This window comes from Pezoporus wallicus, unplaced genomic scaffold (assembly GCF_028554395.1).
Source record: "Pezoporus wallicus isolate ANWC-B61680 ecotype Strahan unplaced genomic scaffold, APGP_CSIRO_Pwel_v1 contig_6658, whole genome shotgun sequence".
NCBI classification, from domain to species: domain Eukaryota; kingdom Metazoa; phylum Chordata; class Aves; order Psittaciformes; family Psittacidae; genus Pezoporus; species Pezoporus wallicus.
The window spans coordinates 7,456,244-7,528,332 of NW_026642312.1; the positions used below are offsets into that span (position 1 = coordinate 7,456,244).

General features: G+C 38.8%; 1 long non-coding RNA gene across 1 annotated transcript; it reads right to left on the minus strand.

Moving 5' to 3' along the window:
* Nucleotides 1-20,210: 20,210 nt before the first annotated feature.
* On the minus strand, nt 20,211-49,155 carry LOC130609670 (uncharacterized). Its single transcript, XR_008974841.1, has 3 exons — nt 49,066-49,155; nt 46,867-46,941; nt 20,211-20,892 (listed from the first exon to the last, which is right to left on the minus strand). It is a non-coding gene; the product is annotated as an uncharacterized LOC130609670 (long non-coding RNA).
* Between the last annotated feature and the right edge of the window lie 22,934 nt (nt 49,156-72,089).

Genomic DNA, 72,089 nt, shown 5'->3' on the forward strand with positions numbered 1-72,089 from the left:
TCCAACAGATATGGTCTTACTTCTTGTTAAATGTGTAAGACTGAAGAACCTTTTCTGTTCTGAACCACTTTTATGCTCCCCATTTGGGCTTCGGTCATTTCACTCCATCAGTTTTCCCACATTCCTCTGATATTTGACCACTTGAATTTGTTAGCATAGAGCAATTTAACAACTCAGAAAGCGTCTTCTTGGTTTGGGGTTGGGATTTTTTTTTTTTCCCCTCGAAACTCTTTCTTTATCTCGGTGAACTGTGGATTCCAAACTGGATACAAGATTTCTGCCACAGTCACAGTGAAATCTTTTACAGAGATAGTGTAACCTTTTATGTGCTATGTGCTCCCTTGGTCTCTCAAAGAATATATTCACTCCTTTTCCCTATTATCACATGCATCCTCAGTAATTACTTAAAGGACTGTGCATATCGGATTTGAAGAGTTCTCAGACATTTCAATGTCGACAAAATTTTCCCAAAGGAAAAATACATTGACATAAAACCTTACGATCCTTGACTGGCTTCAAAAAGTACGTGGTCACTGATTAAGATATAAGTAATTGCATATGTTTACAAAATTTATGGAATTGCTTGAGATACTCAAACAGCTTGACACACCTCAATAAACCAATTCATTTCAGAACCATGAGTTTAAAAAGCAAGAGTCATTCAAAGACAACCATCTGAATTAGTTTTTCTTTTTATTCAATGAATATAGAAAAAAAAAAGAGGAAGGATTCTTTTTTCAGAAAAATTCAGGATGAGAGCAAGTTAAAGACTGGCCCATTCAAAATGGGATCAAAGCACACATAAACAGTAAAACAGTAGAGCCATAAGAGCAAAACGCTGAGAATCGAAGACTGGAAGATATGTAGGAGCCAAACACAAAGCTCTCCACTCTCCACCATTCTTCCTGACCCTCCAATGAGAGGATTATCTCATTCCACAGAAAGATGGCTCAGCATCAGTAAGAATGTAATGAAGTGGGAATTATTGCTATCAACAGCTATTTTGCAAACCATATTTTGAAAAATACTGTATTTTGTAAAGTTTATTTAGAGTTAGTGTCCTTCCTTTTAAAAACTCTTTGGTTTACTGCATGTTTCAAAACATAGTAGACAAAAAGGATCTTATTTTTTTTAAGCCTGCTAAGATCCTTGGTTGTCTATCAGATTTTCCCTACTTTAAACAAGGTAAACAAATCAGAAGCTGTCCTATATGTAGGAGCTAGTACTAGCACAGCTATTATGATGGCTAAAACCAGGAGAGCTGCCATCAAAACATAGGATTTGGTGTTTTCTCTCAGCACGCCTTCATTTTGGGTTGGAACTAGATGATCTTAAGGTCCTTTCCAACCCTAACTGTTCTATGATTCTATGATTCTAATTTCTTTACTGAGTTGGAAACTCTTTCAAGAAGGCATGTTCTTGCTGTATTATTTTACATAATTCAGAAGAATCAGCCAGAGAAATTACATTTGGTACAACAATATATAAAAAATATTTTTACTGCTGTATATTTCCCTTTCCATAATATGTCCCTTCATCTAGGGTCATCTCTTAAAAGCACTGGAAAGAGTACAATGCAGTAATAAGTTCCTCACCTCACACACTTTTTTCTCTATAAAAATGTTTTCATTCTACATATAAAATTACAAGTGTTGCTTCTTTCTCCATCATCATTCACTGTTAGCCCTGCAAATTCTCTGTCTCCTAAAAACAAAACAGAGTGGTTATTTAAATTTCCATAGACTGCTGCAATTTCAAAGGTTGCTTTATATCAAATAGACCCTCCCAAAAGCATTGTCTGGAATTTATGCTAAGTGATGCATACAGAGTTGTTGCAGTGCTTTTATAGTTTTGCACCCAAACAACAGACTAGATACATAATTTTTTGGACCTCGTTTTGGTATCATTCCAGCAATTTGAAAAGTGGCAGGTTTGATGTGGTACAACAGCTGGTGTGAATTTAGATACAGATAAAGATGATGAGTCACAGCTCCTAGGACAAGATTTTTTCTAAGTTTTATTTAGCAAATAATAGCCTACACATATGTGGAGGCCATTCTGTTTCAGACAACATACATGTAGTCTACATCACCCGTTTCTAAGCTTTCCTCCATAATAATTTAATCTTTGGACATGGAGCAGTCAGGTAGCCATAGCTATTGAGTGATGCTTGCATAAGAGTTGGTGTTAACTATCTCTCTGTATGTAATTTAAATGTATCACTGTTATTGTGTGCCCTTGTTTACATGATGGCTTTGTCACACAGGTTCACAGCCCCATTCATGGAAGCCAAAGTGGCAGTAAATTTTGCTTGAAAATTCATGTTGAAGTCAGCACATGACCCCACATTTGAATGTGGAGAAGAAACAAGCTTTAAAAGTGCAAGCTCAGCTAATCACAATGGAGGTAAGAAAAGCAATTGAATTGTTTGGGGGCGAAAGATTTATGAGGTGAATTTTAGCTGCAGCCTTAATTGGATAAGGGAAATAATTATGGAATGGCAGTGCCAACAGAGGAAGTATGATTGCTTACAAAGTAGCAAACATGAACAATATGTACCTTCCTTCTTATAATATGAAAAGCACCAAGCTTGTCTGAATTTGAAATTGGTCAGTCTGTCAGCTCAGAATCCTAAATGTTTATTAGCCCATTTTCCCTTCTAAGTTCCATTTCTGTAAGACATTTAAATACATGCCTACCTTTAATCACAGAAAGGCTGCTGCTGAAGGCAATCTGAATTCCAAATTAGCCATATATATTTTAGTACTCTGCCAAACAGGAGCTTTGAATAACAGTATCAAAGAGTTGGATATTTTATTCCCTTTACATTGATTAACCTGGGATGAGTGTATGTCTCAAAGATACTGCCTTGGCTGGTCCATTTGTCATACCAACTATTGACCATCCCGTGTTCTTTAGGGATGGCAGCTCAGAATAATATGACATCAGGAAGAGTGATTTGTTGTACCATTTTTCTGATTTGTGGAAGCCACAGCCTCTTACATTCAGGCCCAGGATTTGATAAAAGCTCTACTGTAGTGGTTCCTAGTATTTATGGTGCAATATATCTGGAAGGGTTGCAGTTGCCATCATGTTGCCTAATGCTTTTTTCCTTTTGACGTTAAAATATATTATCCTGCTTGATACAGATGGAAAGGGCTGACTTGGTGAAGGCTACTGTGTAATGCCATAGCTAATGGCATGTTGACAATTATTTACAAGAACCAATAAGGGAAATGCAGTGCTCAGGAAAGGTAAAGCCTTGAATTTCCTGTACATGGAAGTCCTTTAGCCCCTTCCTTGGGACAGTTACTTCTGCAGCTATGGGATAGGGCTCAGTGAACTTTCTTCCACCCCCTCTTTATCATCCTCCCTCCCATATGTAGTCAGGGCACCCTTGCAAGCAGAAGGTTAGTTCTGGTTTTCCCAACTTCCTTTAATCCCTGACCTTTTGTTGGGGCTGCAAGCAAGGAAAGTCAATTGGGATTATTTTTTTTTTTAATTATTATTTTTGGTGAAAGCTGCCTGAAAAGCTGGAGACTAAACCCAGCAACACTTCACATGTAATAGAGAACACCACAAGGGGCTTGTGAGCAGGAAAATTTTCAAAGTCTGATCATCAATACACTTTTTAACTTTCTGTATATCAAACAACTCTAAGATAACCTTCCCTTTCTCACATTCTATTTCAGCCCAGGCTAGTGGACTGTCTTGATCACTTGAAGTAGCATTACAGACAACAGCATTGTGCCTATGGCTGGGGGCAGGCAGAGCTCAGAGAAGTTTCTTAGTGCTTTGCAGAAATCCCATCTGAATGGCATATGCACCTCCATAAACCACCAGCCTGCTGTGCCTGTGGTCCAGCTTGTCCTTACAGTCTCATTAACATTTCCATGATGACTTTCACAGTGAATACCCACTTTCAGTGGTGGTTGCTTCTAAATTTGCTAACACAGATTCTGTGAGATCAAGGGAAATGAAATGCAATAAAACCTACTTGGTTTTGTCATGCAGGATAGAAACAAGTTTGGGCAACTCCATAGCTTCTGTGTCCTGGAGCTCACCAACAGACTCATAGCACCACTGAATGTGCAATTATGTGGAGTCACTGTACTCCTGCCAATCATCCTGTGGGTCCTCAGAGTAGCTTTGGTGAGCTGGACTGTGATCAGGCCTGCTGGTATGAGGGACCCAAACCTGACCTTCACGGAAAATTATTTTTTTGGTGTTTGATGGGGTCTATTTACTGGTTACAAGCTTTGGACAGGAATTTAACTTCTGACCATTACGAGGCAGGTGCAAAAGGACAATGACTGTAACTAATATAGCAAAAAGAGAGTGTGCAGCCAGCAAGACCAAGCAATAGCATAATTTTTGTTATGTTCTGTCACAAATATGAGCTATGTATCTTTTCCTCAAGAGACATAAAACATATTAAAACCAGTATTGGATTAATACATACTCCACTTCTGCATACTGAAAAGGGAAGTAATCAATTTTCCTCAAAATACATTTTGTCTACCACACATTTGCAAAAGTTAACTTTCCATCTTTTTGAGTATGTGATACAGTTAACTAATATTTGGTTTATTTTATTAATCTAGATTGTTTTTCTAATTTTTTTTTTTAAGATTTTTTTTCCTCTTTTTAAGCCTAATAGTCCTGGGTCCCAGATAAATTTTGTCTCACCCCAATGAAGATATGAGGATCAGTCCTTATGCTTTACTTTTATGAGCATTCAGATGATACTCCCTCTGCCTACTGCAGAAAACATAACCCCTCTAAACTTCACTTCTGAGAAGTAGTGGTTTGAATTTGAATCATATATACTACCTGCTGTGCTTAGTGCATCTCCAAAGTTAATGACTGCTATTTTTTCCCAATTGCTTTCTGCTTGTGTACTGTGTGGAAAGAGTTGCAAAGTGATTTTAAATATTTAAAGAAGCAGGAAGATGGCATATTATTATATAAACAAAATTATTATACCTACTAGAATATCCATATTTTCATTACATCTGAAGTTTTCCAAATCTTGTTGCATCTTGATCTTAAATAAGACAAGCTATTAACAGATAAACTTCTACATGCAAATAAAAATTAGTAAGTTTTGGGCAAGCCCTTCCCAAGCCAAGGTTAAAGTCAATGCACTAGATATAAAAAGCTCTGAGCAGCAGGGAGGAAAGTAGGGAAAAGGTAAGTTACAATGAGAAAACATTAAAAAGCAATGTATGAGACAGAAGGAAATAAGACAGAATAAGAAACTAGATGTATAAATTTGAGAAGTGGTTATGTAATGAAAGGATTAGTTTGCACTGGAGAGAAGACTGAGATCAGAAAGCAAAAGAAAACAGTAAGATCAAAGGGAAAGATGCTGAGTGTACAGGAGAGTGTGAAAATACTAGGCAGTGAGATAAGGAAAACAGATTCTAGAAAAAGCAAACTTCAGCAGACAGCTAATAATGAAGAGTGAAAAGCAAAGTTCCAAGTAAAATAACAAATCCAGAGAAAGAAACTGCCAAGCAGGGTAGACTGGATCTAAGAGAGAAACAGTCTAGTCATCCCTAATGGCAGTCAGTAACAATGATAGAAACTGTTGATAGGGAAGATGAGTGCAGGGATCAATTTTTTTTTCATTTTGTTTTTAATTTGGTCTGTATCTGCTATGATGTTATGAAAACCAGTATCTACCAGGTAATGACCTTTGTTTTTTATTTAATATTCTCATTAGATTAAGTGACAGTGATTCCCTTCTGCGGGAACCTGGTCTTGATCTAGCCCCCACCAACACCCATTCTAATTAAAAGCTTCACTAATGGACTTCATAAACAGAAGAGTCGGACAATCTAGACTACTGAATTACAGAATCTGGCACTTTCCCATACACAGAAAGGGAGTCAGCTTTTGCTATTTTAATTTCTAGAGAAAGATCTTCTCTGCATTCAGGAAAGTCCTTTTAAGTTCAGCTACTCCTGATACTTCCCACCAGCAAGGATCTCACTCTGGGCTCAAGGCTTTGAAACTCACCCCAGGGAGCTGGGAACACTTGTTGGCTCTTTCCGTATTCTGCACGTCTTCTGTTCAGCAGGGCCGTTTATAAGTCCCTAAAGAGATTATATGGTATTTACTTACCTGTTCTCATCGCATTGAGGAAAAAAGTTTAGCTTCCAGACTGCACTAGGAGAGTATCAGTCTGCAATATTAAGACCACTTTAAAGTCAGCAAATGTAGTGAACATTTTGGTAAAAGCAGCTAAGATTTTCACTCACCATACCCTGCATAAACATCAGAATGCGCCACCTGAAGGATGCAAATGAGTCACTGGCAGCTACCTTACACTGGGTGAAAGCCCAAGATGCTTTGTGCTGATCCACAGTGAAATGAAGCCCAGAATGGTCATCTGGTCTCAGCTGTTCCCATTTTTCTGCACCAGGCTTTAAACTAGAACAGGTGGAAGAAACAGCTGGAAACCTTTTGGAGTGCCTTTAATAAACAATTCCACCAGGCTCAGCTGCACAGACCTTCTCTGTCTGCTAAACTCCTTTCACTTGAAATTTATATAAAGGATAAGCAGCTGCCAAATAAGCTCAAGACAACTGCAACAGGTGATGAGTCTTTCATTTTTTACAAGGAAATCCTGATCAGTCTGTTCCTGAGATAAAGAGTCACCACGATTCACTTCTAATACTAGGACAAGACATGTGGATTATGTCCGAGATCTGCAACTACTTTCTGAGTGCTGTTTAGCATTTGCAGAACATAAGTATGCTGAAACCTCTCCTTTCTAGTGTTGGTTTGCATATTTTAGTCCCTGCTTTGTTAACATTCTGCTGGAATATGCTAATACGTTGATTAATGAGCTTCAAGATTCTGCTGCTGATATTCTGCAGCTTGCTCAAAATCTCACAGGTATGAAAGGCCAAGATGAAGCTGAACTATGTCTCTTTCACAGGACTTTAAACTCGGTGCAGTAAAATTCTTCACTGGTTGCAGAATTATACGAAAGATTTAGTTAAATATGTTTTGTACCAACTGTAACTTTTTCTCACCAAGCTTTTGCAATTACTTTTACTAGATATTTATATTTCAGTTGAACTCAATGCTTCAGTGGGAATCAGGTCCTACAAAGAGCTAGTTCTAGCTTTTTGAAGTCCAGGAAAAGATATAGAGCAAGAAAGACAGACGGGAATACAGCTTTGTTCTCAAGTCATTACTATCCCCCGGAGCAATCAATATGATTTTAAACTGTCATACAGTAGATGCTGCAGGGCTGTGCAGCTCCCCATTTGCATTGCTGCTGCTGCTCTTTGCTCGTAGCTGTTACTGGGCTTTGGCATACCAGTGTAGTACAGGAACTTGTCAGAGAAAAAGAGGCTCTCATTTGCCTGTCAGGCAGATCACTGGCAGGCTGAAGCAGCTGCAGTGGAAATACCTGATAATGTTGGCATAACAGGAGGGTCAGGCCTGTGGTTTGTAGTAAGGAATTTGCAATCATAATAAACTACCAGTTGAAGTGGGCATTTAGCCTTGCTGAAACTGAATCATAAATACACTGTGTGTGACTACCACAACATTGACAGGACTTCTAGGGAAGTTACTTCATTCTACATATTTATATATATTTATGTCTGTATGTATATGCCCATATGTACAAATATGTAATCTAAAAATAGACTTTCATGAGCATGATGACTTTAATTGCTGAAGATATGGTATTTTTGCCTCTAATTGCAGGTGTAGTAAAAACAGTTACCCTCTTCATTTACTGGGATGCTGACTACATGTAACACTGATTGATCTACAAAGTGGTTTATAAAGGACAACAGATCTGCTCCTCTTAACAACCTGGCAAAGCAATTATAGTCAATTTTTTTCTTGTTCAAAGCCGCAAGGAAATAAAGAGGGAACACAGAATTAGCCTGGGCAGATGTATACTGCAACAATATAAATGGGGAAAAGTGAAATACTCTGAAAATTGGTGCAGTAATTTGTTCTGTGGTCTGTCAGTATGAACATCCAAAGCCAACTCAACCCCCTGTATCCTCTTTCCCTACCACGCATCTTGATGCTGCAGAGCTTAATACTAGCATTTAAAGGGGCATTGGAGCACACTTCTTTCCAGTTACTCAGGAAATGCTTGCTCTTGTAACAGGGTTTAATTGCTTACCTTAATACTTCTGTGATGTATTTTATGGCATTGCTGGAAAAATATGACAAACGTCACTGGGTAAGGTTGAGCTGAACCTTCCCACTACTGTCCTTCAATTCCTCCTGCATCCTTTCCGGTACCTCCCCCATCAGACACAATCCCCAAGGCTCTCTGGGGTTTTCACACATTTCCTTCTCCATCAGTTTTCTGTGACTGAATATCTCTTCTGAGCTGGAAATATTCAACAAATTCAGTGTAAATTCACAAATACTTTTGGAATATCTGAGCTATATTTTCCAGAGAATTTACTATTAGTATGGAAATGTTTGCTAGCCTCTCTGTGAAAATATAATAGTAAAAATCATTTGTATAACCATTCATATCCATATCTGAGGAAAAAATATTTTAATACTAAATGTATGGGTCATAAAAATAAATGAAAATAAAGTGAAAATTTTTAGAAAAACCTTGGATGTCTAGGCTCTATTTCAGTGATTGATAGGGAAATCTCTTTGGTATGTAAGTATTTTCCACATAGCATAACAATGACTTCTATTTACAACACTGCTGCAGTTGTTTGTATTATTATTAATGTATTATTCCTGATGTGCCATGGAATACCACAATGAAGTTAATGTTATCCACAAATTCTGTTATGTTTTAATACTTTCAGGTGTATACTCAATGTGTAGAAACTGAAAAGCAGAAATTTTCCTAAAACAGACTCCTATTCTCTTTAATAAGCACAGAATATCGGAGGTAGGGGAACATAAACAATAGCATAACATACATTGTAGTGCCGATGTTGTCTTGTGGATGCTTCTCTTTACCTTTGCCCCAGGCACATTCTCATCTGCTTGCAATCGTGTAAAATCCTGATAGCAACTACATCAATTATTTAATGGGTAAATTAATATTGGGCAAACAGACACATGAACTCTATAGATAGTCTTGCTTGCTTCCAAGTCTTCTGTGTCACCTGCCATGCTTTGGTATTGTGCTGCTGTTCAGCTGAATTTATAAAGTTATCAGTGCAATCTTAGTGTATTTGGCAGCAGACCAAAGGTAGAGAAAATGACCAAAGGCTTTTTGAAATAATGGACTGGGTTGTCAGTTCAGCCACTTTGGTTTATGCTAGTTGAAGTCCTATTCCAACACCATCAGTGTCTTCAGTCAATCAATCAATCAATCAATCAATCAATCAATCACTATTGCTACAACTGTTGTCACAGCAACTGAATAAAAGCCCTATCCATATACTCACTGAAAAGGCACTGCACATACATGAGCCTCTGAATGCAGGTGTTGCTCTGTGAATGATTCATAGATAACTATCCAAAATTCAAAGTCTTTGCTTATTCTTATGAAAAGAATTATGGAAAGCTTATTCTTATAAAAAAACCCACAATGTCTGTGGCGTAGATTCTGAAAACAATCTCTTGGTATCATCACCGCTTTGACAGCAGGATGAATATTTTAGAAGTGAACTCTTGAGCTTAGTCAAATTTCAGAAACATTTGGATCTATCATTTATTTGGGGGTTTGTTTGCCTACAAGCGGCTAATTAGTGAAGATAGATGATTGTAAATAGATGCTCTTTCCTTGTATGTGCTTAAATTTAGACTTCGTTAATGCAAAGACCACAACTCTTTGTGAAAAATTTCCCCTTGTGGGGGTAGTTATGATGCCACAAACAAAAGGTGACATTTGTAGGAGATTCAGGTTAGTAGAAAAAGAAAATGCCTTTTGATACACAAGTGTTTGAAAGAGCAGAACCATATAAAACAACAGAAGGCAGGCTAATGCAGTGAGGCTATTGCACTGAATATAGAGCTTGCTAACATCATTACCTATGAGTGTAAATGAAAATGGCAAGCAGTTCCTGCTTAAATAGTAAAAGAAGTGGTTAGCGGCTTTCAGAGGGAGAATAAACAGCTGCAATGATTTCAGCTCATTTTTAGAACAACAAAGCTCTGTTTGATGTAGAAAATAAATAAGCTAACCACCTTTTCACCCTCTTTGATCATTTAAGAGGCTCAATCCTCTAATTTCAGGTTGCATGATTCAAGAGTATTAATAACAAGAGGAACAGAGTAAAACATATATATATACATACATCTATATTATGCTATGTATTTTAAAAGAGCATTTTATTTTAAAGTAAATCATAGAACTTAGAACTATAGTAATTACATAATTTTAACACTCTCACACACATATATATTTATACACACATATGTAAGTAGTAATGTGAAGACAATCAGGTTTATAGAATAAGGATACAGCTTGTCTGCCTATTTTTTCCTTGTGACAATTCCTAGGTTATAGAGCTTGAAGTTATTGTGTATGAAGCTATTAAAAGGGAAGAAAGTTAAAAATAAGGAAGTAAAAAAGCATACTTTCAATTCTATACTTGTGTGTCCTGGGTTCAGCAGTAGCAGTCATTTTTCTCCTCCTTGGTAGCTGGTGCAGTGCTGTGTTTTGACTTTTGGCTCAGGAACAGAGCTGATAACAATGATGTTTTGGTTTGGCCAAGGACTTTGTGAGCCTCATGCTCTGCCAGGAAGGAGGGGAAGCTGGGAGGAAGCAGAGACAGGACACCTGACCCAAGCTACCAAAGAGGTATTCCATACCACAGCACGTCATGCCCAGGAGGTAACGGGGAGTTAGCCAGAAGGGCTGTTAGACTGGAGGGTTGGAGGAGGTATCGGTCAGAGCTTGGTCGGGCCTGGGGGGGCAAGTTATCTGTCAGCTGGTGGTGAGGTGTTGTATTCTCTTCACTTGTTATTTCCTTTATCATTGTTATTATTGGTGGTAGCAGTAGTGATCTGTGTTATACCTTAGTTACTAAACTGTTCTTATCTCAGCCTGTGGGAGTTGCATTCATTTCGATTCTTCTCTCCGTCCCTCCAGGAGTAGGGGGAGAGCAAGAAGGGGGGGGGGAGTGAGTGAACGAGCCCTCTGCCTGGTTTTAAACCATGACACTATGTGAATGGGACACAAAGATTTCTTACATCACATGCCTTTCTGCAGGCATAAAGGAGTAAATGTAGGATTATGCTGTCACATACCAGTCCTTAACTGATGCTTCATTTCCTTTGTGTACAGAACAATCCTTACCTACCAAGTCCTGTCTTAATCCATTTACTCTTAGGCAATAGCTAAAGATTTATCTCTATGGTTCAGACCTTCATAAGTCACAGGTAATAGTGGGTGTACTGGTTTTAATGTGTGTGAATTAACTTAATCTAAAAGCAGAAGAGTTCAAGGAGAAATTGACCAGCACATTCTTAAAACGCTTCTTTGAAAGGACGTCCAGCTGGGTAGCACTCTAAAATGATGGTATTTACAAGTACGGCTCACTTTAAAAAATCTTCTATTGCTTTAATTTATAAAGTGGTTGTTTCACACTCTCCCGCTGAAATGAACTCCCAAGGGTAGCTGGGACCACTGGGCCTACATTGACCACTGTGCTACTGCTTCCAGGGAGTTCACCAGGATAACTCCAATTGCAGCAGGTCACTTCCACCACATAACACTCTATGTTTACTAGTTCCCTGACCCAGCAGGTACATGAAGGAGCTGCTTTTTTTTTGTCTGTTGGAGCAAAGTACTGGCTACAAAGCACTGCCATCCTGTCCAGTCTCCTGATACAAGGATCACTGACCTGCAAGAATGGATAGCAGCACTTTTGTGTTGCTAGGACCTTGAAATCACCTTCAACATTAAGTTGGATTAAGGTAAGTAGGTAAGTCCAGTCCCTTGATACACGGATCACTGACCTGCAAGAATGGATAACAGCACCTTTGTGTTGCTAGGACCTTGAAATCACCTTCAACATTAAGTTGGATTAAGGTAAGTAGAGAATAAAAAGTTGGCTACAAAATCCAAATATGGACATTATAGTTGCAAAATACGTAGCTGAAAGAAGAGTGATATTGCATCTTGCTGTGTTAAGATCTAATTCAACAGGTCTTTCTCCTCCTTTTCTAAAGTGAGCTCATTCTGCAAGTTCTGTAGAATATAATTGGATATTCCTGGTTTGTGGCTATTCTGTCTTTGTGCCATTACTAATGCCCTTTTTTGAACATCTCCATGATTAATTGAATTATTAATATGTCATCAGCCTACAGAGGGACATATGTGCTTTCTCAATTGATGAAACGCTTGTCACAGTTTGAAGCCCGTGCACACTTTGTGTTTACATTCCATATTGTTACCCCACACTTTGCGCACACACTCAGCATGATAAATAAATGCAGCACATTGCTGACATTTGACTCAGGCCAGCTTGACAACAATCAGTCACTTTGATGTGATAATGGATTTGTGGAGATTTACCTTCAGCCATGCCTTAAAGAAAACCTCAGCAAACCACACATGGACACTGAAGCTGAAAAACAAAACAAAAAAAAAAAAAAGGATTTTAAAGTAGTGACAAAGAGGTGAGCACAGATCTGTCTTGTGGATTTGGCAGATGATTCTTTGATTCTATGGTGACATGATTGACACCTGTGTTCTACTGTCACCTCAGAAAGATTGCTTCCCTATCTTTCTGCCTAAGAGCTGGCTTATCTGTGCACTGTCTTGTACTTGTCTACTAGAGTTATGTATTCTTGCTCCTCAGTATGTGGCCAGACCATTTAATGAGATGTAACAAAATGTGACTGATATGGATATCTTGTGGTTTGTCTTACCTTTCAGCATTGAGGAACTATTTTTGGTATGCCTTTCAACGTATTTTCTCAAGGCAAATTTGAGTTATTTTTGGTCAAATCTCTATGAAAAAATAACTTTGTGGTTCTACAAGCAAATTAAAAAATATTTAAAAAACTTGGTTAGCATTATACAGAAAGAAAGGTATGAGATGTCCATCTGGGAGATCAGAGTGAGTTAAGAAGCAAGATTTCTCTCCTTAGCCTGGAAGGTTAAGATACTTCACCAACTATCAGCTTGAACAAATATTTAATTTGTTTTTTATATTTGAATTGCAGGACAGCATCTGCAAAACAGCACAGAGCATATCTCTGACCACTTGCTCCACTTGTCAACTCAGCATACTGGATAAGTGACTCTTATGAGAAACTGAGATTCAAAGACTGAAGGATTTACTAGGAGGTAGAGGACCCTGTCATCTCTCCATTTGTATTAGCTATGTCCCACAATTTCTTATTACCTGCTCAACTTTGTAGCTGAATCCAGACATGAGTTTCAAGTGCTCTGTGGGAGAGGAAGGGATTTTATTGGCATTGGGGGTGTCTCCCATAATTTGCATGAGGGCTTTAATCTCTGAACAATTGGAATAAAGGGATTTCTTTCCTCAGTTTCTCAAATCAGATTTCAAATGATGTTTTACTAAATGTGAGAGTGGGAGAGCTTAGAATCAAGCTGGAATTTTGGTTACTAAAATGTTTACAAGGACAAAAATTGGGTCTATTACGTGCTAATACCTTGACAAAATTCTTCCTGTTGTTAGGTTAGGTCCAACAGAAGGAAAGGGAAAAAGAAAAATGTACCAGCCACACTCCACAGTTTTTAAGTAGTATACAAAAAAAATCAAGTAAATTAGAAAAAATTCTTCCTCCACAGTATAAATCTGCAGAACTTGTTAGAGGTGAACTTGGTCTCCAGAAGACCTGTCTGAAGAAAAAGCCCAAACTATATTTCTGCAATCTGCTGATCACAATGATCTTTTTGACAGGTCCACAGAATGTCTAATTCAGTCCAAGAAAGAAAAAAGTGGCTTCAATGGAAAAGTAAATTGGTAGTATTCTGGGGCACACCCCAGCCGTGGAAATCAGTTCCGTTTCATCAGTTGACATAAAACCCTCCCATAATTAAAGTGAAACTGAATTCATGTCAAACATCTGCCTTTTTCTTCACACTTTTCATATCAGCTAGGCTATGAAAACTTTTGCTGGTAGCTGGGAGTTCAAATGAAAGCTTTACTGATTCAAAGCTTAGGGGACTCTAATACCCTTCTTCGATATAGCTGTTACACGTTATTTCCCTGAGATGCAATTGTCTAAGTCAGTAAGAATGGGGAGATGCTACGGAATTATAACAATTTCTAATATATCCTCCACAGCTCAGAAACTTCCCACAAGCCAGTAAGCATACACATTACTAAAACTGATCCCAAATTAGCAAATCTCTCTAATTGGCTCTTCTTGTCTCTCATCTGTATCCCACATAACTGAGGAGACATGGATTCCTATCTCCTTTCAATCTCTGTACTCCTTTTAATAATGTACCCCAGACCTCTTTCATCTCCTTCCCCCTATAAAGGCATGGCCTATTTCAATTTAAACAGGACCCACTTCCCATTAGCAGAGTGACACTGCATTAATAAGCCACTGCATTTATTATTACCTGCTCTGTGTCTACAGCATCAAAGATACTTAGGGTGCTTAACTTCTCTGAAGTCAGTGATTCCCATGTGGCTAAATGATCTGCGGCTGAGTGCCCAAGTGCCCAATTAAAAACCTCATGAGCTTCTCATAATCCCTGTAACCACTGTTTTTACCTCACCCTTTTTGAAACATTCCTGCCCTCAGGCAGGGCTACAATTTCAAATGCAGTTAAGCTTTAAGGTCTATAGCAGTACTTTGAAATCCATCTGAACAGCAGACCAGAGGATGAAAATTTACATATTCTCCCCGACTCTTGGTTTACAGAGAGAACTGAGGAGTTTATACAACTTCTTTCCAGAAAGCAGTTTACTCCCTGCCTTACACACATCCAGTAGGAAGTAAGGACTCTTGCTGAAGGAATTTTCTCCCGTACAGCTGTCTCTTACCTGACCTTACCCCCTTTGATATCAGTGAGGGCCATGGGAGGTCTGTGCCATTCTTTCAACAAGCTATGTTGAGCTGCCCACCGGTAGCTGCAGGTAGATTTTGTTTTCCTGTGCTTAGCTGTCATTCTTTTCTAGATTAAAAAGAGAATTCTTTTTCACTAGTTCTTTACTGATTGTTGATACAGTACTGAAAATACTCTGACAATAGCAAACCAAACGGACCATTTTCTAAAAACACCAGAGATACTCAGGCACACAAACGTTTATTCTGTTTATTTTCATGATATTTTCTGGTGTTTTACCTTTAAGGCAGTAAGTGAGTATATTTGCTTTACATTGCATCTATATTAATCTTCCCTACATGATCATTTCAGTTCTGTGATCATAGTGATTTATGGACACACATCTCTGAGGCATTCATAAAAGAACCTCTTCTAGTATGATCTTCTGAAGCTACAAGAGTAACTAAAAGCTTTTCACACTGACTAGGTAGTTGAAAGTTGGAATTTTTATTACAGTTTAGCTGAGCTATGGAATGAACACACAGTGCACTAGATACCTCATTTGTAGGTTTATACATACATGTATATATGCCAAAATCTGTCTTCACTTCTATAAATTGACAGAAAATGAGTACAAATGCATGCATAGATACTGTTTTTCATTACAGCTATTAGAATTATGAAATCTTTTGTTTTAACATCTTAGGAAAAAAGATAAAGTTTTAACATTACAATGTTGTTTATATTTTCTAGTGTTCAATATAGTTTATGTATTATGTCCGTACATCAAATTGACATTGAATTTACCATGAGATTTCTGAGGAGGGCTTTTGATTGACCCTTATTAAGAACCCAACTGTCTCACACATACATGCTGAAAACTAACATAGTGTCACAAAAGCTATTCATGACTATACTTTATAAAATGAAGTATACACAAACTGCTTCTGTAAGGTCTTAAATTTTGTGAACTGCTGATTTGCAGAACTAATCATGTGAGTAATACTATAATCTCTCATGGAGAGCAAATATAATAAAATAATGATTTAATATAATGGAATCACCTTGAGTCTCACATCCAAATAAAATTCTTGAGTACAGTGAAAAGAGCTGAACCTTAGGTTGGAGAAGAATAAACCAAAGGAGGCAGAAAAAAAGAGAGTAACATGGTTATTTTTTGCATCAGGCCTAATAAAGATAATTAGTGATATTGATATTTACAATTTGCTTGTGGTACAAAATAAAAAAGTGATTCAAAAAGGTGAAAAAATGACAGCTCCAGGTAGCTTTGAAATATTTTTTCATCAGTCTGGTTAAGATCGGTTTTCAGTTCTTTGAAACAAATCCTGTTAACTTCAGAGAGCATACTCAGGGGCTACTGAGTCAAATCCCTGGACTACAGAGCGCGCTATGAAATACAGCTTTGGGATTAGTGGGACCAGTGGAGGGTTTCCCTGTCCCATTCAGCAGGCACAAGAGTAGTGATGGAAAGGTATTAGAACCATTAATGTTCTGTGGTCAGCTAAGCCTTCAAATTTTGGTTTGTTTAGGCTTCTAATGGAGAATATTTTCTTTTGCAGCTTTCACAGAGGGACAAAAACCTGAATAGAAAAAGGTGCCTAGCTCTTTTATAGAAGTGATTTTACCAGACTCTGAAATTTGATGGAGTCTAAATAACCAAACAAGCATAGTTCCATTGACTTCTATGAATCTATGAAACTTGCAAAACATGAGGACCATGCATTTGCTAGTGGTCGGCAAAACAGCATGAGCAAATCTGTAAGTATCTGTTTAAATTAGATGTTAAACTTTTAAAAAGGTCAAGATAGAGCTGAATATGTGATCACAATTAAAATCTGAAAGCTAATTCCTTGCTCTCTCAGTAGAAGTACAAATGAAGTCTGGCTTCTATTAATTTGCTTCCTACTTAGTCTTTGAACTGGACCTGACAATCACAGACGCTATTTTATTTTATAGCAGCTCTCTACATGGCAGTTCTAATGGGTTAACAATTTAAAAGAACCAATTTGGTGAAGAATATTTTCCAGTGCTAACTAATTCCTTATGCCACAGAAAGAATGTGGCCATACTGACAGTAAATTATCTGAAAAAGAGGCTGGAACTTTGAAAGTACAGAAATTCTGTCACTTTACATGGCACTTCATAATCATTTCTAACCTATAGGCATAACATTATTCAAGCTAAAGATCAACCTTGTTTTCTGAAATCTTCAGAGGGCTTTGACATTTGTCAGCCAAAAATTACTATTAAAATGAAAAAAAAAGAAAGAAAAGGAATTAGAATTTAGTATGGTAGGCCTGAGTATTACAAATTAATCACAGTTTCTCTCTGTAATCTATTTTGCGCTTAGGTTGGCAAAGACTTCAAGTTCTATGGTGCAGCTACATATAAAATTCTAACTGATTAAGAGAGTGGTAACGTAGTGATTTTTTGGGGGGAGGTGCAATTTTTTTTTTTTTTTTTTTTTTTAGGCTTCAAGGAAAATGTTCACAATTCCTACTGGATGATTCTGGAGGCAAGTAGGAGCCTGCAAGTTTAATCAGTTCTTTTCCTTTCCTATTGATAGTTTTGTGAATTGTGATGTGATCCTAAAGATGTCCCGGAAGGAATCTGTCGTGGCTTACTGCTCTAGGGCAACAGGTGGGCATTTCTTGGATCCAACTACAGAACATCTGCTTTGGTGGCAGAAATGGAGAAAATGTAAATTGTTGCAAAGTAGCAACAGCATCTATGATGTATTATTGAAATAATTTATACTAGGCCCTCAGTATGGAAATGGCCCATGGGAATGTTAATCAACGCAGCTACTCAGAAGCTTTAAGCTCGATGCTTTAGATTGTTTTGTACAGCTTAGTAAAGATGTGTGGATGTGTGGGCTTTAAAATATTTGTATATTCTAACACTTTGCAATACATATTAATCTTCAAAAAAGACCACCATCTCAAACAACAGAAGCTGCAGAAGATCTCAAGGAGTCAAGTCTTTCATTTAATTTACAGGAGTCTGAGAAAACTATGGCAAAATTGTGTCATAATTAATACAGACATAGTTAAGTGAATCATGTAATAACTTTTTTCTATTAGAGAAGCAACACAGAAGACAAATGTTCTCAGCTGGATGCAGTATTTCTGGATAACAATATTATAGTTTTTAATTTACAGATTATATTTTGGGTGATTAATATTGTCAAAAAGATAAATAATCTGTGTCAATATAAATACAGATTTAGAAAATAGTACTTAAAGTTTTACCTATTAGTTGTATATCATTGTCAAATATAGCAAAACCTCAGTGACTACAGGCACAAAGTTCTGCTATGGAGCAGAACACCGCTGATTAATGTACAGCTTACTTACAGGCACATTATTATATTTTATTTGTAAATTAAGATTCTGCCTCTTCTGTGATTTTAAAGACAGAAAGATACTATCTCTTCTTTCTCCTCTGCTGCTGCAACCTCCATCTGGTCTGCTTTCAAATGATTGCCATGAGTATTATTTTCAGATGGGAGGAATCTGGGACTGTGCTATATTGATGCGCATTGGTATTGATTACTTACCTCCTAATTTGAGTCACTTCACCTCAGTATCATCTCTCATTTTTCTCAGAGGTCTGAAGAACATGATGAAAGCTGCCCTCCCCTAATTTGTACCAGAGGCTATGATTCAGAAAAGGGCTTGGATATGTTCTTAAGTAAGTGCTTTGCTGAGCAGGGATACGTTAGGCAGGGGAGGGACTGAGGCCAGGGAAGTTTCCTCTGCCGCAGCAGAGCAGCTAACCAGCTCTGCACTCTCATAATGCCACACTGGGAACGGGAAGATACAGTGAAAACCTGATTCTCCATGTCACAAATGAAGATGTGAGGTACACAGAAACTAAATCCCAGAACCACAAAATGATGATTACTCCCAGTGAAATACCTGGGAGTTGGACACCTATGAACACTTTAGAGTATCTAGGCTCAGTAACTTGCTGAGATTATTTAGAAAACCTGTGACAGAGCAGGGATCATGAATTTAGTACTGCTGTGTTGTTTTCAATGCTAGTTTTTACTGGTTTGGGGAGGATTTTTGGTTTTGTCTACTAGCAGCTGAACAACAGCACAGCTCCTTAGTGTAGGATACTTCATTCACCTTGTCTCTGAGCGCAAGAGCCCTTAGTCCTGCTTAGATGATTTTGTAGGAGATTTTCTTTCTTATTTTTTAATTTTCTTCAATAACTTCCCACTAAAAACTCTGGGAATATGGTAATCCTAATAACAAAGAAGACTGATTTAAAAACAGTCATAAAGTGGAACTGCTGGCTCATTTATATCCCTTAAAACTTACCTGACTACCAGCTTCTCTGCTTAGAAACAGGCAGAAGAGAAAAGTTGAATAACTTGAATCTGGTTAAAGCAGTCTCCTCTATGACCCCCTCTGCTCAGACTGTCAACGTTGCAGGTTGAGTCTGCAAGTAATTTCTTTTCTATCTTGTCATCGGCTGTGAATTATGTGCAGTCTCAACCCTCTCTGACAACACACTTAAATGCTTTGTTAGCTCCAGGCCTGTAAGACTACATGTGTAGCCGGTGACTAGAGGCACTGGGGATAGAGCAGGCAATTTCGATCCCTAGACAAAAGAAGCAGTAATTCTGTGCTGACTTGCCCTCTGTCTGCTTCCTTCAAGCTCAGTAGTTCTCATCAGTCTCTAGCTATTTCTACTTGTGGTCCAGAATATCTGCTGCTCAAATAACCCCAGAGTTAGCCCCTGGAGAAATTCAGCAAAGTCCTGACACATGACTCATGAGTAAATGGCTTAACTCAAGGTAAGACTTTGAACCAAGCAGTATTTCTGTCTTTCATGAAAAACAAACAGCAAACCTTTCTCTTTTTGCTCAATCCAACATATGTAGCTTTCTCAAAATACTTAACAATTTAGCTGAAAGTGACCTTGCAGGAAAGGTGAGTTAGCAGCACTGTGAATTAAAAATAAAATAAAATAATAATTTAATGGGATGATTGACCATCGAATATGTGCAGATTTCCAATAAGTATCTTGTAGTTTAGGAACACACAATTTCAGCATTTCCTGTTGCGTTTCCCTGGTGAGCATCATTGTGGAAGCTGGGGACTGCAGAAGTAAAGACTTCCTTGATTGGACTGCCACCATGAAACATCCCCTTTCTCCCTTCTTTTGTGAACACAGAATTGACTGCCAGGATTGCAGCATCAGCCCCTAGCTCATTGATTCTACTCTTCTGGAAAGGAGTTAATCTGAAACTGATGACAAACATATCAGGGAGTATTCACTGAGATGCTGTCTAAATTTAAGTGTAATTGAATATAAGGAAATACTAAAATCATCCAATTTTGAGCAACTAGACTTCAAATGGGCTTCTCCCAGAGGTGATTCAGTGGAGGAAATAGATTTTGGTACTCTGTGGCTGCTAGGAAGAGCATTTGTCTCTCCACTGAGTAACAGAGAAATTTGGGGGAGATGACCTGGCTAAGCTCCACGTGTCAACTGAATAGCTTAATTTGTTCATCTTCCCCTGGCAGAATTATAGGCTAGGCCTCAAAGCAGTAGGATATTAATTGCAGCAGACCAATTATTTGTCTTTGCAAACTGCATGACTGATGATTACATAATATTATTTTCTACAGTAAACAATGTTACATATCATTCAGCTTCTCATTTGCTTAGTTAGACAGCTGAAAAAGTCCCTTTTCTCGATTCACTGTAAATGGGATTAAGCTGATGGGAGTTCTATTGCTTGCTTCTGTTATATGCAGGAACAATGATGTGAGCTGTTGCTGTGTTCTTCTAGAGAGAGGTCAGCTAAGGAATGGCAAAATGGGCTTTGTAAAATCCAGCTGGCTTCAAGTTTTCTTATCATAAATCACATCTTTAGGTCAAGGACTTCTGATCTCTTACAAGGGCAGCTGTAGAGAACATAGAGGTACGTTAGTAATATTTGTCTTCACTTACAGATCATCATCTAAACCATAGGTTTTGGCCAGTCCTCAGTGGAGAGAAAAGCAGAGGTGAAGGACTGTTTCCTGTCATCTAGATGTTAATTCGTAGTCATGCATTCATATAAACCCCTATAATGTAAGATGTTTCCTCACATAATTCAAATATGTGTATACTTGGCCGCATAGCTCCTAAAGATACCAGACATGTGCCTGCATCTTCTGGTCTTGTCTGTGCAAGTACATCACAGCCCACAAAATTAGTGTCAATGACTTCTGATATCCTTGCAGCCAGACAAGACCATACCATATAGACACAGCATTAGCTCCTCTTGCATTTCAAAGTTATTCTGTTGGGTTGCTCCCTGCCCTAGTGTGTGATATTGAGGACCCTGGGGCCATATGATGTCAGCTAGGCTCTCACTGCTGCTGAGTTGAAAGTGGCCATTAGCTCCAAGCAGGGAGGTATTTTCAGGGAAAGCAATATTGATGGATCTATTCTCTGACATATTCTCTGACTATGTCTTAACATTTTAGGGACCAGCAGAAGAGATGTTAAGCCTACACTTTTTGACAGGGTCAATGTAGTGGAAATAATATATCTCTGTAAGCAGTCACATAGTGTATGAGTCTACAGTGCTAATGAGTTAAATCCTCCTCTTCTGTGCAAATGGCCTCGCAGTCTTCCACTCAACAACATATCTGAGGCTTGCATACTCTTATAAGCCATTGAAGTTCACACCCTGTCATACATTATTCCTGCCATGTACAAACCAAGCCTGAAATTCCCATGCAAATACAAAAGCTTTATGAATAAAGAATGATTCTTAGCTCCATTATAGTTTGTGAATTACTGATGAAGAGCATTTTTGACCTGTATCAAGTGCAAAAGGGGAACCATGGGTAAACAGAGTTCTCAGAAAAATTCAGACTCCTGATGTAGATACAGAGTTTGCTATACAAACACCAGCCACAAAAAGAAAACAAAGCAAAACAACAACCCCCCCAACAAAACAACCCCCAAACAAAACTTTTTTTTTTTTTCCTTTGGAAGGGCTGCATTGCTCTAAAATATGTATCACCAAAAGGCACTATTCAGTGTTCAGTTTCAGTGTTGTGCAAGGTGCTAGCAGGTGTGACGGACAGGTAGTTGAGAAAAAACCAACAGAACCCTAACTACAGCCTTTTGTGCCAGTGCTAGTCAGTGAAGAGACAAGAAATCTGACGTGGCTGCAGGGGATCTCTAACCACAGAAAACTGTTAACATGTAATTCTCCAAGTGAATGGACTTAAAGGCCACTTAAGAGGGAGAGTACCTGCAAACACCTGATATTTTCATGACATGAAACACTGTGAGCTTGCAAACTGTGTAAAAGGAAAGTGTTTAATGGTACTCATCCTGGTGTGACACTGGCTCAGGCTGTTTGCTGATGACAGCTATGCCCATAGTACAGCTCAGGAGTGTAACAACCTACAACAAAGCACTGAGGGATAAAAACTTGTTTTCCTTCATATAGATGGGAAAAAAACATGTTTTCAGGCCTATATCTGGGGAATTTTGCCTTTGTACCACTCGTTTCCAGTGCAAACCCAGATGATTTTGATTTATCTCCTGTGCTAGGAGACTTCTTTGCTTTACAAAGATAGCCAGACACAGAAAATTAGTTAGACTTTCTGAGCTGAGATAGGTTAATTTAATTTTTATCTTTCTTCTTAAGTGAGGAGAAAGATAAGCCACTGCCTCTTAGTCCCTGCTTGATGTACCTGAATAACAGGATGGGTAAGTAAATACCTATTTCTGTCTTGCTGCTTTGGTTTAGTGTTCCACTTACATGACAATACCGTCTTTACCCAATACCAGCTCCTGTGCTGAATTAAGTGCTTTCTATTTAGCAAACTCAGAGTGGATAAAAACATTCATGATGTGCTAATTATATGCCTCATCATAGGATATAGTTGCCATCATTCTCAGGCAGACATATGTAGGCATCACAAAACTCAGTGCTGACACTTGTTTTAGATTTGGTAGCATCTCTGCATGCATTTCTAAATATTCTCTCCACTGGGCCTCCAAATGCTTTTCCAGATGCCTTGCAATTGTCGTGGTTTAAACCCAGTCAGGTAACTCGTTCACTCACTTCCCCCCCTTCTTTCCCTCCCCCTACTCCCGGAGGGACGGAGAGGAGAATCGAAAAGAATGCAACTCCCACGGGTTGAGATAAGAACAGTTTAGTAACTAAGGTATAACACAAATCACTACTGCTACCACCAATGATAATAATGATAAAGGAAATAACAAGGGAAGAGAATACATCATCTCACCACCAGCCGACCGATAACTCGGCCCCCCAGCCCCCTACCAAGCACCGACCGATACCTCCTCCAACCCTGCAGTCTCCCAGCCCTTCCGCCTAACTCCCAGTTACATCCTGGGCATGATGTGCTGTGGTATGGAATACCTCTTTGGTCAGTTTGGGTCAGGTGTCCTGTCTCTGCTTCCTCCCGGCTTCCCCTCCTCCCTGGCAGAGCATGAGGCTCACAAAGTCCTTGGCCAAACCAAAACATCTCTATCAGTTCTGTTCCCAGGCCGAAAGTCAAAACACAGCACTGCACCAGCTACCAAGAAGAAGAAACATGACTGCTACTGCTGAACCCAGGACAGCAATCTAAAAGGCACTAAGCTCCCATCTTCTGTTGTTCTTTTTTCTTCCTATCTCTTCTATGCATCTTCTTTCTGCTACTGTTAGAACATGGACAGTTGGCTATCTTTGTTAGATGGCCATACATTCCTGATTTTATCAACCCTTAGACCATCTGTCATAAGCAAATCCACAATCTCCTAAGTAGAATCCTTGTCCAAGTACTCTGTTGTCCTTTATGCCAGTGGCCTGCTCCCTAGCCTGCAAATACCCACTCATTCACAACATCTTATGTATTTCTCACAAGCCCACTTTCTGGGTTCAGTCTTACTGCCTTTTTTTTTTCTATAAAATAAAAAAAAGAGAAGGGATTAACAGGGTAAGGAGATCAGATATTTCTTCTCTTAGTGAGAAGCTCTCGCTCATTTCTTCTTCTGTTTTTAGCACTGACTAAAGAAAAAAAGCAAATATGAATGGCTAGTTCTCCTAGGTGACACGGTTTTCCCAAAAATGCAATCACTCTCTAGATTCGCTCTTATGTATACATGTCCTTGCGTTATATAATCCTGGTTGAGACAGGGTTCTTGCTCTGTGATGTACAAATTCAGTTTACCTGAGTGGTTTAAATCTTTAAAAAGTCTTTAGCTGCGAGAAAGGATTGTTGTCTCTTAAGCATTTTAGTGTTCTAATAAATTAAAATTATCCTACTTTACACAGTCCCACTATGATTGTCTTCCTGTATTAAGCGAAGATATACAGTTTTAGATACTTTCAGTAGTTTACGTTCCTCAGACTAGGCTGCAAAATATCAAGCTGCTGTTGACAACTTGCCAAGAAATACTTCTTGTTCCTTTTCCCTTCTTTCATTTTAGGGACTGGGAGACATTATTTACTTCTTGAGAGGCCCCTTGTCAACTTTCCTAAAGAGCTTGGGGAGAAACCATAAGCTATGAAATGCCTGGGTAAGAAGAAATATATTTATCAAGATCTAACAGCTGGATGTCTTGCAAGATGCTATGATCTGTACCCAACCTATTGTTTGTGCTTCAGCATGACTTAAAGCTGAGTTGTTTTTAATTGGTTTTGGACCAGCCACTATTATTTATTCATTGCATCACAGGGGTTTTCAGGATCTCCAATTCTGGAATTCTATCCTGCTGTGTGAGAAGCCACATGCACAAACCAGAAAGTCTCTTTGTCATTGAAATTATCTGTCACAGCATGACTTATTTTAATATGAGTTATCTGAAAAACTTAGCTATTATTTCCAAAGTCCTATGCAAAGTAATTTCAAGTTAAAATATATAACTAGTATGAGCTAAAACAACTCTGCCAATGTTCTAAAAGGGACAAGCAAAATATTTTTATCTGCATGACTACCTACACAAACATACATATATCTATGTAGTTATATGTCATTCCAGGATCCACCTTACTATGTTTGCAACAATGGAGAGGTGTTTACTTGCAAAATGTAACAATATCTGCTGATTGAAGTGCTCTGCAAGAGCTTGAGAAGGTTCTTCTATTTTATTGTGCATACTTTATGTTACAAAGAAAGGGTACTGAAACACAAGGTAAGGGAACGAAGGATCCCTGTCCACTGAGATGCTTGTGCTATTGTCTGAATTATAGGATCTTCTGGATGACTACATCCTTTATGGGGTTAATAGATGGCAGGTCCTAATATGCAAGGCTCCTTAAATTAAAACAGAGACATGATCCTAAAATTGTGTGCTTAGACTGCATTATGGTAATACCCACCCCCTGCAAAGAATAAACACTACACTTTAGTGTCTCCTTTGACTGTATACATAATACAAACAAACAATTTAATTCAGATATTCTGGATAAGATTTATCAGCTCTTCTTGGTAATTTTCTTACTTCGCTTAGCAGTTTTGAAAAAGTTTTTGTCTACAGCCCATAATGCCCTGCAATATCATTTCAGATCTGCTCAGGGAAACCTTTAATGAACTAGAAGCATCAAGTATCACCCTCTTTCATATAACAGTTTAATATTCAGAATTAATATTACAGGCAAATGGATTAGCTTTCCTTGATGTTTATGAAGTTGCTGTAAAAGCAGATGGATAATCACTATAGCAACTTAGTGCATCAGGAGAGAGCCATTGAAAAGCATTCCATAATCAGGACCATGACCTTGTCGGCTATCACTTTCAATTGCCTAAGCAATATTTTTCATCTGTTGTAATCAGGCAAATTTGTTGCATGTCAGTAAATCTAGTTGGACTACCCCAAAACACTGTCTGTGTTGGAGAGAGCAAATCTAAGAAAGGTCATGCATCTCAATTTTAGAGATTTTATTACATTTTCCCCTATGACATCTCATATATTCTTGTATTTCAAAGTCAGTACACTGAAATAATGAAGTAGCAAGTGGATATTATGTATCTCAACTTTAGTAAGACTGTGTCTCAAAACTTCTTCATAGGCAAGCTGAGAAAAATGGGCTAGATAAATGGACCACAAGGCAGACTGAAACTGCCTGACCTGCCAGATTCAGAGGGCTGTGATCAGTGGCATGACTTCCAGCTTGAGGTTTGTCCATAATGGTGTAGTTCAGGGGCTGATGCCAGGGTCAGTACTGTTTAAAGGTACCACTTACTACCTGAATGACAGCACAGAGTACACCTATGTCAGGGTTGTAGATGACACAAAACTGAGAGCAGTGGCTGATACACTTCATAGTGGTGTGGCCATTCAGAGGGACACCAACAGTCTGCAGAAATGAAACAACAGAAGCTTCATGAAATTCAACAAAAGAAAATGCCAAGCTCTGTAACTTGGGAGGAATAACCTTATGCAAAAGTACTGTTTTGGATCAAGTGACTGAAAAGCAGCTTGGCAGAAGAGGACCTGAGTGTCCTGATGGACACAGGAACACAAAGTTGATCATGAGCTAGCAATTCACCCTTGCTCTATGGTATCCTGGCTTGTAATAGGAAGAGTATTGCCAGTAGGTCAAGGGAGGTGATTCTCCCCTTCTACTTAGCACTGGTCAGAAGACCTGTCTAATTTTCTCCAATTAATTTTCCCATCTGAGGTTGTTCAGGGACCTCTATCATGTTGTAGGCTAGCCTAATGTCAACACTATCGTGTTCTGCTCCTCACATGATAGGGTTTATTATATAATTTTGTAATGTGAACAGAATTGAAAAATCAGTATTGCAACATTACCAGTAAGAACTGTTGAAAGAAGAAAGGAAAAATAAGGAATGAGGGCCAGCAGAACCTTCCAACAGCTGGTATGTGTATCCCTCCTCTCTGGAAAGTGCTGTGTCCAGCTTCAGAAGGAGCAGATAAGCATGTTCAACTCTGAACCTACAGATTGAGACCATGAACTATTCTACCTTTACCACAATAGGATTACCAATGAGAAACTTGAGATGTTTCTTTGGCTTAGTGAAAGACTCACAGGTCATTTGAGCACCAGTTTTCACGGAAATCTTGAGTGACTGTATTTTCTCAGACTGTATTTCTGGTATTTATTAATATTCAGCTGAGTGAAATGTTTACATGAACAGGCCTTAGAATGTTTCAAAAATTAAATGATGAGTCTTGAGTATTTATTTAGTGCTCAGAGAGATTTACTTACGAAGTGATGCAGACTGTCTTAGAGAGAACCACAGGTACTGATGATTCAAGTTGACTCATTTAAGGTAAGAGAATTGTCTGACAGCAGAAAACAGAGAACTTTACTCCAGTAAGATAGCCAGCAAACAGAATTCTCTCTCCCTTCTTTCGTGCTTGTGGTCCAAGCTAAAAACAAAAAGCTTCAGTGTACATTCAAACAACATAACAACATTAAAAATTAATCACCTTGTCCTAATTTAAAAATCTCCATATTCATGAGATTTTGGATAAGGTTTTTGTTTTACACTCAGGCTAACTGTGAGAGGAAACAAAAACCCTTAGTAAAACCAGCAACAACAATTTCTTCACACCCCAGCTGCTCTTTGAAGAAAGATAAAATTTCTAACTTATGCTATTGAATTGACTAATGGAGTCTTTCCTAGCTGAAAGTAAAGATACGCTGCTATCACTTATTTGTACATAGGGGATGAATTACTCTTCTTCCACAGTAGAAAGAAGAGCTTTTTTTTTCTTAAAATAGACCCTTATTTTTAAATTCTCCATAGATAGGAAGTGAGAAGTCAGTTATTGCAGAATTTGTCATGCTGAGGAACAGAGCATAACTCTATGATTCATCCTAGAACAGTGGCAGTGTTTGATGCATCACATGATGATGCAACACCACGAAACTCCCTGGGATTCCTTTAAGTTAATTTTGATTTGAAAAAGCCAAGAGGCTCCAAGATGCTCTTACTACAGATAGCAGTCTTCATATATTCATTTTGATTATGGTCAAAACAAAAATAGGTGGGAGAAATATCACCATTTAAATAGAATTTTATATCTAATAAAATAAAGTAATTAAAGCAGCATCAGAGGAGCAGGCCCTGTCTTTTGACATTTATTTCTTTAGACTGGAAACCAGAGGTTCAGCTCCCTGAAATAGCTGCGCACTGTACATTGCCAGTGGGCAGTTTACCCCCAGTGTGCCTTCTTAAATGCTCTTGAGTTTACATTGCATTATCCAATATTGCTCATTTGCCTAAAAGAATAAAACAAGCACACAGATAAGCAGTCATAGAATGCCTTATATCTGCAGCTTGGTTTACGTATGGCAGACATGCATCTGAGCATCTTCCAGTGATGATGACCTTAGATGTATTTGGTTTTTAAATAATGATTATAAACGTGTGGACAAACATACTGCTTTCAGGTCATTTTTTATATACAAAGCTAGTATACTTCATAGTTATTCTGGTCTTTTCCAGCTCAAAAGAATGCTTACTTTAAAGTAAGTATATGCAGACTTCAAAAATATAACTAAATCCATGAGTTTTCAAGCTGTGTGTTAGGCTCCAGGCCACTCTTAAGATTGAGAGCTGCAGGACTTTGCTGCTGCTCCTGAGAGAACTGCCAGCTTGAGAATCAGCTCACTTTGTTTTCACTCGAGGCCATCAAATTCCCCCTCAGAGAGACACTGCTCTGGATCACAGAAAATCACCTGCTAGCAGTTCCACTTTTGTGGTTCACCCTTCCACAATAGGCAGTGAGATCAGGACAGTCTGCATTACAGTGTCACCGACAGGAAATGATTACCTTCAAAAATATGTGATACCTGCAGGTAGCAAAATGATAGTCAGAGCTCTTAGCTATTTGGCTAACGTGATGCACACTATGGGGCTTCATGAATTGGCATCTATTAGTAAACATGGAACATATCAGCTTGAGCTCTGACTCAAAATGCAGTGATCACTGACATCTCTAAAAAGCAGGTTTCCAGAAGCACTGTGTAATTTTTATTGTGACCCCACTGTCAATTTCATAGAGCCACATACATAAACATTGTATTACTCTAACCTCCCCCCATTGGTTCAGGCTGCTCTCTTTTCACCCTATTATATGTATGATTGGAGCAGACTCACAGTGGAATAATAATGCTTACTTATTAACAATCCTTGTAAATTTTATCACAATGGGAGCTTTATTAAAATAAACTTCTGAAAGAAATAAGATGTAAAGATAATAATAAAAGTGTACGCTCCTAAACAGCCACACGAATATATCCAGTACCTTTATAAACTTGTCAGAAACACTGCTTGGAAATTTTACTGCTTGGAAAACAGCATTAAAAAGCTTAATTGGCTTTCTCAAGGTCACATTTAAGTCACTGACAGAGTGGCGATTGCAGGGTAGAAAAGCCAAGGTACTGGATGCTAGTAGCTATAGGATTGGCACTAGTGCCATAGGTCTAAGAAGTACCTGCTTACACTTGGAATAAATGTAGCAGGTTGTTTCTTCCCTTTTCCCTAAAGAATGAAATGATTTGCAATTTCTGCTGTCTGCTGTGAATGAATTTAGTTTGCTGGAGCTTCGGTGTCTGAAAATGAACCAACAGCAGGTGGCAGCAGTTTGTCGCTCTTCCAATCTCTTTGGGGTTCACAAGTAAGAATCTTTGGCCTTATAAATGGCTTTTTGCTTCCTGGATTTGTTCTGTATTTCTGCAGAAGAGACTTTTGACTCTTCCTGAAAGGCCTTCTACTAGACCTCAAAGAAAGCTTGGGACTGGGAGACTGCTGGTGATGCCAGGTATGCCCAGTGCCCAGCACTGAATACGTACTTCTGGCCTCATTGGAAGAATGCCTGCATGTGGAGGAAGAGAACAGTGATGTTCTAGGAGGCTGGGGTACCATGAAGACAATTTTCTGTCAGTCTTGGGTACGATGGGAATACCCTGAATTACATGTGATGATCAGAATGACTTATCCAGAATTCTAAAGCAAGACTATAAAGCACTGACATATTGTCTATGAAATGAACCTATTAATTGCAGAATTTAAGTACTGCATTTTGCTATGTCAGAATACATGCCAGTAATGTATTTTTTGTTTATTTCCAACTAACATGCATGGTTTCTTCCTTCTTAACGTGCAATTTATAACACAAGCAATGTCTCAAGGATATGTAAGCTAATTGTTTTGCACTGAAATGGCTGTGTTTTTCATCGGTTTGCTACAGTTATTGTGTGCAGGAATGCAGTTAAAACCTTAGTAAACATTATTAAGCACAAAAAGGATGATGATAATAAGCACTAAGCTGTGGACTAATGGAATGATGCATGGTACAATGCAAGAACAAGGGGGAATCACAAAAGGAATTCCACATTTGCAAGCAAGCTGAGCTTTGTGAAATCTCGAAGATAAATTCAGCAAGGTAAGGAGCATTACATACTTGATCCAAGTTCTGCTTCTCAGTAGAACAAGCTGGTTCTAACAATCCTTGTAAAAGCTCCTATTTCTGTGTCCTTACTAGGTCTAAAAAACAACAAAGCTCTTCTATATATACATGTTATGATGTGTGGAAAAGCAGCAGAGGGGAAACTACACATTTTCTAGCTTCTATTAATTTATGATTTTTATAATTTAATCCATGAATGCTTACAGTTCCATTCAGGAAAATAGATTCTAGAACTGTAGATGTAAAATCAGTTTCTTTTCAGATATTAATAGTAATGACACTTTTTGTGCTTAGTACAGACAACATTTTATGTGCTAGACACATAATTTAAATGCATCAACTTCCCATAGTCACCTTGAATAACTGAATTGTGATGTATTTCCAAAACATATTTTTAATGAAACGCAATACGCCTTCCTAAATATGGAACCCCATATTCCAATAGACCAATATTCCATTCGTGTTTATTCCATTGCATTCCAACACGACTTTGCTCAGGTTGGTTCACATCTTTTGATTTCTCTTTCCTCTATCTATGGACAGGAATTTGCACTTCCTGTTCAAAATACTCGAACTGACAGAGTCCAATGCTCTTTGATAAGCAAGTGAAAATGAACTTGTGGTGGCACAAACAGAGGTAGCCCACTGAAGGGTTAGATTTTATTTTACTTTATTTCCTGCAACATCAAGGAGTTGAAGGATGCAAACAGTATATTGCTATTTTGGTATTTTCTAATGCTGGCAAGCATTGTCTATGCCCTGCAAAAACTGTCACACCAAACCCTTGTGCCAAGCTGTATATTCAGTGTAGCCTGTGACAGTGGAAGCAGAGATGTTGAAGCTACTTTCCAAATTCCAAATGTCTACATTGAAAGGACTCTGCAGCTTTCCAGCAGCTCACATGCAATGCAATCCAGTGAGACAGAAGGCACTGCCTTCCCTCTTTCTGATTTCCCTTGTGTCTCATTCATCTTAGATGCTAGAGGAGACAGGCTTCTGCAGTGGTGGAAATTTAAAGCCATATAAAAACACCTTATAGAAGTGAATTTGAAGGCTTGCTTATTGAACAGTATATGGAAAAGTGATACCATGGAGTTGCTGGTCCCTAATTTTAATTTGTCATTTAGGAGAAAAGATGTAAAGGACTGGTCCAATTTGTCTTGTTGGGCCTGAATATGAATGCCATATTTAAAAGTGTTTGTCCCAGACGAACATTTTCTTTAACAGTTTGAACCCTATATTTTACATTCTTGTATCTCTAGAATATTTATTGAATGCTCCTCCCACTCAAAATCCACTAGTCAGCAAAATCTTAAAATTATTATATACAGCCATATAAAATAACTGCCTTGATTCAGCCATCATCATAAATGAGATTCTGAGAGAAGCTCTTGGGGAACGTGAGCAGGCAGTTGTAAGGCACTGCTCATGGACTAGATCACAGTGATATTAATACATCTGTATATGTGTCTGCTAATGCTCATTAGGCATCCAGTTGCAAGATTTGACTTGTGTATCCCCTTCACTTTACATCATTATGCTGACACAACCAGATTGGCAGCTCAGAGTAATTAACACCAGAATTAAGAACTAGAGAACACCAACTTTCTTCTAGCATTAAAAATAAATTGAAATAAAGTCGCAACAATGACTAAAAAAAATTACATAAGACTGCAAAATAAGCCCAATTGATATTGCAGTGTCACACATAGTAGCACAAAGTATGAATAATTTGCCTAGCTGACCACTGTTTCAATCATCCTTATTTCCTTTACTACATTTTATACATGGCAAGAGTTGCTTTATTTCGGGTTTCTGAGCATTTTTGAAGGGACAGTATTATTACACACACACTCTAATTAGAGTGCAGTGTAGAGAATCTTAGCAGGAGATGAGAATGGGTGCATACTGGGAAATGCTCTCCCTGCTGCCCAGGGCAGTCCTAATGGTTTGATTTCAGCCTTAGGGCAGGGAATTGTCTGAAGACTATCGTACAACTTCCCAGTGTTACCAGCTTGTGTGTCATATGAATTTGTGTTTTCCTACGAAATTGTGCTTTTTCTGCAGGTCAGTGTAGGACTGGGAGAGCAGCTGTATTTATTGTCAAAACTTTGTCCCTTAGGGCTGTGAAAAGTGACCTTCAAGCCTCTGCACATGACCGTTCAGTTCCCTGAATTACTGCTGGAGTAGATTACTTTGCATTTTTAGATAAAACATTCATCTTTTTGGTAATCAGCAAAGAACTTCCACACATGCGGCTGCTGCTTTCTTTTCTTGGTGGGCTAATACCCACTTTTAGGAATACATTAATGTAGTTCCTGCAGTATTCGTCACAATCCAGCACATATAGAAAGTAGAATTTAAGCTACCAGAACTGCCGTTGTTTTGACACATCATATGCATTCCTCCTCCACTTTCTATTTTAACTATTTATTTGGTATCAGTGAGGTTCAACCACTTTATCTGTGCTTCCATTGTTAGGAAGACTTGCATTTGACAGATAAAGAAGAAAGTACCAGCTGAGCCAAACATGCTGTTTGTGACCCATAAAGAGATCAGGAGCATCAGGCATGTCAGGAGTAGATTTTAATAGGTAGCTCAAAAACTTGTTATGGCTTTAACAATTTTTAATGTTTGATTGAACCAGTCCAAACATTGCGCAACCCTGAATCAGTGGCAGCAAAAGCAAGTTCTTAGGTATTAAAGCTGTTCTTTCAACAACCTGACTTTGAGAGAGAGATGCAGTGATCACAAGCAAACTCTAGAGCAACACGTATCTTCCTGAAAGAATTGCATTTTGCAGAAAGGAGGACAATTGGCAATTATTGAGGGTTGCTTTGGGACTCTTGTCTTGAACATAATGTGTCCAGCTTAATTTGAATTGTCTGAAGTACTATTCTCCTAGCTATTATTAAAACTTAAATTTGCTGTGATTAGCCATTATTAAAGAAACAACGAAAACATTAATGTTCTTGGGGTTTAGTGTCAGTGTCTTTTTAATTACAGCATGCAATACTTTGCTGAATTTGAGAAGAGGAAGTCTGTTTTATTAAAGTTGTACTGGAAGCATATTAAACTAAATGTATATGTTTACATCAATCCCCTAAGTAGTTAAGACTGTTCTTCAACACCCATGTGGTTACAATAAAACTTGATCTCAAATGGGTTACTGAGCTGCAAGAGTTATTTGCCTGAAGTAGGTTCTGAAAAGACTGCAAACTGAGTAATAAACCAAATAAATTTGCTCATGTTCACTGTCAATTCAGGGAGATGCAATGTTCTCAGCAGCACAGGTCATACACAGCCCCGTGTGATCTCAGACAGAAGCTGCAATGGTGGTATGAGGAGAAAAATAAAGCAGACCTGGCACTTGGGACCAAGTCATGAAATGCCTTTAAATTACTGACATTTAAAGTAGCCATCTCCTCAGCCGAGAATTAGTTTATTTTGTACTCCTCTGACTTCCTTAGCCTTACTAGTCTATAACCCAGCTGTTGTGCAGCTGATAACAGACCCATAAACTCTGCCAAATTATGACTTTCCTATTTTCAAACACAGTAGACTCCTAAGTATTCAGCCCCTGTTATCAATAGCAGACTGTCAACTTTTAGCAGCAGCTTTACGCCACTCTGCTCAGTACCCAGTAATTTACTGGCTAAAATACATCACTATTTGTCACTGTGTTCCTTACTCCTTCCCCCCAAACCCGGGCAAGAGCTTTTCATTGATCTTTTATGTGCACGTTGGTAAAACATACCCTTCTTCAGGGAAGTATCTGCACACATGTATGATTAAGCCATATGATAACTCCTCAAACCAGCTTAGCACAAGTAACTGCCAGGATCAGGACCAACCTATGGAAAGTGCTGTACTTCAATGTTTTCTGCTTCATAACTGGTTTTAATTCCCTCTTGTTTTCAACCGTATTGCAAAGCATTTGTTCTGTTACTTTACACTGCACTGTGGTATGTTTAACAGATTCCTCCCTCTCTGGTTTGAAGGTGCAAACACATTACTGCTCTGAAGATGGAGCTAAAGATTTTTGCGAAGTTAGAAAGAACTAAACACAAATAAAAAGAACAAAGTTTTTAGGTTTGTTTTTCCCTTGTAAAGGACTGATAAGCCATGTTTTACTGACTGCAGCTTATAGAGTTGCGCATCTGTAGTTCATTACTTGTCTACAACTGTCATTCAAATCAATTAATTGAAAGAATTAGGTGTTTTCTAAAAAAGGAACAGAATAAAAATAAATTCCTTTTTTTTTCTTTAAATTTCTTTTAAAAGTCTTTCTGACATTATTATCTGTTAAGCACAGCTAGCCTATTGTTCCAAATCTGGTATCTTTCCTTTTTCTCTCTTCTTTCTCCTTTGCATCATCTATCATTTGGCTGGTACATCAGGAATATCCACTACTAGATGGATGTTTTAGACTCCAGACTTATGAAAAGGCCCTTGGATACTTTGTTTATCACAGTACAGTGGCCGAGTATTTGAGTATTGCATCTTCTATGTGGCAGTTCTAGATCTGATCAAAATTATTTCAAATATTCTTTCCATGCTTAATGCTATAATTTTCAAATCATATGCATATTTAATCATATGATTAAGCATATTCCCAATATTTTAGGTTTTCTAACAGTTTTCCTTTTGAAAGATTATCACGGGGTAATTTGCTTTTATTTGAGTCAAGAAATTCTCTCCAGGTTTAATCACTTTACAGACTGCTGGCTCTCTGTGTTATCTATTTGCTGGATATCAAGACAGGAAAACTCGGACAGTCTTCTTTAATAACACTGGACAATGATGATGCATTTGAGTTTGCATGAATGCTGCCAGACACTCCATAGCCTGCTGGCAGTACTGTCATGGCAAGGAGGGCTGGACAAAATGAGTAGAAAATAATTCAGTTTGCACAACTGACTATAAACCGAGCAGTCTCCTTCAATTGCCTAAACACTGAAGTTGTACCTGATGTGCTTTTGTATAGGTGTCTGTAAGTAAGCACTAGGGCATTGAAAAATAGCTCAGCTATCCTGCTGCTAACAAGCTGTGCCTTTATAGTGTAAGACAGATTTCCATTCTATGATAAGGAATTAATTCCAGACATTATCTCTTCTGACTACTGTGACTCAGTCTACTTCTTCCAAAATCATGCAGTTCTTTTTAATAGTTCCCATTAGCAAAGGTTATAGCCTCCTGTTCCATCCCAGGTCATGATAAAACCATTGTCAAATTGTCTCATGGTCAAAGTTCCCAGACATCAGAACCAGAACAAAATGAAATTAAACTATTTGACCACTATAAGACCATTCAGTTCATGAGTCCTACCTCCACTTTGTTCATTAGGTTTTGTGGAGACTGGCGTAAGCCCACAGGAAGGTTTTGCTGTCAGGTTTTAAATAACCTTAAAACCAGGCATACTAAAATTAAATTGTACTGAGAATTATAAACTCCACAAAGAAGAATGGAGTTGTAATATCTTTCACGCAGTAAACTGAAAACTCTGTTACGCATCACCTTCTGCTGGACACCTCACTCAAAACATCCAAAACCAATGTCACATGCAAATTAATGTGGCATCTCATAAAGTAACACAAGAAGTAAAAAAATTAGAAACATTCCAAGAAAATAATGTTTCTGGGATGCATGGCTGTGTATGTTTAACATGCAAATTTATGAAATAAAAAAATAAAAGTACTGCTTACATTTGTTCCCCTTCCACAAATCTTAACCCTAGTAGTTATCACTCTCCTGCTCCATTTTCTGGCTTATTGAAAAACTTCAGTGATTTGATGGTTCTAGTTGCATGGAAATCCACTCCAGAAACCTTCTTTCATTTCATTTGGTATCAGATTTTCACAGATATTTAGTTTATTAATTACATAATGCTTTTTGCCTGTGTGAGGTTTTATTTCTCAACTCCTGCATGTGATAATAGGAAAAAGAGAAGTTTTTGAGCATGTGGAGTGATTATATGGAGGTCTTACCGTTTATATCAAGTTCCTGGCTTTTGTATTTGTCTCCCATAGGCTATTACAAAACAAGAAGTGAGGCTACAACTTACTTAGTCTCAAGATAATGAGACCTTCAAATAGCAAATAGGAAGAAGAAATTCAGAAAATGAAAAACAGCTTTAGAGAATGACTGGATCTGAATGATAAAAATCAGCCTACCCTCTTATTATACATAACCTGAAAGCTTTTATGTGGCCTGCTGCCAATAATTATTTCAATTACCATTAATTATTTTTCACTAGAATTCCTCTAAGCCCAGGAATTTGTGGTCCCAATGCTAGAAATCTCGCTGTTAGGAAAGAGGCCTTGAATCAAGGGTTTTTTGTTGCTTGCAAGTTACATGGGACAAAAGATCAGTTTTAGTTGTTTCTATAAGCCCCAGCACAACACTGCAGGTTGGTGTCTTTAGGTGCTACTGTAACACAGAATATTAACCATTGATGAAAAGAGTTTATCCATCATCTCTCACTTAAATATTTTGACTTTGACAAGGAGTACAGCTGGAGCAGTTGTGCATAAAGTCAGTGCAGGTATCATCTAATTGAAAATACAAAACCATTTTATCTTACTAGGAATTCCAAATTTTAGTATGTTTTTTTTTTCAGTCTCAGGGCAAAGTTTAATATTCATTAGAATGGTTCAGCCAGCGATACAGTTAAGAATTAAAAACATGGTTGTGGATTGAAACTTTCCCTCATAAGCAGGATAATTTCACAAGCAAGTTTATACCATATGGGAAAATGGGAACATGTAACATTGCCTATCAAACACTGCCAAAGTTCAAGTGGATTGGCTGAATAAATGCATTTGATTAGCGCCTACAAGCAAACTGGTTCCAGTTCCATTCAGAACTATCTAAGCCCAAGATATTTATCCAGTTTTTCTTTGAGAAAAGTTAACAATTTTTGCAAATCTTCCCTGATTTTTTTTTTCTTCCAGAAAACATATCTTCTATAAAATACATTTCATAGACATTTGCAAAATTGTAGTGTGAAAGATAAAACTAATTCTACAAAGTTCCACAAATCATGGAAAAACAGGGAAAGGTGTCTTCCAAACCAGAGATGGATCCTTAACTTTCACCTCACAATCTGCAGTTAAATGAAAATTAATTGAAACCATTTACAGGCAACATTTGTGCACTGGGCTGCAAAATTGTTACACACTTCCTTTACTTATAAACTTTATTACCTAATGCAGACATTAAAGTTTTAAAGGTCTTCTTACTTTTTTTTTTTTTGAGAGATACTCTAAGATATTCAAAAGAAATATGTATTTTAGAATCAAAGCACTTTCATTATAAATACTGTTACTTTTACGTGACAGGATAATAGGAGAGACAACTATTACGGGCTTTCAGATGATGAACATTAGCTCTTCCAAATACCAAGACCTTAGTTAACTTGGCAAACCTTGCTCCATCATAATTTTTGGTATTTTTTTCCTTTCTTTAAAGCAAAGCTTCATTTCTCAAACAGTTTTGCCTAATGCATCCTTGCAAAGAGGACAAAACCATAATTCATGCAATCAGAAATAACACAGCAGAATTCTCTGCCTGTTCTCCCTGAAAGTCTATCCTCCAGTTTATGTGAGCAGCTACTAGACACTGTCAAGTGTGTCACACTAAATATGAGCCAAAGTGCTTTTCTAGATTAAGGTCAAAGCTATCAGCCTCCTGCAGGTTTGGCTCTGCTTCTGCCAGATTTTCGGTTTGGAATAGATGAAAAGTGTTTCAAGTGTTTTCAGTTAGTACTGGGTACCCAAAACAGTGACCACATTTGGCCATTTGGCCCTGCATGGCTTGATTAAACTGCAATGGAAGTATTTGACTGCACTGGGACTGCCTCCTTTCGAAGTCAGATGGAGAACTCAACAGGATCTTAACTGAATTAAGAAATCATAACTCCTAAACATACAAGACAGGATGCTGTCTAGGACTTCATGTCCTCAGAATCCTAACTTTTGGTGGCTAGTAGGGATTTAGAGTAACTTTGATGATTAGGTTAAATCCACAATAAACCTTGAGTGTTCAGGACTGCTTTCCATTTTCAAGACTATCACTGCAATAAAAGGGATAAAAAATGTAGAAATGACAACTCAGCTAAATCTTATTTGCTTAGCCTTGAAAACCACGCACGGCTGCTGGCATTGGAGCACCTGGAAAGAGCTAAAGGAGCAATTCAGACTGATGGTGTTCATAGAGTTCCCCTACTGCTAACTGCTGTTAGTGATGGCTTCTAGAAATTCTAGTGGCATCAGGAGTTCAACAGTATTTTCTGCTTCCTAAATCTTTCTCCGCTTGATCTGAGGAACTATGTTTGACCTGCATAGTGGTTACAGATTCCAGAGAATTAAATAATTTCTGAAGTTATAAGCCTGTTTACTGAAAAATCATTTATCAGTACATCCTTGACCAGTAGCAGATGGGAAGGCCACAAAATCGTGCTTGCCCAAATCGGCCTGCTCTTTGACAGGCACTGTTCCATAAAGATCCAGTGTTTTCACTGCAGATTATAAAGCCTTGCTTTATATTGTGTTTGCTAAAAAATACTACACTTAAAAAGAGTTTTCAGGATTATTAGATTTTTAAAACAATTTAGATTTTCATTAATAGAACTGAGCCCATCAGTCAAAAAGACCTTTTACCAGCTTCAAGTAATAAAGATACTTTACAAAAGGGGCTTTCTCACTTCTGGGAGAGAGCAGGGACAAGGAATATCAGGCTAAAGAAGCCTCATGGCAATATTAAGTTGTAATGCAATTTAAGATGGCTGCAGGTAAGTACCACCTGGACTCCAGGTGGCCGAAATGGCTGCACTGTGACACCTTCAGCTCCAAGAGCTGCTTGAGGAAAGCAAAGATTTTCAGTTGTGACTGCTTAGGGCAATCAAAAAATGCGATGCAGTTTAAACATCCTTGGCAAGCTGTATTTCAAAGTATGAAACAGAAGGCTCCTTGCATGCTTAAGTTGTCAAACATAAATACCCCAAGGCTACCTTGAGATAAAGATTTTCACAGAGAATGATATGAGAAATATCTGGGTCCAAAAGAAATCCAGTCAGTCTCCAAGAGATGAAACATTTATATTCTGTAAACAGGTACTAGAAACCCTTATTATTTGTTAAAAATTAAATATATATACTTAATACTTCTTGATTTCCTCTCCAAGCTGTTGCTGTGATTATGCCTATTAGATGAAAGCATACCTTGATGTCAGACTTGGAGCCATAAGGTGGAACTACAGGTCACTCTTTTCTCTCTCCTGCCTGAGGAGCTTCCAACTCACTCATCTGAGTGCAGCAGCAGCAGCACCCAGCATAGACTCATAGAATCATTTAGGTTGGTAAAGACCCTTAAAATCTTTGACTCCAACCATTAACCATTGTGAAATCCATGTCCATGGGCGGCATGTCTATGCGTCTTTTAAATACCTCCAGGGACGGCGATTCAACCACTTTCCTGGGCTGCCTGTTCTAATGCTTGACAACCCTTTTGGTGAAGAAATTTTTCCTCAAATGCATTTTAAAAAAACCCTGGTGCAACTTGAGGTTGTTTCCTCCTGTCCTGTTGCCTGTTACTTGGGAAAAGAGGCCAACACTTTCCCTCCCAGTTCGCAGTCCTTGAAAGGATGGATTTTGTTAGCATCCAATCACATTTTGCTTTTATCATGTCCAGTGCAGAACTGTCAAGAGTGGTTCACCCAAATTCTGCAGAACACCTGGTTCTTGACAGAAGTTCTCCCTTGAGACTGATTGCAATTCTCATTACCAGTTTGAACCTATGTTTGCAAGACATGCTCCTCTTTTGCAAGGAGAAAACTGTAATGTACAGAACTACCTCAGCTTTGCAACAATCACTGCACTGGAGAGCAAACAAATTCTACAGTAAAATACAGCCATCATCTCTTTGTGTCTTTTTAGCCTGGAGACTGAATGGTATTTTTATTGAATGTGGATCTTACAATGGTCAAAGGCTAATATTTTATAAATCACTCTTTTTTTTTTTCACTGAACATTTCAGATCATTTCAGTAGGCCTAACTCATAATTTTGCTTTTCACCTTAACTGCTCTATTTTCCATCTGAAAGGGGGTCCCGACACATAATTTGCAAGGTGCTCCTCAGCTTTCAAGAAGTATGTGCTGCTGTGGTTGCCCCTATGCCTTCCTGTTCACGGTGTAACCATGCAGCATTTTTGTTCTTTGGGGAGAAGTAGAATCATAGAATCATAGAATAGTTAGGGTTGGAAAGGACCTTAAGATCATCTAGTTCCAACCCCCCTGCTGTGGGCAGGGACACCTCACACTAAACCATATCACCCAAGGCTCTGTCCAACCTGGCCTTGAACACTGACAGGGATGGGCAACCCATTCCAGTGCCTCACCACCCTTACAGTAAAGAAATTCCTCCTTATCCAGTCTAAACTTCTCCTGTTTAAGTTTTTAACCCATTACCCCTTGTCTTATCACCACAGTCCCTAGTGAAGAGTCCCTCTCCAGCATCTTTGTAGGCCCCCTTCAGATACTGGAAGGCTGCTATGAGGTCTCCACACAGCCTTCTCTTCTCCAGGCTGAACAGCCCCAACTTCCTCAGCCTGTCTTCATACAGGAGGTGCTCCAGTCCCTTGATCATCCTCGTGGCCCTCCTCTGGACTTGTTCCAACAGTTCCATGTCCTTTTTATGTTGAAGACACCAGAACTGCACACAGTACTCCAGGTGAGGTCTCAGAAGAGCACAGTAGAGGGGCAGGATCACCTCCTTTGACCTGCTGGTCATGCTCCTTTTGATGAAGCCCAGGATATGGTTGGCTTTCTGGGCTGCAAGCACACACTGAAGCCTGCTCATGTTCATTTTCTCATCAACCAACACTCTCAAGTCCTTCTCTGTAGGGCAGCTCTGAATCTCTTCTCTGCCCAACCTCTAGCTGTGCCTGGGATTGCTCCCACCCAGGTGGAGGACCTTGCACTTTGGCATGGTTAAACTTCATGAGGTTGGCATCAGCTCACCTCACAAGTGTGTCAAGGTCCCTCTGGATGGCATTCCTTCCCTCCAGGATATCAACTGAACCACACAGCTTGGTGTCATCGGCAAACTTGCTGAGGGTGCACTCAATCCCACTGTCCATGTCAGTGACAAAGATGTTGAACAAGACCGGTCCCAACACCAATCCCTGAGGGACACCACTCGTTACTGGTCTCCAGCCGGACATTGAGCCATTGACCACAACTCTTTGTGTGCGGCCATCCAGCCAGTTCTTTATCCACCGAGTGGTCCATCCATCAAATTGATGTCTCTCCAATTTAGAGACAAGGATGTCGTGTGGGACAGTGTCAAACGCTTTACACAAGTCCAGGTAGATGACATCAACTGCTCTACCCAGTCCATCAGTTCCGTAGCGCCATCATAGAAGGCCACCAAATTGGTCAAGCGGGATTTCCCCTTAGTGAAGCCATGCTGGCTGTCACCAAGCACTGTTTTTCATGTGCCTTAGCATGCCTTCCAGGAGAATCTGCTTGAAGATTTTGCCAGGCACAGAGGTGAGACTGACTGGTCTGTAATTCCCTGGGTCATCCATTTTCTCCTCCTTGAAAATGGGGGTTATATTCCCCTTTTTCCAGTCTTTGGAAACTTCACCTGACTGCCATGATTTCTCAAATATGATGGACAGTGGCTTAGTAACTTCATTTGCCAGCTCCTTCAGGACCCGCGGATGGATTTCATCAGGTCCCGTGGACTTGTGTACGTTCAGGTTCTTAAGATGGTCTTGAGCCAGATCCTCTCGTACAGTGGGCCTAGGGTCTTCATTCTCACAGTCTCTCCGTCTGCCTTCCAAGAACCTAAGTTGACTTATCCTAAGGTGGGTTGATAATTTTAGAAAATTACAGTTCTGAAAGTTTTAGACCCCTTTCATTACTACGGCTTTGATATTTGTCTGTGAGTAGAGTGCTGATAGCGAATACAGAGAAAAGCAGCAGATTACTATTATTGTGTTAATAGCAATCCTGAGAAACTTCCCAGAAATTTTACCAGCTCTTTATCATTTGTGAATATTTTTTCTGGTAACTATGAGGTTCCCCCATATGCCTTCTCTCTTCTATTTTCTCCTAATTAATTTCCATGCTTTTCTATTCTGCTCCATGAGGAGACACTGTTCAGCAAGAAGCTGTGGTTAGTAAGGAAGTGGTGCATGTCTCATGAGGCATGTGTTTTCAGCAGCCTTCTCCCTAGACTTAGCAGCTGTCAATGATATAGAGATTTGAAAGTTGCCTGCACATATGGGTATGATATAAAAGATTTCCTTTAAAGGAAACAAAATAAGGAAGAAAGCTGAATTTCCAGATGCTACTTTTAGATGAGATTCTGGTTGCAAGCACATATGCAGTCTGTATAGCAATTAACTGTTCCAACACAGGAACCAAAACAACAGTGCAAAGGATGCTTGTGTTGAAATCAGCTAAAGGTTAAGAAGGCAATGATTAAGCATTGAAAATCAGGAACACTCTGAAGATAGGCTATATTCAAGATAGAACCATTTTTATTATCTTTCTTGGAAAAAAAGCAGAGAGAAGCAAGTCAGAAATGCTGAGAATTGCTTTGGTTTTGTTTTTAGAAAAGTAAAAAGTAAATGAATGAAATTATCATAGCACACTATACCATTTAAAATAAATAAACTGATTTCTGACCATCATTTGCTGAAGAATGCGCAAAAACATCTGCAGAGAAGTCTCAGTCTGGAAGATGAAACTGAAAATGCGTGCATCAGTGATCTTCATGTGTGAGAGACACCAGTAACACTGGCCACAGAGAAAGAAATTATAGTGTTCTTTTCTGGAAATGTTTCTCCTATGGTGACAGCTGGCATTTTACAAAGAATAACTAAAAATGCCATTTATGCAGTAGAAAGAATGGGACCCATATTGCAAATTTCTTTTTCTTTTTTTTTTTTTTTCTTAAGTATCATTTGTGGAAGTACTGACATTTATGAATGATATTTTTATTTCCTGGCTGTTTTTGTTACCTTTGACTAAATGTCTCAATTCCCTACAGCATAGAAAGGAAACCATTGATGGTCAATTTCTGTAATTCTACTGGCTTCAGCAGCAACATTTGTGTGAATAAGAACAGGATGAACAGGAACAGAATTCCATCCTGGGGATATTTTTACATAGGGAAATTAGAATACATATAAATTAAGATTTTGGTTAAAATGAAATGTATTTTATCTTTCCCATCCTACAGTGGTGCAAGGGAGAGCTCTGTGTCACTGCCTGTGTGTCATGATTTACACCAGCCGGCAACTAAACACCACTCATCTGCTAGCTTACTCCCCATGATGTAATGGGGAGGAGAATTGGAAAGAAAAAGGTAAAAAAATGTGGGTTGAGGTAGGAACAGCTTAATAATTTAAATACATTAAAATATAGTAATAACAACAGCAATTATAATAATATTAATGAAAAGAATTTTTTTTCTCTCTTCTCGAGAGGGAAATAAAACCCAAGAAATGACAAATGATGCGCAATACACCATCCAGTATAATTCCTGACTAAGGCCCAGCCTGTCCTTGAGCAGCAATCAATTCCATCTGGGTACCTCCTCCCAGTTTATATATTGGGTGTGAGTTGCTGTGGTACAGAAAATCTCTTTAGCAGTTCGGTCAGCTGTCCTGGCTGTGCTCCTTCCTGGGTTCTTGTGTCCCTCCTCACTGATAGAACATGGGAAATGGAAAAGTCCTTGGTTTAGGGTAAGCACTGCTCAGCATCAACTTGTATTATCAACATTATTCTCAGACTAAATCCAAACCACAGCACTGCACCAGCTACTAGGAAGAAAATAAACTGTATCCCAGTGGAAACTAGGACACTGTGACAGTCCCTCCACTGCTGGAAGCTGTCAGAGGCATTCTGAATAGACATTACTTGGGTAGTGTACACAAACCTGATTTTTGACTTTTACAGAAGCAAGCATTCAGAGCTTGAGGAAGAGAGTGTTTCATGAAGTTTTGACATTTGAATTTCTCCTGGTAATTATGTATTGTCATTCTTGTTTGCTTATTGTTTTCACACTCCAAAATAATGGAAAGAGATGTCATAGAACTGTAGGAAACTAATTGGGAATCACTCAGAGTTTGATTAATTAAGTGTAATTTACTTTTTGACATTTCTGAAAGGAAAAAATGCTTTCCTACAAAAGTAAAGTTGCTGAGTTTCATTTTATCAAAGTTGAGTTGTTTTCTTCTAAGCATAAATGTTTCAACTGCCTTATTTTTATCCAGCATAAAGTCACAATAAACAGTATATAATCTCTGAGCCCCATCCACTGCTACATTTTGTCAATTTAATGTTGGTATAACTCAGTAATAAAGAGAAAAAAATCTACTGACTTAAATATACAAAACTGGTTATACACTGGTAAATTTATCCTATAGTATAATCCTCATATATTTTGATTCCAATGCTTAAAACAGATGTTGTGAAACTGAATAAACAAGTTTGTGGTTTTTTTTTCTTGAGAACAAAGCAGTTAAGCTACTGGAGTTAAAGAAAAGATAGATATCTTTGTTATTGAAAAATTCTGTTTCAGTGTCAGAAGTGAATTTTTCCTGTGATTCTATGTTATGGCCACTTAACGACTACGGTAACCATAATAAATGCTTTTTTTTTCTCCAGCTATCTTAGTAGTGTTTACTTTATGGTTGATCTATTTTTATTGAAGTCATGACGCAATTATCTGTGAATTGTGTGGTTTTGTATGTTCAACATTTCTTGCTTTACCAATCAACCACACGTTTGTTTTCTTGGGTGTCCAAGGATGTCAAGCTTGTAATTAACACTAGACTTATCAAGTTCTCAGACAGTATAAAACACTGGCCTTTAAGCAGTTCTTGATGTATACACATGTGCACTGGCAGTGAATGTTCAAAATGTGTATGAGGAAATGTTTGTGAACTGAGATGTTTCAATTTTCTAAGAGAACTGGAAATTGATATTACTGGGATTTTTTAAACTTGTTCAGAACAGGCCGTGTCACATATTAAAGTTAATGCACTTATAGGAAATGCATGTGTCAGACATCTACAAATGTGATCAATAGTGCTGGTTTTGGCTGGGGTAGAGTTAATTTTCTTCGTAGTAGCTAGTACAGGTCTGTGTTTTGGACTTTTGCTGGAAACTGTTTTGGTAGCAGGGGTATTCTAGTTACTGCTGAGCAGTGCTTACACAGAGCCAAGACATTTTCTGCTCCTCATACCACCCCACCAAGTAGACTGGGGATGCACAAAGAGCTGGGAGCTGTTGTCAGCTGACCAAAGGGATATTCCATTGCATATGGCATCATGATCAGAACATAAAGCTGGGGGAAAAAGAAGGGAGATGGGGAGGGGGAAACATTCAGAATGATGGTGTTTGTCTTCCCAAGTAACCATTATGTGTGACAGAGCCCTGCTTTCTTGAAGATGGCTGAATGCCTGCCAGCCTTTGGGAAGTGGTACATGAATCCCATTTTGTTTTCCTTGCATGTACAACTTTTTCTTTCCCTATTAAACTGTCTTTATCTCAACCCATGAGTTTTCTTACTTTTACCCTTCCAATTCTCTCCCCCATCCCACTGGTGGGGAGTAAGCAAGTGGCTGTGTGGTACTTAGCTGCTGGCAGGGATAAAGCCACAACACTGTTACTTTAAGAATGGATTTCTTTGTTTTGTAATGTTAATTTGTCCCGGGTTCAGCAGTAGCAGTCATTTTTCTTCTTCTTAGTAGCTGGTGTAGTGCTGTGTTTTTGACTTTCCGCCTGGGAACAGCACTGATAACACCGATGTTTTAGTTACTGGTCAGAATGTTTAGTCTGACCAAGGACTTTCTGAGTCTCGTGCTCTGCCAGGGAGGAGGGGAAGCCGGGAGGAAGCAGAGACAGGACACCTGACCCAAACTAGCCAAAGAAGTATTCCATACCACAGCACGTCATGCCCAGTATGTAAACTGGGCGCAGTTACCTGGAAGGGCTGGATCACTGCTCGGGTTGGGCTGGGTATCGGTCGGTGGGTGGTGAGCAGTTGTATCTCTTCCCTTGTTATTTCCCTTATCATTGTTATTATTGGTGGTAGCAGCAGTGGTTTTGTGTTATACCTTAGTTACTGGACTGTTCTTATCTCAACCCATGGGAGTTACATTCTTTTGATTCTCCTCCCCATCCCGCCAGGAGCAGGGAGAAAAGTGGAGGGAGTGAGAGAGAGAGTGTGTGGTCTAATTTACAGCTGGGCTTAAACCATAACAATGTACAGAGAGAAAATCCGTATGAACAAATTTGGAGCTGGCTTAAGAAAAGAGAATTTCATTAAAGTTAGCATTTCCATTGTTAAAAACTGCAAATGTGGAAGGTAAAGATCAAGGAATAGCAAATACAGTAAATATATAAAATCAGGCAGAAGACAGATGAAACAGCAGACTAAGAAAGTGTCTAGCCCACCTGGTATTTCATATGCTTTACTTTTCAGAAGCTGCAATTAAAATGTTCACAGAAGTCTGCTTCTCAGATGGCAAACTGCTCCAAAGAAAGGAAAAAAAATAAACAGATAAATATTTTAAATCACTTTTTTTTTTTTCCTGGTTACAAAAACATCTGTGCCTGTGTCATCAATTTACCACCACAAGGCAGGCATTCAAAATTTGAGACCTTGAGAAACAGCAGCCCTTGCTGCTAGAAGTTACTGGGGAAACAACCAGGGGTGAAAGCCTATATTGTATCAACTGCTCTACAGTACCTGCCTGTATGCATGCTCTTGTAGCACACAAGCACAGTGACACTCAAGGAGAAACAACAGATGAGTAAATGAGAGATCAATGGATTTACTCACAGTCCTTGGTGCTATTCAATATCAATAACGGCAGGAAAATCTATTTCTACCTTGAAAATAAAAAAGAAAAACTACAACTTAAGCATCATGAGTTCCTTGCTTTGAAGCAGTTTGAGACTTGACATACCAGTACAATGAATAGCAGATTTTATTTTTTTATTTCTTATTTTTGCATTGAAATACAGTGGCACAGTCTTGGTTTAGGCTTCATTATGTCAATATTTGATGCACATCATGAGGAAGCGTCTCTCCCACATAACACATTTTTCAGAATAATACTGCATTCAGTCAACTTTCCTATGGGTAAACCTCAGGAAGATGGTAGTTCTGAGAGAAAACAAATATGAGAGCATCAGAAAGCAAAAGCTCTGATGTTTACAGTTGTCTTTCGTAAACTAAACCATGAACCCAAATATGGGTACCTCAGACTTATGACAGAATCTGTAATCTGAAAATGAAATTATACAAGAACAACTCATCCTTGTTATAATCACAGAAAACCATACATCAGAGACATTTAATTTATATTGCTATAGCTTGTCAGGGATAAAAATACTTCTGAGGACTCTCTTAAGAACTTATGTTAAAAAAATAAACAAATGTCATGATCACTGAGTTATAAGAAAGCCCATTTCTTCAGAGTTATACAACAAATGCCACAAAGATTATTACTTAAAAAAAAAAAATAGAGATGCAGAATATAATATATAACCCTTCATCCTTGTTAAGCCTGACAATTACTGTCACTGGCTCATCTATAGATCTTCTCGTTTTGTCAGCCTTACATTTTGAAGCTTTTTGATACACTACTCAGACAGAAACTTTTTAATAAAGCTTTGGTATGTGTGTTGAATTTTAAGCAAAATTACTGGTCATGAGATATAGATAGGGTGGACAATCTTCACTGACAGAGCATTGCCAGAGAAGATCAAATTTCCAATATTTTATTTTCATGGGTGGTCTGTTCTCAAGGTTCTGATGATAATGAAGATGCTTTAAAAAAACATGAAGTTGCTCTGTCAGAAGGGCAGGAAAATAGGAGTAGTGCCCTCTCTTTCAGTCAGTACCTCTTGGTATTGTAACTTTGTTACTTAAATTGTTCTCAGTCTGAAGCAATCATTTTCTGAATGGCTTCTGCCTGACATTATGTTATTCCAGCTGTTACTAGTCAGCCAACTAGCTACGCTGGGTGGGTAGTGATTTTGTCATTTAGAGCTTTCATGGCCCTCCTTGAACATTTCTTACTTTCCCCCCCTCCAAAAAAAAAACCAAACCCTCCCTCCCTTAACAGGCATGAGGAGCATGCACACTAAAAAGTCTCGTGTGCAAGAATAAAGTCAGGGTTCCCTCAATAACACCAGCTCAGTGCTCTGCAAGGATATGGTGGTTAGCCAAAATGCCATCATATCTTCTGTAAGGCCCATCAGGGATCCTGCTCTTAATGCTGATGTTGCATTACCTTGTACTAATGCTGTCATGCCACAGAACGTGTCTTGTTCTGCAAACACTGCAAATGCAGCACAGTGTTCAGCAACTGCCATTACTTCTGCTCTTCAGCTGTTACTTGTTTCTCCGAGGCAATATGCCTAATGGCTAGAATATCTCCTGAATACCGAGCTACCAGCCAAGTTTCATGGCAAAAAGGAAAACTCTCCCATTTTTTGTAATGGGCAGAAAATGGGATATTCTCACCCTGTTCTTGCAACCCTCCTTTTCACTCCTTCTTAGAGTCATAATCTGGCAGTACCCTACCAGTTCATTACTGATGATAAATCCCACCACGGCACTTCTCAGTCCTGCAGCTACCATACCTTTTCCAAGAGATATCCTCTCCTCTCAGCTGTTGCCCACTTATTAGCTAGCTGCAAGTAATAACATTGCTGCTCAAAACTTAATGTCTGTTGTGAGGTAAAACATGTAATGTTTCAACAATATAACAGCTCACAGTATTGTCCAAAAATATTTTTTTATTTAAGAATGGGAGATGTGCCCTTTCAGAAAAGTGCAAGCAGTGCTTGCTTCTGTGGGTAGAGATTTTGCATGTACCAGTGGCCACTCAGAGCTACAGACCACAAAATAATAATGCTACTGGGTGCTAAAGGCACCATATAGGGTGACTTTAAAACAATTCAGTGTAGTATTTTACTGCAAATGCTACCTACCTTGTAATATAATTTTTCCTTAAAGACAAAATGAATACTTCAAGGACTCCATTATCTTTGCTTTAGTTTCCTGAATTGGATGCTTTTCTCTGTGCTTTGTAAGGTTAATTTAAAATGGTCGTGAGGGGCTACTTACTTTAGGAAGCACTGCTCTCATCCTCCAGACAGCTTCTGAGTTTTAATCCACAGTAAACTCTCAGGTCATTCTCCAGTTACCTTCAGAGATCTCTTTAAAAATATTTTGAATTTCTACTTCCTAAAGATCTCATTTTTCTTCCTATCAAAATTCACAATTTTCCCCTGTGATTTCTGAAGTCTGCCCTGAATACAAGTAGCATGTTTTATTGAGTATGGATCTATATTGCTGTCATACTATCATTACCAATTGTCATGGTTTAAGCTCAGTCAGCCACACAGCTGCTTGCTCACTCCCCCTGCTCCCGGAGGGATGGGTAGGAGAATCGAAAGAATGTAACTCCCATGGGTTGAGATAAGAACAGTCCAGTAACTAAGGTATAACACAAACCACTGCTGCTACCACCAATAATAACAATGATAAGGGAAATAACAAGGGAAGAGAATACAATTGCTCACCACCCACTGGCCGATACCCAGCCCAACCTGAGCAGTGACCAAACCCTTCCAGGTAACTGCCCCCAGTTTATATAGTGGGCATGACATGCTGTGGTATGGAATACTTTTTTGGCTAGTTTGGGTCAGGTGTCCTGTCTCTGCTTCCTCCCGGCTTCCCCTTCTCCCTGGCAGAGCATGAGACTCTTGGTCCTTGGTCAGACTAAACATTACTGAGCAGCAACTGAAAACATCGGTGTTATCAGTGCTGTTCCCAGGCGGAAAGTCAAAAACACAGCACTGCACCAGCTACTACAAAGGAGAAAAAATGGCTGCTACTGCTGAACCCAGGACACCAATAAAAGTTAACTTTTCATTTTCTGTATTATCTTTTGCTGATGAAATAATAGGTTTCTCATTCTGGCAAAACAATTTCTCTTCTTTTTGTACCCCAACAGTTTTATACTCTTCAGGCACCTTGTTTGTCTTTGCTTCCTAAATCAGCCTCTGAATGTGGACATGAGTATGGGGAAATTCAACAGTTTCCATATTCTCTCTAGGGATAGCAGGATTGCAAACATGAACTGAAATGCATAACTGTGGTCTGTTTTTTTGCTGGTGCGGTTTTGTTTTATTGTTTTTTTTTCTTTTTTTCTCTCCTTGATCTTCAGCAGTCTGCAGCAATTCCATCAGAGTAAGGAGATACACAATCAGAAGAGCCTACCTTGCTAGGAATCCAAATGAGACTGCATTCTTTAACAGCCAGCATGCGATCCCTTCATTTTCATTCCTGTTCAGTAGTACTTCTTACAAGCCCCACTAATGATCCTGGAAAAATTGTCAGATTTTGCCATTTGAGGGCATTTGAGCATGATGGAGCTTTGCTCAGCTGAAACCCCTTTATTAAATCAAGTTTTTCTTTGCTACAGAAGCTAAATCAGCCTGAATGCTGTGCTTTGTCACTGTTTGTTGTGTATACAGATTGCTCTGAAAAAGCTCAACTGACTCTTAGGGAAAATTTCTAACTTTCATGCTTGCATAATGAATATATCTAATTGATAATAATGTAAACATACATTTGAAGTGACTACAAAACCCACCATTTGACAGTGTAAATTGTGTTAGTAGTGGCATCATTGCAGAAAGGGGGTTAAAAATCTGTGCTCACTCCTTTCTTACCTGTACTTGATCTGCTGAGTGATGTCAAATTAGAGGTAGGTATATTATGTCAATTTAAGAACTGAACTGAGACAATGGATTCATTTTAGCAGGTTAAAAACTATATAGCCATTAGCAGGCACTACTGTTCTATCACACTGTGGTCAACAGGAACTACAAACAAAAAGGTCAAAAAAATTCTATCTGGAAAACTTTTTCAGCTGGGCTTGTACTATAAACTTGTATGGGGCTCTAATACAGGCTGATGTGCCAGTTACACCAATGTGTTATACCAAAATCTGAAATAAAATGAAACAACAAATTTAGTGACATTAGAAATTCAGGTATCCAGATGACACACTGCTGGGCACACAACATTGTTTTATCAAACAGGTATTTGTCTCAATTAAGCTAGATTCATGCCTGATTTTCAGTTTCCCCCTGCAAGAAAGACATCAGTATGAACAGGTACGATACTTTCCACCTGCCATCCAGAGCAGTCATGATCTCACCATGTTCTCAGTTCTTAATGTAAAACCTCAAATTAAATTTGATCATTAAAAATATAATATTCTTGATCAAACTTTACTCAGACAAGCAGGAAACCTTGTCTTTCTAAATTCAGCCACACAAAAATTACACCATGTCTCCTCTTGCAGTCATCTTCTAAGTCTCATGCTGGATTCTGGTTCTTATTTTCCCTGTGGTGGACTATTTGGATTGCTAAAAAGTATTTTAGCTGGATCAGACTCTTTTTTTAAATCAAGTTATTTTGTTATAAATATGTATGGCCACTGTTTTTGGCAATCTTTCAACATGCCTCCAAGTTGGTCAGAAATGTTAGGGTCCCATGGGTGTATGTATACTCACACTGTGAAATCATATCCTACACTGTGGAAAGCAAAGAGGTTACCAAGTGGTTAACTATGGAAAGTTGCAAAGATATGATTTCATACTATAAACCAAAAAGAATTAATGTTTCCACAAAAAGCTCTGGAGCTAATGTACTCTCTCTAAAGTGGTGAGTCAGACAATCAGATTCATACTATGTCTTTTTTTAAAAAAAAAAAAACAACAAAACCCAAACCCTTTTCTCCATTAGAGGTATGCTTAAAGAGCCAAAGTATGCAATTTTCTGGCTACATTTAAGCAGTGAAAACACCTACCACCTAGCATTGGTAAAAGTTTTCTTAAAAATGCTTGTTACCTTTCTCTTTTTATCTCACTTGGATGATCACTTTATTAAACAGTGATTTCATTCTTAGTTTTGAAATCCTCACCTATGATAGGAAAAGGATGTTTTAAAACTAAATTGAATGTCTTCAGGAGCAGGAATAAAAAAGGTTTGGGGGTGAAAGGGATACACAGCTGCTGGGTAATTCTCCTTAGCTGCTATCCACAGCTGACATTTATTAGAGCCTTCAAGCCACTTGTGCAAAAAACCTGCAGTGGTTCCTCTGTGTTTGTGGCTGACTTTCAATCAGTCCTATAGGCTTTTATTCCTGAAGTGAATCAATAGAGAGAGTTATTTTCAAAAGGCCCAAGTCATCTGCACTCTATTCGCATTTAGAACATTATTTCAGCTTCTTTCCCACAGAGCAAATATCACCAGCAACAAGACCACACCTTTTCATATCTATAAGGGAAAAGGGCAGTTTAACACTTTTGGCAAAGATATAAAGGTAACATCAGCTGTTTGAAGACACTTCTTTTTAATCTGCCTAAAAAAAAAGAAATAATACAAAAGAAAGTAGATAGGACTTGTGGTGTTTGAATTTATGTAAAGCTAGCCATTTCAGAACAAATTGCTGGGTAACCCTTTTGGAAGGAAAGATTCTATGAAATAGAATACTTTGGCTTTCAAAAATGAACAAAACTCCCTTGCTTTAGCCCAAATTAGTTCAATGCAGAAATGGGTAATAGAGCACACGGGCTTGCATCTAGTGTTTTTATCACTTCTAAGTATGTCTCTGTCTAGAGATTAAGGAATGGCAAAAAAAACATTTTTATTGAAACATTTGTCCAAATTTCAGAGGTAATTTTAATGTGACTGTCATTTTAAGTGACTGCTTCTGCATGTAAGCGTTATTAGCACATATATATATATATCAAAAGTGATTTTGAAACTGATGTTAATCAGATCGCTTATGCACATCCTTTTCATGACATTGTTGAGAACCTGATCCCTGACACATTAAAAATCTGTAAGTAAATTTAAACAATTTTCACTGATATTATAAACTGTGTGGACTATTTATTGCTTCAGAAATAACTCATGTAGCAATGTATAACATAAATAGCTGACAAAGCATAGGCTTCATGTAAGAAAAAAATCTTTGGATCATAAATTTTTTGTTATTAAATTGAATCATTTTTCCAAGTTGTCATCACAGCATTTGTCCCAGCTACCACATTTTCAGCGGTGTAAATGAGAACTGAATAGGTACAGCATTTCCTTGTATTTTGTGAGGATAGCTCTTAATGGACTTTCTCAGTCCAAATAACATTGATTTGGATTAGTGGTGATTGCAGATAAATGATAATGAGGTAGAAGTAGGAAAAAGGATTGTAGGATTCAGCACTTTATATTAATACATAAAGTTTACTCAAAAATTCCATTACATGCAGTCTAATAATGGTTTTAAATGAACTGCTTTGAATTGACGATGGAAACTACAAAGGTTTTTCATAACCATCATCATTGTATTTTTCAGATTGCCACACATATACCCAGAATACCTTTTTTTCAGATAAAGAAGTAAATATATCTGCAGTGTTGGAATACTAGAGCAGAGGAACAGCAGTCCTGTGCAGAAGTCACAGAAGTATTGGAATTAAGAAGTATTGGCCTGAGGGAGATTCCTCAAATCCATACAGCAGCTAACGCACACTGCAAGCGACAGTGACATTCTGGGAAGTGCTGAAATTGCACATAATAATTTTCTATTCAGTTTGATCAACATTCATGTTTATTTTTCACAAGTCTATTAAACAAAGTGCTACAAGATCTAAGACCAACAGAACCGAGTTTCAGACAAGACAGCATGTATTTTAAATTGCCAGTCCTGCATTTTAATCTGGTGACAGTTCACCTGATACTATGGTTTCAGTCTGTGCTAATTTTTAATGTAGAAGTAATTCTCCTAGATTTAGCTGGTGACATTACAATGTTGGAGGCCTCCTGTGTTGTGTTTAAGTTCTACAATAGGTCTTAAAGACAGAACATAAGTGAAAAGGTGGTGAAACTGTGACACTCAAGTGTGTTTAACACTTCTATTGTAGTGATAGCAATAGGAACATCTACAGAAGAGTATCCACTAACCCTTGTTTATACTTCTTACATTGCAAAGGCAAATGAGTATCTCAGTTTTCTAGTAAAAGCACTAAGAAACTAAGGGACTAAATTATCATTACTGGACTAAGAATACAGTATGAAACATTTCTGAACTCAGATCAGCTGCAAGCTAATTTTTCCAACATTTGTTTGTGTTTAATGAAAACAAAGCCTAGATACATGTCAGGAAAAATTGAATTTCCTATTAAAACTGTTGTGGTCTACTGGCTTTTTAGAATTTTAAGACTCACAATGGCAAATTAACCCTCTGAACTGCTTCATTCTGAGAGTATAATTAATTTTCATTTAGACATGGAATGTATGACTTTTTTGATCTTGTAGTGACTATACATTTTTTTAATTGGTTTAGTGTTGCCAAAACCTGACTAAATATACAGCAGCCTGAAGAGTCATGCAGCAGAAATCTTCCTGCTCCATTTGCTTGATCAGACATATATCAATTATTTACCACACAGAAGGTGCAGTATCCTTTAGGGTCATTGAATCTATGGAAAATTGCAGCTGACATTTCTGGAACAGAATTGAATTGCAAGAGCTTCCTGGTATTCATTTATCAAAGGTGAGATGGAGAGTAACCCCCGAGTTAGCTCAAAAAAAGCCACTTTGGGCAAATGAGGTACTGCATTTCTGCCAGCCCACAGAAAATGTGCCCTGATACGTGAACACTCAGAAACCCACAAAAAGTATCAGATTAATCCTAAAAATAAGAATGACATTTGTACAGTTATGGCTGTATGGCATTTTCTGGTATTTTAATGATAAAAGCCTTCCACCTCCAAAATTTTAGCTTGTATCAGTTGGAGTGGTATAGTCAGACTCTCTCATTTCAATATGCACTTTTTATTTCACAGGACAAAAGCCTGCTTTGATGTTCCCTGTGGTCTGAGAAAATTCTCTCACTTTCACTGAGCTGCATGAAACAAGGCGTGTCCAGACTTGGTTCAGTGGGCTCAGATGGCTGGTCTTTGTTAAAGTTAGTCCAAAAATGCTCAGATTTCATCTTGATAAGCCTAAGAGCATCCCCAGCTCTCCACGTTCTGCACCCACTAAGCAGAGTGTAGGATGGTAGGTATCAGCAGTACAAGTTAAATGGGTGCATCCTCCTCCCACCCACTCTGGTTCACATGAGAATGACTTGCACTGGAAATGGTAGAGGGTTTTTTTCAGGTTCAACACCTGAGAGCAAAATGTGTACACATACTTAATATACTTGCAGTTACAGGACAAGTTTAATAATAAGCAGGAATAAATGTTTTAGCCTGTGAAACTCAAAGATTAACAGTCGTTTGCCCAAGAATCCACCTGGGCACAGGGAGATGGCCAGAAACCAGAGCCCACGCCAGGTTTTCATCAACTGCCCTTTCAGAGGCAGAAGACAAGCATGGTCCAGCTTGAACATTCCTTTGTGAATACATTAGCCTGTAACATCATTAAGACTAAGTATCCAAACGGAGTGAGTTTGGTGCTGCAGGACTGAAGATGAAGTCTAAAGGAGAGTTTTGACTCTCCACATCTTAAGTAAGCTAAGTGAGGCCCCGATGCTTCATCTCTATTTGGTCAGGTAAACTTACCTGCTCCTGTGGGGTCCTGCTGAATACTACAGCAATGTTTCTCACTTACCTGGATAAATAAATAGAGGTGTGGCAGGATTCCTGCAATTTGATGCAGAGCAGTGAAGAACATTTTAGGTTCCATTAACCAGCTCCCTCTCCAGTTGGTATAGCATGCCATGCCAAAGTAGTCACAGGCACAGAAGAAATAAGAATGGGCCTCACACTTTGGTCATTACTCTGGAGTCTATTGAACGGATGAGATTTAAATGCAAAGGATATTATGTCACGCTAGGCTCCACCTGCTCTAGAAGCAATGCTAACCACTTGCCTTGAAGATTTTAATAAATGGCACAGGACTAACTTCTGCTGTTATTGAAGCTAGCCCAAGCAGATATTGTAGAGCTATGAAGACATTGTGCAGAAAATCTCTGGTTGGCAGTCTTGGGACAAGATTTGGACAAACCAGCAAGGGCTTGCTGCCCAGTATGAGGAATCTGTTGCCATATATTATAAACAACCAAAGGCTATTTATTGATATCAGTTGAAACTTTTCCTCAACTGTTGATGCAGCAGAATGCTTATTAAAATTATGGAATTAACAGTTGATCATATTGCATACAACTGTATAACAATAATTTATCTTTCTTAGCAACCTTAGGATACAACAGTATTTTGTTGCCAGGGCAGATTGATCATGATGTTACATTCTTAAGACCCTTTTTAAAAAATCAAGGTACATTAGAAGTCCTAGCATAAGGAAGGAACCACCGTTAGTAAGTCACTGAGGTACTGAGCATACTGCATTAGCACTGTGGCAGTATGCTTATACAAGAAAAGCCTGCATTTTCTGGGAATTGCCATGATACTATTTCAGTACCTTTCCAATTTATTTTTCCTCCTCTTATGTAAGTCCAAACACAGGTAGTAATAACTGGTAACAGACTGTCTGGACCATCCCTATAGCAATTGTCTCCCAGTCACTGACTGTTCATTGAAAAAACAAAATTTTATTTTCTATAGCCATCAATGCACTCCTATTTAGCTCAGTGGAGCAGTATAAACACATCAGCTGATCACAACCATTTTAACTTCAAACTGCAAGTTATTTAAGAAGCTCATTTATTATATATTATTATACATAAAAAAAGGTATATACATAAACACACACTCCACTTAAAATTTATTTTGCTACAGTGAGTTGCAAAAGAAATGAAGGAGAGGAATATATAGTCCTCCCCTCAAGCATTCTCTAACCAAGCAGTAACAAAATCACCTGCTGTAGTAGCATAGCTAGCTTCCAACTAAGCTCCAATAATGTATAAAATAGCTCTTGTGCCACACCTGGAAACAATATGCTCTAACAGCAAATATAGAGGACATTACAGAAGTTTACTATCAGAAAGCAATAAGAGAGTAGTCACTATTTAAGAGAAAGCAAGTCAGGAACTAAGGAGCGTCTCAGAGCTTGTAGGCATAGGCCTCTCCAGTTTAGGCTTGTCCCAACACTCCCAGTAACGTAAGACAGATGGGGAAACAACAGCCGTGTTGCACCACAATCCTAGATCTTAAGAAAAGTTCACAGTAAAGAACGCAGAGTGAGATCAAACCTTCAAATCAAAGCACATGTCAAGGTCAGGTGTAGCAATCATCAAATAGAGATGAAGACAGCAAATCAACACCTAAGGCAGGATGATGTTCTGTAACGAGATAGAAGCTGTAACAGCCAGACTCCAACAATTCTCTGATGCAGCTTAAGCAAGAAGTGAAACTTCCTGGTGGAGGTTAAGTAGAGCTCTTGGGCCTATGGGGTGTGGAGGAAGCCTCAGGTGAGGATGTTTTGCCCAGTCCCATCTGGGCTTATTAGTGCCACATGGCCCTAGTGGGAGAGGAAATATATGAAGTTATAGTTGTGTGTTGGCTGGAGTTTGTTTGGTTTTCTGTTTTTGTTCTCTAGATATATGGTTATAGGGAGCTATCAACAATATGGTGACATAGGCTGAGGGGAAACATGTCTTGAGCCTGCAACCTGTGAGGTGCTGATGGGGATGGCTGCACAGTAGCTACAGGGTATGTCTCCTTCTAATGTTCTGTTTTCAGGCCAGTGGATGTTTAGCAGGTGCATGTTTACATTGCTCCTGTAATTAATATATGTACCTACCCAATTCACAGTATTTAATTATTTTCTATTAAAAGAATTTCCAGGATACTAGAGGATAACAATAATTGTACAGTCATTCTAACTTACAAAAGTAGGAGTCTGGGGCTGTGCTTGCTCCTTCTCTCGTATCTCTAGGAGTGAAAAAAATGGCATGAGGAGAAACGTATCCCAGTAGGAAGGCCTCGGTCACGACTTGCAGCACTGTGTGTGGCCTGAGCCTGCCCAGGGCCCAGGAGGTCCTGACAGGCCTTTTCTGCACCTTCCCTAGGCAGGGGCATGAGCAGGGGCTCCCTGGGAGCACACCCCTGCCCTGCTCTACTCTTGTTCCCTCTGGGGCCAACAGGGTGTGGTGTGGTGCTTGGGAGGATGAGGGGGGCTTGGCCTGATCGGGGCCATGCTGGGGCCTGTGTAGGAGTTCAGGGTTCAAGGTCCAGGTATGACTGGAAAATGATGTTCTATCTTTTGATTTTGGTGGCGAGTTTTTTGTTGGGTTTATTTTTGTCATTGTGTCTCGTCATAGTGTCCACCATCCCACCCTGCCAACTTTTGCAGGGAAATCCTCATGCTGTTTCATAGCAAATGGTTTTACTTTGTAGCTGCTTATTTTAAATGCTGTGCTACTGTCATAATATGTGGTTGGAAAGCAACGCTTACTTGATAATGTAAAGATTAAGTAGCTTTATTTAGAAAAGGACTTAAAAGCCCCTATTCCTCCAAAACAAGTTTTCAGCAGAAAAACTGAACCCATTGCTCCAAGTGCAGGAGTACAGGAGTTTTCTTCAAACAGCATGAACCTGTGTAGCCCGTAGTTTTCATAAATAACATTCTCTCAAATGGAGTTGAGCTTTCTCTGAATTTGATTTAGAATGAATTAAATGTTGGGCTTAAAGTACCTGAGCTTGCTATATATTAATGAAAAAATTGATTTTTTTTTTAATTGCTTTTGTTGAAATTCTTGCTTTTGTGCAAGAAAACAGAAGCTCTCCCTCTGTGCTATGCAATACTGGCTTTACTTCTCATTATTCTATCTTTGGGGTGGGGGGGAATAAAGCTGAAATTTGGATTCCTCCAAAACACTGACCCTGTCTTCTCTTTTTCAATGCTTGCCTATAACTGACATTTAATGTTTCTTTGTTTCTGTCCCACTAATCCTTCCGGAGGAGGATATTTTTATAAAGCAGGGGTTGGGATGGAAATGCTGTTAGTCATCTGAATGCTGTTTGAACAGTTCAGTTGGTATTGGGCCTGTGCCTTTAGTGACTGCTTTCTGAGGGTCCATGTTCATAGACACAACCTCACTAACCCTTGCCTGACAGGCTTGCCATTTGTGAGAACAGTTCCTGCCCCCTGCTAATGGGCCCTGATCATGCTGGTGATCATGAAGTTTTTAATTTAAAACCTGCATCTGGTGAATTCCAGAAGCAATTTTTACAGCTGGCTGATAGCTTGGTAATTCGAAAGGCAAAAAAAAGTGTGTGTGCAAACCCAAATCATGCCATAAAACCACCCAGCTGCAATGAAAACAAACTGTAGTTTAGGGAATCTATAATTGCTGATACACAAAGTATGTGTTTCTCCATGATACTGGTAAAATATAGCCTTAAAAATATGCTGGGAAGCAGATGTAGATGTTAAGAGTGCCAAGAGTGCTGTATTGCTGTCACTGTCTTTTGTTCCATTAGATACTTAACCCTCTTTCTTTCCCCACCAACCATGGAGTTACCATGCAGATTTTTCATTAAACTCTGTGAATTTTGATAAATGTAATTATCTTTCAGCTTCAAGTATGCTGAAACATAACCTGAGGAATGATGAGTGTTTATCAGCCAAAAAATGGTGATAGTTTTCTTATGTAATAGTAAACAACAACAGAAACACAGAAACTAAGAAATGCCAGTGTAATTTTACCCTTGCCTCATAGGCTTGTAGGTGTTATTTTTAAAGTTTTGGATCATACACTGCATCACCTGCTACAGCACTTCATGTAGTTTTTAAGGGAGAAGACTTCAGTTCTATAAGGCTGGAGGTGTGGCCTTCATACTTTCTGTGTCGGAGATTTGCAGGATGGATCATTTCTCTCAGACTTGTGGTATATCTGGCGATTAAAAAAAGAAACAACAAACTCCCCCCCAAAACCCCAGACCAAACCACAACTTGGGGCTCTAGGAAAATGTCTTCTCCATCATCTCTAAGATATAACTCTGTTTCCTTGCTGCTTAGAAGCTACTTGGTCTCGGCTCATGCTGCAGGTGCTTGACCTATTTGTGAGAAGTTTTTGAACAATATTTTTCTCTCACAAAGGGTCCTCATGCTTTGTATGGTTAGCTAAACTCAGAAGGGCAATCTTCTGTATTTTGTTTGACACAAAGCACAGCAGTCTGCTCAAAGAAGTTAGATAGTCTTTCTTACTGCCTGGGCACCCTTTTTTTAAGAAGGCATAACTTGTGATTTATTAATGATGCATAAAGAAAATGTGTCTGATTTGAAACTGTGGCTTAAAAGATTTGGAGCTGAAAAAAGAAGGGAAAATCTGAGAAGTCTGCTGGAAACTGGCCTGTTGAGGTTTTGTCTGAAAACACTTAAGTATTTTTATTAACAAAGAGAAATTTTTCATTTAGAGTTGTCTTTCTCTGGTATCCTGTGTTTTGTAACTTGCTCAGCAAACCCTTCTCTTTATTTGTTGTGAAAGTCCATGTTCATGTCATAACCAGCTAGCTGTAAAAAAGCACACAAATATGCAGCAGTGTACCTAGTTGCAAAGGTGTGCAACTAGGGATGTTGATGCTCTGCAGTATCCCCGCTGAATATGGAGTAGAACCAAAACAAGGCTTTTAGCAATGTTGTCTATTTACTTATATATCATTCATTGTTTCTAGTAGCAAATAGAGCTTGACCCATACATCCAAGAATCACTTCTACCATGACAAGTATGACATTTATTCACAGCCATATTTTACAGCAAGACCCAAATATGGGACAGTTTTGACATAGAAGCAAGCTGTGATCAGGCATTGAAATTTCAAATATCTTCAGTGTATTCTCTGGAGGTTATTGCTCTGAGTTATATTGAATCTTGGGAGGAGTTATTTCTTGTTGCTTCCAAGTGATGTGTCTTTTGAATCTGTCCTTGTCCCCTTCACCCCTAGAAGGATGAAGATGCCTTTCAGTCTATTAAAGATAAAATACAGAACAAAAGAGAATTAGAAGAGCGATCTTCGATCACTTGCCTTTTAAGAGGGTGACTCGAATACCTGTTTTGTGCTTTTTGTCACTTTAAGAAACTTCTGAAATGTTCTATCAACCAAAAATATGCAAAGCCTAAATGTGTTTAATTTGTGTATTTTTACAGCTCTCTTGTGCCCTCTACTTTGAATCAAACACAGTCATTAGATAGCTCCAAAAAGTGGAACTTGACAGTTTTCTCTGGGTGACAGTTACAGTCAACAGTAATGTAAAAGTAAGCTGATTATCACATAACTGATAGCTGTTCAGAAAGCCTGTGGAGAGTCTGACTAAACTTCCAAATTTGATTAAAAAAAACCCAAACATTGATTATTCCTTCCTCATGTTAGCTCAAATTCATTTTTGTTTGTGTGGTATTCAACATGGGAAATTAACTATTTCAAATTAAAACTTAAGTTCTTCAAGAAAACCACATTCAATTTATACTTCAGAATTATTACAATACACCCAGCACATTTTGAGTTGAAGGCTGGTCTTAATTTGACTGCAATAATCTTTGTCCCAAAATGCTTTTTTTTTTTATTTTTTTGTAATAAAAGGTGTGGAAAACACATTTTTGAAGCATGAATGCTCAAAGCTGGAAGCAAATTTTTAATTACATGCACACTATAAAAGTTTACAAGTAGGGCTCTGGTGGCTAGTTTTGCAAATCACCTTCCTCTTAAATTGGTTAGAATCTTGAGGCTTACAGCTCAATCTAAAAATGTTAGGTGAAAGTCAGACGTATACTTTGATCTGTGTTGAAGTAGTTAACATGCAAGTCGAGTGATAAATTCATTACTCCTGTATGAATAAGCTGGGTGACTGAGTAACACAGCATGAATTTCAAACTGTGTTTTACAAATGCCTTTGAATAATTTGGACATGATTGTGTGCTAGACAATTTAATTTTTTGGAAAAGTTAATATTACTTTATTATACTCTTTAGAACCTCCCATAAAGAAAGGCAAGCTATGATGTGAAATGCGGCATCCGAGAAGATGCCATACTTGAAAATTGACTTTTGTGCCTCTAATGAATCTGTCTTACTAACCTTGGAAGTCAGGGATGATAGCAAGGTGAGAGTTTGTTATGAGAAAATACACTCATGAGATTAATCTTCTGACTTACTATAGGAAATGCATCATGAGAGCGTGACAGCAAGTTGCAAAGTTAGTTGGAGTTCACACATAGCCAAGACAAGTTTGGAAATGCAAGGATTTGAGACATTTTCATCCCCCTCCCCCCCCCCCCCCCCTCAGTTCATTACAGTTTAAGGATTGAAACAGAAGTAAAACTTTTGAGTCATAAAATAGCAAAGCACAATGCACACAGATACCTGATGTGTTCAAGTCTAGCATTTATAGCTCATTGGGAAAGGATGGGTAACCTGTACAGCCCCATATTTTGTCCTATATAATAGAATAGGAAATTATGCTTTTTCTCTTTTTTTCAAACAGAAGTTCCTCTTCCTTTGCTCTTGGCAGTCTGGCATTTGGAAAGGATGTGACATAGTGTGCTTCAAGGAGCACTGCATCACTTCGTCACAGCTTGCTAATGTTCTGCAAACAGGCCTGTCTGCTGACTCTCATCCAAGTCCTGAGTCTGCTAGCATGTGTTGCCTGTGACTGAAAGAAGGACATAGGAGAGGTAAAGCAGGTAGAGAAATAGGTTAAGAGCTCGAAACAACTATGTTATGAGAAAAGGGCAAGAGTGTTCAGTTTAGAGTGGAGAGGCCTGAAGAATGGCCATGTAGCTGGAGCTCAAAAATCACAAGGACAGTGGTGATTGTTGAACTGCTATTAACCAAGTCCTACAGCACTACAACCAGGGGCCACTTGAGGAAACTATTGAATCGATTTTGTATGGCTTAGAGAAAGTACTACCCTCGTCCAGCAGTGAGCTTTGGGAACTTCAGGTGATCCAAGGATAAGGAGGCAGGTTGTACCAGCAAGCTGGGGAAGGGGGAGTGGAAATTGGGATAGATAAGTTGCTTGCAGTAGGTTCCTAAACTGATGGGAATAAGCAGGGGGGGTACACTCTAACAAGCCCCACTTAAGAAACAAAAAAAAACCAAAGTGTCCTCTGGGTGCTAGGAAGGTGTGGAGGGGATAGACAACAGTAGGCAGGCTTGCTGCTTTCAGTCAATAGCATCTGCTGGTGCTGCTGCTGAAGAGCAAATACTGGGTAAGATGGACCATTGATCTGATCCAGCAGGGCATTTCTAATGTTCTCTACCTTAAGTCTCCAAATTATTCCAATAAACAGGTGTATGCTAATGAATGCTTGTCCTTTACAGAAAGCTTTATTTTTACTTCTCTGTCCAGACCATTTTCTTTAAATGCACACAAGAGACTGATCAGTGTAAGATGAATGCTGCTTTAACTTTCCTAAAGAAAGTTAAATGGTCTTGAAAAGATTTCATGTTTGAAATATTTCACAATAGAGCTATAAAGAGAAAGTACCTTCTTGTCTCTGAATCTGTTAAGACCCTTTTATTTATTTATTTATTCTTTAGTTGTCTCTTCTGGGCTACATATCTCATGTTATACCTTTGTACTTCCCCCAGTGTCTGGAGTCATCCAAGTAATTCACATCATTTATATACTGGCACAATTAAATCATCATCTTCTGTACTGTTTGGGACTTGCTCTTCTGGAATGAAAATGATGGGTTTGGCAGATATGTTAACCAGGGAAAGACTAGGTAGTTTTTCTACTGTGGATTCAAGTAGAGCAATTTCTATGCATACATAGTTCGATGGCTGTAGTTGTCACATAGCTACTCAAAAATGATGCCTTTTTTTGCCTCTTGTGTCTAATTTCAGATATCTCGAGAATATTTCTGTGCACAGAATATTAGAAAGTGATTAACAGCTCAATGTGCTTTCATCACAAGGCTATTATTTTCAATGCTTTGCTTTCACAAAGCACAGGCAGCTGTGTCCTATTCTTCTGTGATGCAGCAGTGCACTGTCTGGTCATTATACCATCCTAATGTGTTAAATTATACCAATATCATAAAGCAATAGCAATTTAAAAAAAAAATAAATTGCTCAATTAAAAAAAAATAAAACCCTTGACAACTCCCCATATTTTTCAAAGGAAGCAACAGATGTTAAACTGAAACTGGGAGCTTTTTATATTTTTGGTCAAACATTCATTCCACAAAACCTATTTCAAATTTCAGCTTTTTGAGCAAAAGGAGAGGGAAGGGAAGTGACGCAGACTGCTTTATATCTTAGATCCTGCTTTTCTTTTAATTCCTAAGCAGTTTCTAAAACTGCAATTGTAGAAGACTTTACTGCACAGGAGTCCAGAGTGACATTTGGTTCACATAGATGGTTATGCACTCCCTGTTCATTCTTGCTGTCTAAATTCTGAGAAAGTGATGGGTTTCACTTTGGTATCTGTTAACTGGCTACTCCAGTAGGGAAACTCAAGTTTGAATGGGAAAGGAAGTCTTGCAGTCAAGTTTCAAGTTATCTTTCATGTTCCCATCAGTTCTGACCCCACTGTCCTGCCTTTTCAGACAAAAGCAGAAATTAATTTCCTGTTGTAATGAATTTCCAAGGTATTTGGCTGGTTGAAGTTATTGCACCTATGTGAATGGAGACTTGGCTTCTGTCACAAGGAACTGTCTCAAGAGTTAGGTAGAACCAGTATGACTGGGGGCTTCCCAGCCTAGTCCTTAGGTCAGCGAGAAACCAGTTCTTCTGGTCTTGTAACCAGACAAGAAAGCTGTCAGGGAAATACGGGTTTGGAACAACAGCCAATTGCTGTCAGCTTATCAAGTAGTAAGGGGGGGGGGGAAGTTAGTATTACAAGCGCAGGGTTGAGTGTGTGTGTGAGAGAGAGAATTCACATTACTGTTCCCAATGCTGACAAGTAACCAGTGATTTTTAATTTTTTCCACTGAGGGTGGGTTATTCCTTAAAAATATCTGAATGCAGCTTTTTGACTACATTACTAAACATATGGTGTAAAATTTATACAAACCTATGTCAGGTGAGAAATGTATTACTAGACATCTAATACAAACAGGAAAATTCTTCTTCTGAAGAAATTTCAGTTAGGCTTTTTCATAATAAAATTTGTCCAAACATTGGCCATCTAAAAAGGTACTAGAAATGACATAATGTGATAATTAGGAACATTTTTATTAGGCAAGGCAACTGATTGCAAGGTTTACATTTCTAGCAGCTTTGCTATGTCACTTTGATTTGGAGGAAATTGGAGTGAAAGAAAAGCCAGTAGCTAACTGCTCCCCAAAGTACTGAAAAACTGTAGTGTAAAGCAAGCAGAAATGATTCAGGGGATTTCTCTGCAGGTGAGTCAGCTCTGCAGGGTGCTGTATGAGAAACTTGCAATAGAAATAAAGATGGTTTTGTAATCACAGCGTTAGTTGAATATTGACATGTAAGTGAAGAATATGTGCTGCAATATTTACTTTAAAATAATTCTTAAGGTCTTTCACAATAAGGAATAAAACTGTACCATGATTCTGAAACAGAAATAGTAATAAAACCATGAAGTTTTAAATGTAAGTATTGATAAAGGCTAAAAAAGCAAAGAGAAAATGATTTGTGAAAATTGGTTTCCTGAATCAATGTTTTGTATCATATATCCTAATTCAGTAGAATGAAACACTTCTTGAATTATTTTTTTTTGTAGAGGACTTTAAAGGACTGCTTGGAACATCATGAACATGCAGTAGCTTGCTTTTCCTGTTGAGAAACAGTATTATTGAAGAAAGTAAAACAAATAAGATTAGAGACAGTAAGTAGAAGCTAAGTATAACCTAGACCACTTTTAGACTTGAGGGTGACATAAGTCAAGGCATCCAAGGCATTGTCTGTGATGTGGTATCAGTTCATGCTGCGTTGGATGATGCACATTGGTAATTCTGTTCCTTCATTCACTAACGTTTTCTAATGCAGCCCCTCAGAAAGGACTTGAGACACTGACACCGCTTCAGTACTTAAAGAAATTGATTTAAATGTACTCAAATTCAGGCTGCACATTGCTGAAAGGAAAAAAGAACAACCATCAGCCCCTGAAGCTTCTAAAGGGAACTGGCAACCAGAGTGGTATTTTGAAGTTTCAACCCAGATTTAGATCACCTCCTGAGCTTCTGCAGCTGTCAGGCTGCCTGTTCTTGTTCATTATACTACATTGGTACCTAACTGAGGGCAGTTGGTGTCTGGAGCATGCAGCATAAGGTGACACAAGGTAGCATCAGGATGAACTTATATTTTCTTCCATGGAGTTGTTAATTTCTTTCCTACTTGCCACGGTTGCATCACACACAATTACAAGTGCTGTGTGATGCTCAGACCCTTTGCCATCTGGGATGTGGAATATTATTTCGTCTTCTGGTAGTGATCAGAGGAGAAAGTGTGAAATGGATGGAGATTTTTAGAGGATTATAAGCGAAACTGGAGGGTCAAAATGGTTGGCTTGCATGGAATACAAAAAAGTGAGAAGGCTGAAAGAGCTGTTCATCCTGACAGTGCCAAAGAAGGGCTGTAGATACCCTCATTGCCAGGGTAGTTGCTGAACCTCAGCACTGTGTAATGTATAAAGGTACCTGTGAGCAGAGTGGTGAGCCTTCCCCAGCAGGGCTGTAAAATCGGCAAGGAAAACTGATGCATGGCTTCATGCAGTGGCCTCTGAGGCAGAAATAAGAAAAGGGGCCACACAGGTTTCTGGGATATGTGTCTGTTTTCAGGATGTGATGTGCCAGCACAAACCATTCAGAAAGGAGGCAGGCTTGTTGGAAGCTCTTAAAAAATCCAAAAAGCCAAACAACAGCAGCAAAAGAACCCCCCCACCCCAAAAAAAAAAAACCCACCAAAAAAACTTCTGTCATGTGTGCAGCTGCATTGCCTAGATGCATAAAACTGGCATCTGGTGGAGATGAGTCCTAGTGATGCCCAACAAATGACACAGTTTGAATACTGTGATATGAACAGTATTTCAGTATGTTCTTTGTCTTTTCAGTCTCCAGGAAAATGAGGCAGGAACTAGATAGCACCCCATGCAGAGGAATTGGTTACCTGCCCAGATGCATGCAGAGAGGTCAGTTAAGTGGCCATGAGTAGATAAAAAAGCTTGGTTGCCTGAAGCAACTGCAAGTGAATATGGAAGAGGCCATTGCTCTCAGGTTACTTATCAGAGTGGCTTATTTCTCCATGCTTTGAAATAGTGCTGCTCTGCAGACCAGGTAATCATGACTATGGGAGACTGTTTCCTATCTTTGCTTCTGTGAGCAAAGATATCAAAGGTGAGCACCATCTGCATAACAGATTTTTCCTTTTTTTATCCATTTTCTTCGGGGGGGGGGGGGGGAGTTTTAAATTCTTTAGAATCATGGAGTTGTACAGCAGTATAATCTTTTGTTCCCTTCTTTGTCAGGATTGTTTTATTTAGTATTCATGGCACAAGACTCTTTCATCAAGCATATTGGCATATTGATCAGTGTCTAAAGTTAGGGGGCCTACTTTTACCTGTATGATGAATAAAGCCAGAGGATGGCTTGGCAAAACAGATTCATACTGGAATCTACATGAGGGCTTTGTTTAAATATGAATACATTGAATAACAGAAGCCTTAAAGTTATATTTGATTTTTATATTTCATTCTACTGCTATGTGTGTTATTCTTGACTCTCAATTCATGAAATACCTGGGCATCCTGGTACAACTGTATGTAGCAACTGTTACTTCATATAACAATAAGGGGTTTTACTAATGACAAATACAAATTGGTCAAAGAAAAAATCACTCAAGCATAATCCTAGCCACCAAGATATTTTAAAGTCCATGTTGCTTCAGAAAATACTTCCCTAAGCCTGTAACTAAAGGTACAGATTAGATTCTTTTGCTAATTTAAGTGAATATACAGTTTTACTCTGCACATACAGTACTGAAAAGTAGCAAAACCACTTTGTGGCAGTCTGTCATTTTGTTGACTTTGATATTAATAATTTCTCAGAATGATCCATCCATCTTGTATTTCCTGTGTCTTACATCTAAATGCTAGCTGTAATTTATGACAAATGAAGACTATTTCACTGTCTTGCTGTAGCACTTCTTCATACTTCTAATCGCAGTGTGATTCAGGAACTTACTAAAAATGCTTTAGCCTGAAAAGCTATCCTAGAATGACAGACATACCTACCTGCCAGCATAACAAGCCTCTATTCAAACTCTGCCCTAATCTCTAGCCAGGTAAAATATGCTGAAGCACAGCATTATGTTTTCAACGTAAGTTTCTAAAAAAAATTTATAACTTCAAACTCTGTCTTGGATTTAAGTAATTTAGTCTGCTGAGTTAAATTATTGGAATTGGAGTCTATGGCTTTCACTATTAGAAGAAAAAAGCCACACAACTATGAAATATCAGGTGCATAGCAAATGAGATTAGTTTATCAGCCAACACTGTGTTACTTCTCTGCTAATGTAGATCACATGCATCTCCCAAGTACTGCTTCAAAGAGTTATCATATCTGGGAGTAAAAGTAATTGTTATAACACAATAGAAGGCTCTGCTCAACAAACAAATGACTTAGCTCATGGGAGCCTGGTAATGAGAAAGCTTTACTTCCCTTCCATTCACTTATCAATGAGATATAGTTCACCATAATGTTCAAATTCTTTTTGGGGATAATGACAGTGAAACTGTGTTATTGCCAATATAAATGCTAAATTTGCCTTTTCAATTACAGACTCATTCTTTCCAGGTGGGAGCAATAGCACAAAAATGATGATTAATGGGCTCACAACAATGCTGTACATAAGATATTCAGTCAAAACCCAAGAGCTGTTAAAATGGTTTTGAGAAGCATGTAGATTACCAAAAAAATTTAGATATGCTGCTTAACCCTGTGTACAATTTCTTAGTGTATTTGAGTCAATTAGAAGGCCAGGTCCTGTTTTCAAAAGTGGCAAGGCGTTTATAAGTTAAAACCTCTTTAAAAGACAGCGGCAGTTTCTAACACTGCTATTGTTAGAAGCTAAGGTTGGGTTTATTTTTTTAATTAAAAACTTTTTTTTCTTGGTTTGATTGTCTTCACATAAATATCATAATTTCACCTCACTCATGATGAGTGAATGTCCCAACTAATCAACTATAAGTCACAGAATAGAAGATTACCAAGTACTCCAGTTGAGTGTGCCTAATGAATAAAACGAGATAACTTCTTTGAGATCTAGTGGTGTATCAGAAGGGAAAATTTCATTGCTGATCTTCTTTCCCTCTTTGTGTGTTCCTGAGAACAAGAAATTCAGAGGACCCCATCTTTCATATCCATAAACCTAAGTATAGCTAGAAAAGCAGTGGCACCCCTCTATCTGACCCTCTGCAGAGTGCCTCAGGAGCCAGTCCTTGCAGGGGAGAAGCAGGTGCCTGCAATGTTCACTGAGGAGTTGTGTGAATCCCGTGAATGGATAGGCCTTTACCTATCAGCTTTTCATTATATAAACTTGTCCTGGGTTCAGCAGTAGCAGTCATTTTTTTTTTTTTTCTTTGTGCTAGCTGGTGCAGTGTTGTGTTTTGACTTCCAGCCTGAGAACAGTGTTGGTGAGGTCGATGTTTTCAGTTGTTGCTAAGTGATGTTTACCCTGACCAAGGACTTTGTGAGGCTCATGCTCTGCCAGGGAGGAGGGGAAGCCGGGAGGAAGCAGAGATGGGGCGCCTGACTCGGGCTAGCCAGGGAGGTATTCCATACCATAGCACGTCATGGCCGGGGTGGGGGGTGACTGGGAGTTACCCGGAAGGACACGGGCTTCCGGGTAGAACTCGTCTTCCCTGCCGGTGGTATCGTATTCTCTTCCCTTGTTATTTTCCCTTATCATTGTTGTAGTTGATAGTAGCGGTGGTGATTTGTGTACATTGGTTGCTGGACTGTTCTTGTCTCAACCCGTGGGAGTTGCACTCTTTCGATCCTCCTCCCCGTTCCTCCGGGAGTGGGGGAGAACCCCGGTGGGGGGGGGGGGGGGGGACACGGACCTCGATTGTTGTCAGCTCGGCACCACTCACTGGGAGTGAGTGAACAAGTTACCTGACTGGGTTTAAACCACGACAGTTGTTTTTGGCGCCCAACGTGGGGCACGAGGGGTTGAGATAAGAACAGATCTGACTGGATTGGTAGTCACTCGTCACAATGCTGATTTATTGGCTCTCAAGGTTGCTCCTCTTGATCTCACAGTTTCAGTATATCATATCTTACGTCCATCCGGTATTTGCTGTATTAGTGTTTTTCAAGTGTGGGGCTTGGGCTAAGGTTTTTGTCCCATTGTACTTTATGGTAATGACTTGTAATACAATAGAATCATTGATCATGAAACTGATCTGGCTTATGTTCCCAGTGTGGTCACCACCTTTATACTTTGGGAGGTATATGATGGAGGTGCTTAGCAATTACACATCTTTTTTCTCCTTCTCAGGTGCTCAACCTGTGAAGGAGACATTCTTTTACCCTCCCAGTCATCCCCCCAGACCATTTACATTTGAGAGTTTTGAATTTTTTGAATGGCATTTTAATGCTGTTGAGACTTGTTTGCTGATGGTGATGGGAATCACCATGCTAACACGCATACAGAGTGTGTTTTGCCCACTACTGATTTCAAGAGTTAAGCAGAGTCAGGTTTGGGTCTTGTCTGGGGTCAAATGACAATGTAGGAGGACCGAGAGATTTTCCCTGAGGCTGGACAGCCATGAGTGGCAGGGTGTGTGGGATAGTATGGGCAAGTATCTAGGTCAGTGGGCCCCTCCAGTACTTTGGAATTTCACTACCGAACAACTGCAAAATCCAGAAGAATTAGTAAAACACTTAAATGAGGTGTGTGGTCATTCTGGCCATACCAGAGATGGACAAATCATGGCAACGTGCTGGGGCTTGGCCTATGCTTACAGGGCCTTGTTCAACACTATCCAGCACCTTCAAAAGGAAAAGAATGTCGGCGGATCTGAGGGCAAAGCAACAGTCGCTACTCAAACTTTGGCTGCAATGAACTGCGCAGCTACCCCAGCAGCAAGTACAGCAGCTGCTCAAACTTCAACTGCAACAGACAGCGCGGTTACCCCAGCTCCAAGTACAGCAGCTACACCACCCCCAGCAACAAGTACAGTTGCTACTCAAACCACAGTGATAATCACTGCAGCCAAACCAGAGGACCAATTCGTACCAATATCGGTTGCCCCTGTACGCAAGAGAACAAGCAAAAAGGAGGCAAAAAGGGTGAAGCGAGATGAAGAACCAATGAATTCACCACCCGGTCCAGAATCTGATCAGGAGTCATCATCACATGACGAAGAAGAAGAAGAAGAGGTAACTTCTCGACCTCGGACCTCAACCGAGCTGCGGAATATGCGAAAAGATTTTACCCGTCAACCAGGGGAGCACATCATCACCTGGTTACTCCGATGCTGGGACAATGGGGCCGATGGTCACGAACTAGAAGGTACAGAAGCCAAGCAGCTGGGATCACTTGCTAGAGAAGGGGGAATTGACAAAGCAATTGCAAGAGAGAAAACGTCCCTCAGCCTTTGGAGGAGGCTCTTGGCAGCTGTGAAAGAAAGGTTTCCGTACAAGGATGATGTTACGAGTCGTTCGGCCAAGTGGACTACTATAGACAAAGGCATCCAGTCTCTGA